This window comes from Carassius auratus, chromosome 22, assembly GCF_003368295.1.
Source record: "Carassius auratus strain Wakin chromosome 22, ASM336829v1, whole genome shotgun sequence".
Lineage (NCBI taxonomy): Eukaryota > Metazoa > Chordata > Actinopteri > Cypriniformes > Cyprinidae > Carassius > Carassius auratus.
The window spans coordinates 6,011,336-6,072,283 of record NC_039264.1 but is presented as its reverse complement, the minus strand read 5'-3'; the positions used below and the strand labels follow the sequence as shown (position 1 = coordinate 6,072,283).

Below are 60,948 nucleotides of genomic sequence, written 5' to 3'. Positions count from 1 at the left end.
AAACAAAAGTTCTTAACAAGTTAAAGACATTTATTTCACCATGACAGTAAATACAAAAAGTGTGTCATTGTTGTATTTGGACTGCAGAAAGAAAGAGACTTGTGCATGTTCCATTGAGGTCTGATCAAAAATACTAATTGTTAGTGTTTAATTATCAAACCCGTAAAGTCTAAATGCTCCTAACATTGTGCATAGAATATTTTGACAGGTTAAAGTGATCATTATTTTATATTTTCCATGTAAGATGACTTAAATTTCATTCTGTTCCTCACACAAAGCTATCACATGACTTCAGAAGACTCTGAATATCACACAGTCATCTGGACTATATTTGTTTTGTCATTTTGGAGCTCGACTGCCCCATTCTCAGTAATACTGAAAAAAGTGACCTGGATAATCTTTAACATGACGTTTCACAGAATAAAGAAAGGCCTATGAGTTTTGGACATGCAGAGAGATGGCGTTTCATCAAAAAAATTACCTTTTTCTGATCATTTTGTCTGAAATATCCAGTTTCAGCATATTGTACCTCTTCATCTTCTGTCTGGACTGTTTCCACTGTATTACCATTTCCTGAAGTTTTAAAGTTAGGATAGAGTCAATTTCTCAATCATTAATATTAGTTATATAAACTTGATGCAAAATCATAAATACATTTTTCTTGCTATAAAAGCAGAAGACAGGGCTTACGTTTTTGTGCCGCTCTTCTGCGTTTCCTGTAGAGGAAGTACATCACACTCACGAGAGCTACAACCAGAGCTACAGCAGACACAGATGCAGCAAGGACTTTATTTAGAAGAAACCACTCTAAAATGGAAAGAAAGCAGTTAACTTTGGTCTCACATCAACAGTGCATTTACAGACCCAAAATATTATTTATATATATTTTATAAAACACAGAAACTCTGTTTACTGTTGAATTACCTGAACACGTGTGACAGAGTTGGGTGATGTCCAGATGTGTGGTCTGGTTTGTGATGGGATTGTTGATCACACAGCTGTAGATGTTGTTCTCCTGATATTCCACCTCCAGAGGTAGAGAGAGACTGATGCTGAGATCAGACACACTGATGCTGGACAATAAACTGTTTCCTTTGTACCAGGAGAGAGTCACAGCACTCACATTCACAACTGAACACAGCAGTGAACAATTCTGACCTGATGACCCTGAAGAACACTGTGAAGAGTCTCTGGTGATGATGGGAAAGGGTAGAGGAGCTGTAAAATATCAAATAAAAGTAAAATATTAATTTACAAACAAACAGTGATTGATATCTTAAAAATGTAGACATTTTTAAATATTCTCACACTTGCTGGTCATCATAATTCAATACTTAAATTGTTAAAAACGATTTAATGCAGCAGTTTTTAAGTTGCATATGCAAGCTATTAAGCCTGAACGTGTATTTTCTTTAGTACTGTAAAGCAAAGGTACATAGGTAAATTTTTTATTCTTTAAAATAGGCCATAGAAATGACTTTCTTGTGTCCCATTTTCCATTTTAAATATTTATGAATCCCCAGGGAAAACAGTTTTATTTTTGTTTCATCACAGTTCGGATCATAATGGGATAATTTACTCACCATAGACAGAAACATTGAATCTCTTGTATGAAGTTCCTCTGTTGTTGATGATTGTTAGTTTATAAAGTCCAGTGTGTTCAGTTCTGATGTTTCTGATGGTCAGAGATCCAGTCTGATTGTCCATCTGGAGTCTGTCTCCAAATATCTCATTATTGTCAAACATATCAATGACCTGCTTATGGATTTCAGCTATACGAGTCTCTTGAGGTCCAAACATCCACAGAATCATATCATCTCTCTGTATTTCAGTAACATCAGTGTGTAGAGAGACAGAATCTCCTTCAGTCACTGACACTGACTTCACTTCATCTGTATCACCAAACACACCTGAAAAACAAACAGAAGTTCCCAGTCAGAGTATAAAACCTGTTTCAGATATCAAACAGGATGTTAGGAGGATCCACTAAAACTTTCTTTAAATACAAGGTGGAAAAACGTTTTATTAATCCCAATACAGAAAAATGTTTTTCCTAAAAGGATGTTTAACACGTACCATTCATGATCAACACACACAGACTGAATAAAGTAGCGTTGTAAATCATCTTCCGTTTATGAAGTACTCTCCGACATAATCATCTATTCTGTTTACAAACAGTTATTTGCATGCTCTCATAAAGTTAACATGCTCTATATCTTCAATTAAAAAGAAAAAAGAAAAAAAAAAAATCCACGAAGAAGAATTAACAGCGTTTACATGCGAGGTATAATCCAGTTGTGTGAAGGTGGTTCGTAGGAATGGATTTTGAGATCTACAGGTTTACTTTACGCACACTTTCTGTTCCTCCCTCCGCCTCCACCCCTACACAGGGTAAATCAACCATAGGTTTTATGATTAAAGTATGCTATATATTTGATTAAATAAGCCATTTCTTTTCTCACATTATTTTTTGTCTGTATCTATTTAGCTTAATTTCCTAATTGCTTTTTTTATTTCTTGTGGATATCAGTTAAATTCTTATAAATTATTAATATATAATATTATATAATACTTTATTTATGATATGCTCTATTTAAACAGCAGTATCGCTGTATTGAAATCTAGCCGTTTAACTAGCCATTTTGCAAGTAATTTTATTTTTATAATTTTACAAGTTTTCCAAGTTTAATATAGTCTTCTATAACTGCGTCTGCATACTGCTTTTCCTCATATCTGACAAATAAATCAGCAGCTCAGTGCACAATTACACTGATAATCATGCAGCTGTATACATTTCTAATGCTGTGTGTCATGCAAATTGTGATTTCCTTATGCAGTTTTCTTCTCTTATACCTTGATTTCGATTGACCACCGAGAAGCCATAACATTTGCACTTCTGTCTAGAGGGTTTTTTGATACCTTGGGTTCTGGCCACCATTTCCGTTACAGCTAAGTCTCAACATCCTTTACAATTTTCTCATCAGTTTGAGGCTGTACAGTGACATATTTAAAGTGCTTTTGCAGGATTAAAGAGAATGTTTTATCTAAATCATCAGTTGTGTCATGGATAACTAAGAAATTTGGGAAGGTTTGTGTCCGTGCAAAACCTGATAAATTTGTGAGCTTCTGGTTACTACTGTGAACTTTGTGTTGCTTTTGTAAAGTAAAATGTGTTTTATAAGCTACCCAACAAGAAGGATATTGAACACAAATTTAATTTTGTATCTCGTACCCATACAAGGACATTAACAAACTGTTTAGTATTAATTGCAAAACTAGCGTTCTCATGACATTTGTTTCCAGTGAAGTGTCTGTAGGGGGATTCAGAAACAGCCTCTGAAGTCAGAAACAGCCCTTTACCCACTTGTTGCGGGCACATACAGACACACCAACACACTGTTACATGCGGCCAGTAATACATACACCCCTGCACCTGCTGATGCATTCAACCAACAGCACAAAACCACATGGACAGCCAATACACAACAATGACCACAGCAGGTATCATTCTGACTCCAAGACTGAGCTGCTAGTAAGGCAGAGAGCATCTCTTTTTCATGTTGCATTAAAAAAGAGGCCTTGTGCACAACTGCGTCAATGCAAAAGCATTACTGAGACTGATACAGAGAACGCTGTTAATGTGCCACAGGTCATTCAGTCAATGCATTGTGAGTATTTTACAGTACTGGTAAATCATACCTTGTAAATCCTAGTACATTTCTAAAGTAAAATATATCTGCAACCAGCAATGAAGGGGCCGAGCACAACAGAGGCAAAATGAGGAACTAGAATTGCTGGGAACATCGGAAGAAACCGCAGCAATGACAAATGGCTGAAAAAAGACAATCAACAGTAATATGATTTAATTGCTTATCACTTTTGATCAATAGGAAGCACTGTTATCAAATTATTATGGTGTAGTCCGTATTAAGAGACAACTGCACACATCAAATTTGGTGTCAATATGTCAAAGCGTTGCAGAGTTGCAGCCTCAGAATCAGTTTGGCACTGTGCCAACACTTTAATTGATTATTTGAGATGGTCTTGGTCTATCAAAATGCCTTTGATAACTCTTTGCCATCTGAAGATGATCTGAGCTGATTTGGTGAAATCAGACAAACAATATAGGAGGAGTTCAAACAAATTGACTTTGAAAACAGTTCAAAATTGTGGACTGCGAGTTTGATCGAATATGGCATAAATTGTATTGGCATGATCCAAGGAATATATCAAGACCAGTTTAATTAAAATAGGCAATAGCTATTAGCATTAATAATAATAATAATATTTTCCTGTATATATTTTTTTTTTTTGGTACCGATGACACTGAGTTTGGTCATGATATGCTAATGTGACAAAATTCTAAATGGCCGATACCCAAAATGTATATGGCTTATATGGGATCATTCGACTATTAATTGGGTATTGGTATGCTGAATTTGATCAGAAGAGACCAGTTTTTATGATTTTTGGACAAACCATTCAGAAGTTACTGGCAAAAATAAAAAAATCATATCTCCTGACCAGTAGGTGGTGCTGTGCCAAAATACTACATGTAACCTCAGGTCATGGTTATAGTGACAATTACCAAATTTGGTCATAATACGCAAAAGTGTTGCAGAGATATTACTTCGTGTCCAATTTGGCTTGCTCTTCATTGAATTTGTTAGCGCGTTACATCCTTTTGCAAGCATGGTCTGCATTCAACTCAGCACGAGCCAAGGACCAGAAGAAAAAATTATTTTGCTGCCAGACCTTAAAGTTCAAAAGTTATCAGCATGAAAATGATGGCAAATATGGCATGTTGGGTGTGCTGTAGAGTTTGAGTTAGAGACTCCAAGTTTGTTGTGGTTAATGTTGTGAGTGTCTTCTATCTGTGTGTCAAAGTTTCATAAATAGTGATTCTGCAGTGCATCTGACCTGAACGAGGCCAAATAACTTGTAATCAGAGTTGGTTAATTTTCCATATTGAGACTTGAACATAAAAGGATTAACAGTAGTCTACTCTAATGAAGTTTACTGAAATATGAATGTTTTTGATGTCTTTACGACTGAGGTGAGACCCTTGGGCAAGGCACCGAACCCCAACTGCTCCATGGGTGAAGCAGCATTGGCTGCCCACTGCTCCGAGTGTGTGTTCACGGTGTGTGTGTGTGTGTGTGTGTGCACTGGGATGGGTTAAAAGCAGAGCACATTTTATGGTTCACCATACTTGGTCACTTTCACTTTCACTTTCTTTTTTTCAATTAGCAGATGTACACTCAAAAATGCATATACATAATAATAAAATCCGTATATTTCTCCACATTTTATCAATATTTCCATAATTTGATTCTGAGCATACAGGAAAGCTAGAAACAATTTGCAAAACCTTCTTAAAAATTTATTATTCAAGGATAAACCAACAAAATAATTAAGTATTAGACTACGTATATAAATAGTGGCACCTGTTGGCCAAGGTTAGTAATGCTAATATTAGCTATCTTTTTTCTTTCTTTTTTTTGAAAAGAGGAGAGAGGAAAAACATCTTAGAACGTGTGCTCCTCAGATTTGTATTTTTTAATATTTATTTTTTTCACAATCAGGGCTTCTGTACAGTTTGAATGTTCTTGTTTCCTTTCATTTCTTTTCAAGATCTCAGGTTTATTATCCACAGTCACTATAAGAAATTAAACGCGGGGGTGCAGCCACTGAAGCGCCTCCCACAGCGATTCACCAAAACAAGTAAAAAATAACATACAGTATAAAATATAGAATAGTTCTTACTAAAAAGACATGGAACTAGTGCCCATGAGCTTTACATTGGAGAAGTGGTTTTGGAGGATTGGAGGTTTTTTTTTTTACTTTCATTTTAGAGCTGATGGAAGAGAACAAGGAGGTTTTACTGAAAAGTAGATCCAAGAAATCTTTCACTTGCCCTCAGTGCGAAAAGAGTTTCTCACACAAACAAAGTCACATACTGGTAAGAAACCACACATGTGAGCAGTGTGGGAAGTGTTTTAGAGAGAAAAAGGAACCCTAAAGATACACATGAAAATTTGAGAGAAGTTACATGCATGATCATTGTGGGAAGACCTTCACACAGAAAGGAGACTCTAGGAATCACATTAAAAAGCAACAAGTCTTTGGTCATTAATATTATTTAAAAATGACAAACTATCGTTTCCATAGGCATGAGATGCCAGAATGTTGCTACAATTATTATCAGCTATCCCAATGTTGTTGGTGACACAGAACTATGATTTAGCAGATTTATTACTGCAATTAAATCTAGTTAGTAATACAAAATACATGAATAAACAAAGTGTATCAAATAAATAGACTTGAATGGTAACAGGGTTGCAAATTTAAGTTAAGCAAAAGCTGATTTATTTTTTCTTGTTTTAATGTGTTGCACAGAGGTTTTGCAGCTGCAGGTAGTTTAATAATAATAGCCAAAAATACCTAAATCAAAACACTCAAGATTACTCTTTTAAAAGTTCTTTTTAGTGTTGATTGTGGAAGAAGGATTGTTGTTTATAATACTACTACTACTACTACTACTACTACTAATAATAATAAAAACATATTAGGAATTCAGACTCAATCTGAATTATTAAATGTAATTTAAACAATCAAGTGCATGTTGTGTTCACATTTAAACTGCATTTTCAGAAATCCGATTTACCAATAGTAAACAGAACGCACAGGTCGTAAATGAAAACAGTGTCTGTAATCATTTTTCTCAAAAGATATCAGAACAATCCAAGTTAAAGTCCTCATAATGTAGTGAATTAAATCTGCTTTAAATGGAAAAGAGCATAAAAGTAAGATTTTTTTTTAAAAAGACAGAAACAAATTAATTAAAATGTTTTAGATATTCTTATACTAGGAGGAAGAAGTCAAAACTAATGTGTTCTTCCACTTTTTTTTTTTGGTCAATGGTGAACTTGCATGTTGCCATCTATTGGACTGTTGAATTATGTTTTAGTTATTGCTTATTTTCTATCCCTCACTTCTTTATTATGCCATCGCTAAGTGCATCCAGTTTCAAACCAGGAGAAGTTGAGGTTTTGGTAAAATCTATATTTATTGTTTTAATTCATGCCCTCATCAATTGTTAGTTTCATGGATCATAAAAAAAAAAAAATATATAGGCAATGGGCTACTACTAGAAAGCCTCATTTTAAATGTAATTTCTACTCTCTCTAGGAAAAACAAAATAAAAGTATGGTTAATTTGGGTTGGTATTAAACCAAAGGATGTGTAAATATAAGACAAAACAATACAGGAGTTAGTACTTATAAATTAACTTTATCCTTTAAGACTGTAAAATACATGACACAACCACTAGATATGTTTCTTTATTATTGATGTGTTCTTAATACAGCATATTTCATACAGTCTTTAACATGTAATATTGCCTGCATTTAGATGCATTAACAAGCAATTTATATAAAGTAATAGTAAAGTAATATAAGTAAATATCGAACGTAACATTTCTGGTTATGAGTTAAAGCGGATCATGAACTGAAAAACACGCAATCTTCACTTCCTGCTTCACTTCCTAAAGGAATATACAGTGTGGGAAATATTTATTTGGTCCCATGTTTGCCAACCTACAACTTACATAATTTTTTCTGGTTGGTAGGGGATTAAATACTTATTTTAATCACTGAAATGCAATGAACTTTATATAATGTGTTTTTTTTTTTTTTCTGGATTTTTTTGTTGGTCTTCTCTGTCCGTTAAAATAACCCTACCATAAAAATGACAGACCCTTCATTCCTTTGTAAGTGGGCAAACTTACAAAATCATCAAGGGATCAAATAAATATTTCCCCCACTTTATGTAAACAAATGTTCTCTGTCTTCTCTAGCTGCACAGAAATACAGATCAAATGTTGTAACCAAATATAAGAATTAGATCTGTGTTATTTAATTTCCAGTTTTAGGTGAAAACAAAGCTTTTAAGTTTTTGTTGCTTAGGACCAGCACATGACCAGCTAAGGACCAGCTTAAACCATCAGCCATGCTTCAAAACATACCTGACCAGCATATGGATGTTTTTTTTTCAATAAGGCAAGCACAGAAAAAGGTGAAAAACACACATGCACACACACATATGTTGGGTTTCCATGTTTGATGGTGCTCTCAGACATAATGGTTTTTATATATACCCTATGCTTACCCTAACCCAAAAATATTTTTATCCTTATTTTTATTATCCTTGTGGGAACATTTGCTTCAAGAATATAAACCCAACATATCTAAACAATCTAAGCAGAAAATATCAAGCCATTCTTAAGATTTGATATAAAAACACACAAAACATGCAAAATATATACATTATATAATCAGTTATGTATTAAACTATAGAATTAATATATAATATTGAAAGCAGAAAACAACAATAGTCATACAGTAGGAGTATGTAAAGATTGTTAAATAAATAGCACAACATTTTGTATTAATACAATTTTATAGTAATTAAAGATTAAAAATACAGAATCAAATACAGCTCAAGCTCCCAGAAAAATGTCAAATAAGAGTGAAAAGTTTCCAGCGTAAGAGCTCATTAAGCAGGAACAAGTCCTGTCTGACAAATAATAAAACTAACAGCAGGTTCGAAGAAAATAGTGGACTTTCAACTAAAAACATTCATGCTTTGGTGGAAAAATAACAACTGCTTACCCGTAAATATACTTTCATATCAAGTCAGAGGAGGCTTGTTACACTACAAAAAATACTGTACATCATTTTTTAATATTCAGTATAAATCAATACTATTCATGTGTTCACTAGCATTGCATTTCAGTGCAAGCTTGAGAAAATCTTGATAACAAAATAGAGACACAGTGAAGTTCTTGCTTTTGCTTCCTTGATGATTTAAGGCTTTTATATGACACAGTTTTTATTTTTCTCTGGTGAAAAGTTGTCTGGCAGTTAAGCTGCTGGTATTTAATGCTGGGATATATTTCACTGCATGCAAAGATACAGGTGCTTCTCAATAAATTAGAATGTTGAGGAAAAGTTAATTTCAGTAATTCAACTCAAATTTTGAAACTCATGTATTAAATAAGTTCAGTGCACAAAGACTTAAACTACTTCAGTCTGTGTGCATTGAACTGTGCATTGTACTGAAATAAATGAACTTTTCCTCAACATTCTAATTTATTGAGAAGCACCTTAATCTTTGTCTGATAGAGGGATATTTTCAAATATAAGTTGAAAATCAGTCAAAAATCAAATTCATTCAGTTGAGTTCTTCTGTGTTCCTCTCTTTTATTAGACAAACAGTATACATATAAATGACGCAGTAAGACAGTTTGATCAGCGTTGTACGATAATCCTGGAGTATACTGCTTCCTCTGTCCCATTAGCTCTCTGAAAGACAACACAAAATTACTTTAAGAAACTAGGCTCACTAAACAAAAGATTTCGATAAGTTAAAGTCAATCATTTCATACAAATTGTGTGTCATTGTGGTGTTTATGGACTGTTTAGGGACCTCCGGGCTCATTCTGTTCCATTAAGGTCTGATCAAAAATACTAGTTTTTAACCATAAAGTCTAAATGCTCCTAACCATGTAAGACGACTTAAATTACATTCTGTTCCTCACACAAAGCTATCACAAGACTTCAGAAGACTTGGAATATCACACAGTCATCTGGACTATTGTTTTGCTATTTTGCAGCTTGACAGCTCCATCCTGGACAATCTTTAAAATGTTATCTTTTATATTTCACAGAATAAAGTAAGTCATATGAGTTGTGGACATGCTGATAAAGGCATTTCATGAAAATGTTACCTTTTTTTGTTCATTTTGTCTAAAAAATCCAGTTTCAGCATATTGTATCTCTTCATCTTCTAGCTGGACTGTTTCCGCTGTAGGTTCTAAACCATTTCCAAAACCAAAGTTTTATAGTTAGGATAAGGTTAATTTCTCAATTACCAACATCCGTTTTAATGCAAAAATACTTTATTCTTGTTATAGGAAAAGAAGACAGGGCTTACGTTTTTGTGCCGCTCTTCTGCGTTTCCTGTAGAGGAAGTACATCACACTCACGAGAGCTACAACCAGAGCTACAGCAGACACAGATGCAGCAAGAACTTTATTTAGAAGAAACCATTCTAAAATGGAAAGAAAGCAGTTAACTTTGGTCTCACATCAACAGTGCATTTACAGACCCAGAATATTCTTTCTATATACTTGATGAAACACAGAAATTCAGTTTACTGTTGAATTACCTGCACACATCTGACAGAGTCCACTGACGTCCAGATGTGTGGTGTGGTTTGTGATGGGATTGTTGATCACACAGCTGTAGATGTTGTTCTCCTGATATTCCACCTCCAGAGGTAGAGAGAGACTGATGCTGAGATCAGACACACTGATGCTGGACAATAAACTGTTTCCTTTGTACCAGGAGAGAGTCACAGCACTCACATTCACAGCAGAACACAGCAGTGAACAATTCTGGTTTGTTGATCTTTCAGATGCAGAACACTGTGAAGAGTCTCTGGTGATGACAGGAACAGGAAGACGAGCTAGAAATATAAAAAAATATTTCAGGAACAACACAGTATTGACATCTAAACAATGAAGACATCTTTATATACAAAGTTATTTCATGAAACTCTGGATGGTGCAAGCTAATAGGTCCTTAACTCCTTTAATCAGATTGTCATCTTGATTTCTGGTTTCTGTCCAATGCTATCTCACGAACCATTTTGTCTGTGTTTGCTAATTTGTATGCCCTCACTTGTACGATTTTGTACGATTTGTCTAGACAGGGACGGGTAGGTTTAGTGGCGGGGTGAGGTGAAGGGAATTTGTACAGATTCATAAGAATTTGGAAACTTGTAAAATACATAAAATTCAGCAAAAATTTGGCTAAATTAGCCACCTTGTAAAATATGGACAAATTACCATGAAATCGGGTTGTCATGACAGAAATATTTATTTATTTATTTTATTTTTTACAATTTTTTTTCTTTTTTTTTTATATGTTCATCAAATTTAAGTTGTGAGTATAAACCAGTACCTAAAAAATTAAGCTCATGTACCTCCTCTATTTCTTTATTATTTACTCAAATTATTACATTTTCTTTCTATTAGAAAAGCACATAAAGACATTTTTCTTAACATTCATAGTAAGATGATTTTCCTGGAGCCATATAGATATCCTTTCCATTTTTTTATTTAAAACTGCAACAACCTTGGCAGATGACTTAGCCGATGTATAAATTACTGTGTCATCAGCATAAAGCTGACATTCAACATCTGGGCAACAATATGGTATATCATTTATAAACAAACTAAAAAGCAAGGGGCCTAAGATTGAGCCTTGTGGTATACCCATTTTATTTCTCATAGAAAATGATTTTGTATCCTCAATTTTAACACACTGATCTCTTAGATTTAAATATGAGATAAACCACTCATATTCTCCAATTTTCTTTTCACAAAAAAATATTCTTGTGTCAATACAAGCAAAATGAACAATGTGTTCAACTTTTTTTTTTTTTTTTTTTTTTTTTTTTTCTGTTTTCACCTTTGACTTTTGGTGGTGAACTCAAAATATAACAAACTGTCTGGATTAGGATGAGAATCAGTTTACTCACCATAGACTGTAACATTGAGACTCTTGTATGAAGTTCCTCTGGTGCTGAAGATACATAGTTTATAAAGTCCAGAGTGTTCAGTTCTGATGTTTCTGATGGTCAGAGATCCAGTCCGACTGTCCACCTGGAGTCTGTCTCCAAATTTCACATTACTGTCATACATATTAATGACCTGCTTATTAATTTCAGCTATACGAATTTTTTCAGGTCCAAAAATCCAAATCATCAGATCATCTCTCTGTTCTTCAGTAACATCAGTGTTTAGAGAGACAGAATCTCCCTCAGTCACTGACTTCATTACATCTGTATCACCAAACACACCTGGAGAAAACATATCTCAGTCTCAGTGAGTAAATAAAACCTGTTTCAGATCAAACAGGAGGAAGGGAGGAAGATCTAAAATCATCTTAACAAATAAATAAAAAAATTAAAAAATCCATACTGTTACCACAAATATTTGATAAAAATGACATAAAACACATACCAGTTAAGATCAAGAGACCCAGAGAGAATAAAGTTGTTGTGCTAATCATTTTCATTTAAAAAAAAAAAAAAAACTATTAGAAATTTCAAATGGCACAATTCAATGCCCATCTACTCTCTCTCTCTCTCTCTCTCTCTCTCTCTCTCTCTGTCTCACTCTCACTCTCACTCTCTCTTCCTCTTTCTCCTTCCCCCTCAGATTCCTGTGAATTTTCACACAGTTTAAATATAGTAGCTTTCATCTTAAAAGTGTGCGGGTGAGTGTGATGTGACATTCAGCCAAGTATGGTAACCCATACTCAGAATTCGTGCTCTGCATATAACCCATCCAAAGCAGTGAACACACACACACACCGTGAACACACACCTGGAGCAGTGGGCAGTCATTTATGGCAAAAAAGGCAATCTAGCTGCAATTTAATTGCCCATAATTCTTCAAGTAACTTTATTTGAATGAATTTCACAGTTAGTCATGTCAAATGCTGCTGATAGATGTGTGATACCACCTTGTTTTGAAAATTAGTACGTTATCATGTAACCTGTGAATGAACATTAGCACAGGGACAAAACTAAATACAGGGCCCAGGATTTACTCACAAAACAAGTAACATTTTTCAATTTGTTTCGACTAGACAATAAAATGATCATGTTTGACATGTTCTCTAGTCACAGCATTGAATTCTCAGTTTTTGGGGTTTGCATATTATCATTCTTGGTGGATTAAGAATATGCATATTTAAGAAGGTCTGCATAGTATGACCTACGCACAACCTAATCAAATGTATGCATTGATCTGACATTCAAAAAAAAAAAAAAAAAGGAGAAATGTTTATGAGCATTTAGTGTTTTTATTGGGGTTACACTTCAGCTTATAAAGTCTAAGTCATAACAACAATCCCTTTTTGAGATTAAAATAAGACTAAATGGTCTTTGAGTCTAAAGGTTAATCTATTAGTTCTGCATGAAAGAGGACCACTAAGCTCTTTTAGCTTAATTCTGCAAAACATTTTCACATTTGTTTCCAGTAAAGTGTAAAGGGTTTCACATTACCATAAAATGACTTTCATCAACTCATTGGGGCCACACACACACACACGTTTGTTTTTGTGAAAAGTGGGGACATCCCATAGGCGTAATGGTTTTTATACTGTAGAAACTGTATATACCAACCCTACACCTAACCCTAACCCTCACAGGAAACTTTGTGCATTTTTACTTTCTCAAAACTTATGTCCTCATAAGTCACCCTCTCCTTGTAATACCTGTGTCATACCAATGTCATTATAGTTGTGTCCTGATATGTCACAAAAACAAGAGCACATGCCAGTGAATTATATTTATATTATAAATTAATATATATTATAAAATTATATTTTCATTCAAGACAATGTTACTGCTGCAGTGGCAATGCTGAAAGTACTGTTTAGCCCGTGAGATATATTTTTTTTCATCTTTGATAATGGTGGGTGGTTTCCTTTCCAGAAATGACTGTGAAAGATATTTCTTCTGCTCAAGCCGCCTGGCTAATATATATATATATATATTATATATTATTTATAGTATGTAAACACTTTCACTTAATAATAAACTTTTAATGATCCTTTAAGCTTTTTGCTCTAAAAGCACAGGATGTAAAATCATGTAACGCTGCTTATGAGATGGAAATTTTAGGTAAGAAGAAGTAATGGTAGGGTGGAATGGAAATTCTTATGATCAGTTTATTACTTAATTGCTAGTTTGTGCTCTAAAAATGTATGTTTTGTATACCGAAAAAGTATGTCATAACTCATGAAGCTTGTTTTCAGTCTGTTGGCGATCTCAGGCAGGCTCCCCAAAGGACATCGTTGTGGGCCCCTCTCAGCCCCTGGGCCCAATTCACTCTGTCAACACCCAACTTCCCCCCAACCACTGACCCTTCACAAAAACCTGCCCTCCGTAGTTACTGTTGCTATGTCTGACAAACTATGCTGCTCTAACACTACACATCATGTTCTCATGCAGCGGAAAATACATTGTGGATCAAAGAAGAAACAATCATCTTTTGGTTAATGTAAAAAAAATAAAAAAATACTATTACAATTCTTATTTTTATATATATAGTTCATAGTCAATATTGCAGATAATAATGAAAAAGTGGATTTAATTGTAGAAATGTAAGTGAAATTGGTGAATTAATTAAATCTGCTCTTGACACACAGCAATTCACTCAATATTTGAGAAACATTCATATTAATTATGAACATCAGACTAAGTATAATTTGATCATTTTTATTTTACATTTATTTTATATATGTCTCAAAATGTTTGCAACCAATTTAATGAATTTTACTTCTTTTACACCCACACTATTGTCATTTTGTTATTTTTTTTGTAATAAACATGAACAACACAATTAAATGGAAGAATGGGTAACAGATATTCAGTTCATATTAAATTTAACAAATGTATAGAATTGCTGTTAATAGTGTTCATCGTCTGGTTGACTATGTCTTGAGTTTAATTTTGAACTGCAAAGAAGAGAAGATACAAATTTCCCATACTAATAAGTCAAAAATGTAACATGAGCACTCATAGTAGAGAGAAGCTGCATGCATGCGATCAGTGAAGGACGTTTTTTTGCACGAAAAGGAGCCCTGAAGCAACACATGAATGTTTAAGCTGAAAAGATGCATACATGTGATCAGTGCAGGAAGAGATTTGCACTAAAAGGAAACCTTAAAGGCCACATGAGGATTGACACTGGAGTGAAACCACACACATGTGATCAGTGTGAGAAGACTTAGACCCATGCAGGTGCTTGCAAAACACATCTGAATTCTCATTCTGGAGAAAGAAAGTTTGCGGTCAGTGCGGTAAGAACTTCTTTGGGACAGAAAAGCTGAAACAGCACCTAAAAGCTCATTCAAACAAGAAGCGTTGCATGTGTTCTTCATGTGGACAGAGTTTTAGAAGGATGGTTTTAAAAGACACCAAAAATCACACAGTGGTGTGAATAATTACACATGCATTGAGTGTGAAAAGCTACCGTTGATAAATTGAAATGTCACCTGAGAGTTCACATTGTGGAAAAACCTCACATGTGTATAAACTCTGACAAGAGATTCAGTGAGTCAGGACAACTGAAATCACACCAGAGGGTCAACACTGGAGAGAAACCGTATCACTGCCCTCCATGTGGGAGAAGTTTCAGTCTTTTATCTACTCTAAGCACTCATACAGTAAGTGCTTCATATTTAATCTTCAAGGGTGACACTGCATCTTCTCCAAACATGAAGCAATGTGAGCACCAAGTCTTGCGTTTATAGACTGATTTTAGCAATATGTCTCTGGACATAATGTCGGTTGCTTAGTTTCTATTATTAGATGGCTATACTGAGTAATCTTGCCTACTGTGAAAACTCATTGGTCAAAAATCAGGCTTTGCTTAACTAAATGTTATACATCAGATATGGTCATGTCACATGTGGTTGGGACACGGTGTGAGATTTAGATTAACCCAAAAATTGAAAATGATTTTTAAAATGGAGCAAAATCATTTGGTTTTGAAATAAATGAACATCAGAGGCAATTTCAGAAAGCTAATGTGTCTTACTGTGGCTTTGACAAATCCGATGGTCCATATTATGTAGCATGGCATGATCTAACATGTTTAATATTCATCTTGCCTAATTTATTGTTGGAAACGATTTTGTTTTTGTCAAAAAAAAAAAACACAAAAAAATAAAAAAATAAATAGTTAATCATTGACGGAGTGAGGCACATGTTTGACTACAAACTTGATCAATATAAACTTTTGCAAATCATTTTCTGTTAAAATATTTTTCACATCCCTTACAAAAACAAACACACTCGCATTAATTTCTGATGTTTTCCACGTGATCACATGTGGACAGTGTGCAAATTTCTGTTTAACATTAAGAATTTCTGTAGTTTTTCTATGAGGTATGTAGTAAAAAAAAAAAAAAAGACAACCTTTAATTATAAAAATCCAAATGAAATGATTCTGTACTTTTTCTAGATTTACTTTTTATGTGTTTTTTTTTATAGAAGTTTTTTTTTTTTTTCTTATTATTACATTCTAGTTCATTTTATGCCCTTTCCCTTCACATTCCTCATGATTTTTTTTTTTTTTTTTTTATGATTTACTGACACTTGGAGTATTTTTATATATACAGTACAGACCAAAACTTTGGAAACATTACTATTTTTAATGTTTTTGAAAGAAGTTTCTTCTGCTCATCAAGCCTGCATTTATTTGATCAAAAAATGTAATATATTATTGTGATATATTATTACAATTTAAAATAATTGTTTTTAAATTTATTATACTTTAAATTATCATTTATTTCTGTGATGCAAAGCTGAATTTTAGGATCATTGCCACATGATCCTTTAGAAATTATTATAATATGATGATTCATTATCAAAGTTGGAAACAGTTCTGCTGCTTAATATTTAAAATATTAAAAAAAAAAAAGAAAAAAAAAAGAAGCTATGTTTTTAAAATATAAATATTTTGTAATAACAATATACACTACTGGTCAGTAATTTGGGGTCAGTAATTTTTTTTCTTTCTTATCAAATCAATACTTTTATTCAGCAAGGATCTGTTAAATTGATAAAAAGTGATAGTAAATAAAATATATTATTACAATATATATTATTAGAATTTTTATTTTGAATAAATGCATTTCTTTTTAACCTTTTCTTCATCAAATATATTAGACAGCAGAAATGTTTCCAACACTCTTAATAAATCAGAATATTAGAATGATTTCTAAATGATCATGTGATAGACTGGATGTTACATGTGACACTGAAGGCTGGAGTAATGATGCTGAAAATTCAGCTTTGCATCACAGGAATAAATTATATTTTTAAAGTATATTCAAATAGAAAACTATTATTTTAAGTTGTAATAATATTAATAATAATAATAATAATAGAGAGAGAGAGTACTTGTTCATAGCCATGATATTCCATAATGTTGCTACATTGCTGTTAGTCATCACAATTTTTATATTTTGCAGATTTACTATATGATCTACTTCCAAATTATCATTTCTTCATAGTTATATAGTATAAATCTACTATCCAGAAAATGTTAGAAAAGTAGGGCCTATGGATAGTTTATTATGTCTCACTACGTGAACGTGACATACTAAATATGAAACGTGACAGTATTTGTTGAGCAATAAAAGGTCTCTTCCATGTAAATCGGGATAAAAAGAAAACAACACCCGCGTGTCACACACGTATAGTGTTAATATGTCATTCGTCGATAGGTGGCGGTAATGCACTTACTGTATGTGTCAACGATTCGTCGTGAAACAACGAGACGACGTTATCAGTCTCCTGCGGTAAGACAGACCGTTCACGGTGCTTCGTATAACTGTACAATCATAAAAACAGAGTTTGTTAAATCAACACATTACCGAGACATTCTGTATTGTTTTCATCTGGTTCAGCGCGATTTGCGCATCTTTTCTGGCGTCTGCTGACTGAAAACAATAAGCCTAGCAGACAAAGATATGAGAAACTAACGGTAATGCTAAAAACATAAAGACGTGTGATTTTCTTTGTGTTTTTTATGCTCGTGTATTTGATCATTTCGATTATTTGGAGCAAATGTATAGATTTTGTATTAAGTCGAACTCGGTTTGTTTAATTTTTTTGTATTTTTAACATGATCTATTATTGACATTACGAGCCTTTATTGTTACAGTCGATTTGATTAAATCCTTAATTTGATATCCGATTTATTTTTGATTTGTGTATTTCTGTTGCTCCAACTTCACAGCAGTTCACGTTCAGTTCACCTCACGTCACAGTTCAGTGTCTTCACAGCTGTTCACCAATAAATGCTGGAATGATCCCATTACCCTAAAAGTGAAGAAGATAAAGTTTGTGAAAGAAGACTGAAAACATGAATGATCCAGAGCCCTGCGAAATAAAACAGGAGGATTTTGAGCAACAAATAGGTTGGTGTTTGTTCTTTATTCTTTAATAAAGTTGTAATAGCTGCAAACCCTTTTTTGTTAAAAATGTTCCAAAATTAAATGCCGAGCAAAACTATCTCCGTACCTTTGCCCGATTCACAATGGTAAGCTTGTGAAAGTGTTTAATAATTTGAGTGGTTTGGGTCATTCGCTGTGAGTTATGTTGTTTCTGAATGAGTGGGATTACTGTACTTTCAAAAGAGTTGTATTTCTAAGGAATGTTAAATTGTGTTTTGAGGTTAAAAGAATAATTTCTTTTGATGTCATTTGAATGGTTTGATGATTAGATATTAGACTGTACAGAAATTTAAAAATACATATTATGCTAATGCACACTGAATAGACATATAGTCACACAATACTGATGTTGTTAACATTAACAAATTGAGAGCAAATTATAACAATAAGAATAATTTGCAAAGTTTGATATGTCCTGTGCTAACTTGGTGTGTTTAATCACCATTGGTAGTGTGAAACTTTTTTTTTTGGTCGACCAAATCTGGCGGACATGGTACTTGCTCAGATGACATTTTTTGGTGAAACTTCTCATTTTGGATGTACAGTAAATATCACCACTCTGCCATTGAATGACAGCAAACATACTCCTCAAAACATTAGTAAAAAAGATAAAGTGTATATATATTTTTTTGCAATTAGCTATTTACAGTGAGAATAGCTATAGATTCTATTTACACTATGTTAAAATAGCAGGATTTTTTGCTATTTATACTTCTTAATGCTAATTGTGAAAATTATCTGCACTTCATTTCTAATTTTAATCTGCCATATTATTGGGGCAATAAATCCCTCCCTACACCTTTATTTTTATTGAAAATAAATGCCTTTCCGATGTGTTATGAGATTCGAAAAGAGAGGTAAAAAAGGTTGGCAAAAGGCAGGTTCGAACCCGGGTCAGTAATATCAAAAAGATTTCAATACATGTTTTATCATCTACGCCACTGGAGCTGATGTCTTGACAGACGTACTGTATTTTGTAGTGTTGACTATAACAAAGCCAATTACATTTTGATGGGCAGAGGTAGTGTAAATAGCCACTGCCAATGAGGTGGGATGTTTTCACTTAGTGTAAATAGACGCTCAATAAAGATTATTCTCCAAATAACTGTAATTGCAGGTAATCGCAAAAACAGAGATGGTGACAGAGGCAAATTTATGGACTGCAGTTAGGTGTTAGGTGATGCTGATGTTTGAAGTAATGTTTGCTAGATGTCTTGTGTCTATTGCAACATAAGTCTCACAGTTTCTGTGAGAGCTTTCTTTTTGTTTGGACATGATGTCATCATGCAAAGATAAATGTGATGAAATGAAACTAACATTTCCTAAGAAATCCAACATTACCATTCAGATTATAAAACATTATTCTATATTTAATAACATCTGTTTCACAGTTTTTGCAACCACATTATTACAATTAAGAACATTTTACATACTTGACTAAAGTATTGTTAATGAAAACATGAAAAGTTTGGTTCCAAAACGTGATAAATGCTATTTAAAAATAAAAATATATAGTTTCCACCAAAATCAGCATTGTTTCTGGTCAGTATTGAAATGTCCAATTTTAATTTTACACAAAATGCGATATTCACAGAGTTATTGGGTCATGTTTTCTCCCTTTTTTCCAAACCTCGACAAATGCTAGTGTCCCTTTTTTGCAGAATGTGATATATCCACTCGGAGCGCACCATTCCACGCACTGTAAACAATAACAACCACAGCACGTCATTCCACGCAGTAATGGCGCTGCTCTGAATACACCCGGCATCCTAGTATTCCTCATCTACTTTGTACTTTGTGATCAACAAACAAGGACTGCACGATAAATCACATGTGATTGCCATGCACATCATATTTAGATGCGTTTAAAACACAGAGCCATAGATCACTGACAAGCTGTGCTATAACGCGTTCATTAGATGAATCACATTCGATTAAAAAAGTAATATTGCGTAGCTTGTCAGTGTTAATGTTTTTAACAACGCAAATTATGTTTTCGTTAATACAGCACATAGCACTAGTCAACTAAATGAATGTAACATGGCAAAGATGAATGCACTTTTGGAAGTTGAATGGAAGGGAGATATAATTTTGGAATTTCTGTGGTCTAATGTGGCATTGTTGTTTATGTTCTCGTTTATGATGAAATGTAATTTTATTGCTTTAATTAATTTACAGGGTTAACATGATGACCCATTGAATTAATTTTGGAAGTGATGACTGATGGATGTAATTTTAATCCAGTGCCTGTATATAGGATTAGTATTGAGCAAGTTCAGAGGCTGTCATACATGGATCAACAAAATAATTTTCATATTGATTCAATGGATTTATTGCATTTTGAGAAAAAAAATGATCATGGATTTACTGCATTTTGTGGAATTGTATTTTTTTTATATAATAAATCTTTGAAAATCAAAACCTGGATTTGATTTTTTTTTTATGTTATTATATCCTAAAGATGCTATGTATTCGTTTGAAACAATAAATTTGTACTCAAAATGTTTTTTATTTTATATTGGAACCAAACTCTAAATATAGTTAGTAGTTCGCATTTAAAAACGTTCAATTTGTGTCTGTAATGTTTAAAAAAAAAATAATTAGATGATAAATTTACCCATTTCAAACAAATGCATCTGAATGTTAATATTTCCACTATTATGTGAGGATTCATGTCTTTTCCTTTCACATTTCTCACTTTGATTATTAATTTTATATTTTCTAATAACTTTTTGTATTTGTTGAAAATCAAACTATTGAAACTTTTTTTTTTTTTTTTTACTTTTATTTTAGATCCAATAGAAGAGAACAAGGAGATTAAAGAACTCGTTGAAGTGGTGAAGAAACATCAGGTCAAAACTGAAGAAACCTCCTGGAGTTCCCCATTGAAAAACGACAATATACGTTTCACTTGCCTTCAGTGTGGAACGAGTTTTTCATGCAAACAAAATCTCGACCTTCACATAAAATGTAATTGTGGAGGAAAGCCATATGCGTGTGACGAGGCGCATAAGATTTACACAATAAAAGGAAACCTTATTGATCACATGAAAATTCACTCTGTAGAAAAGCCACACATCTGTGATCCGTGCGGGAAGAGTTTCGCACAAAAACAAAACCTTGATGAACATAAGAAAACCCACAACATGGAAAGGCCGTACAAATGTGACCAATGTGGGAAAAGTTTCCCATTTAGAGGAAACCTTGACAAACATATGAGGATCCACACTGGAGAGAAGCCGCACAAATGTGATCAGTGCGGGAAGAGTTTTACACAAAATGGAAACCTTAAAGAACACATAAAAATTCACACTGCAGAGAAGCCATACACATGTGATCAGTGCGGGAAGAGTTTCATTAAAAAAGGAGCGCTTAATAATCACATGAAAATCCACACCGGAGAGAAACCGTACTTGTGTGATCAGTGCGGGAAGAGTTTTCCACAAAAACGGAATTTTAACGAACACATGAAAATCCACACTGGGGAGAGGCCGTTCACCTGTGATCAATGCGGGAAGAGATTCACACATAAAGGGAACTTTAACGACCACATGGCAATTCACACCGGAGAGAAACCACACATATGTGCTCAGTGCGGAATGAGTTATGCTCGGAAAGCTTACCTTAATGAACACATGAAAATCCACACCGGAGAGAAACCGCACACATGTGCTCAATGTGGGAAGAGTTATGCTCGAAAAGGATACCTTAATGATCACATGAAAATCCACACCGGGGAGAAACTGCACAAGTGTGATCAGTGTGGGAAGAGTTTCCGAAAATCAAGTGTTTTTAAAGTACACCTGCTTACTCATTCTAGAGAAAGACTGTATAACTGTGACCAGTGCGGTAAGAAGTTTTTTAGGGCAGATTTCCTGAAGGACCACATGAAAGTTCATACCAAGGAGAGACCTTATGTGTGTTCATTTTGTGGAAAGAGTTTTAGACAGATTGGTAATTTAAAGTCACACCAGAAAAGACACAGCGGCGTGAAGGATCATTCTTGTTCTCAGTGTGGCAAGGCTTTTTTTACTGATAGTGAAATGAAACAGCACCAGATAGTTCACACTACAGAAACACCTTACAAGTGTTCACACTGCGACAGGAGCTTCAAACGGTCAGAATATCTGAAAATACACGAGATGATCCACACTGGAGAGAAGCCGTACCACTGCCATTCATGTGGGAAGCGTTTCACTCATTATTCTTCTCTAATCTGTCATAAAAAAAATGTATGCAAGTAGTTTGAGTTCTGATCTTTAAGGCTGCATCAAACCACTGTATTTGTAAATCAGATTATTAGAACAATAAAGAACTATTATATTATTTATGATGAATATATATTTTATTAAACTTTATTTTAATCATTATTGTTATGCATTTGTCATTCTGTTTTCATATTTTATATTACTTTAAATTATTTTAATTATCTCGCAATGCTCGCTATTGTTGTTTAATCTCACGTTTGTATGGTTTGTAAGAAATAAACATGTTTTTTTTGCACTAGATCTGATTTATCGGTAGAAAGGGAATACTAATTTCTTTAAGTAACTTGGTCGCATAGCAAACCGTTATCTGCATGTCCCTGCAATGCCTGTGCCATCAAAGCGTGTTTTCTCTGCAGATGGCATTATTGTGAACATAAGGCTGGCTTTCTTGTTGGCTTTCACCAGAGCATGTGGAGATGATTGTTTTTTCCTCAACAGGAACATAATTTGAAATAACATAAACGTGATAATAATTAGATGCTGTCTGTTTATGTACTGTATATAATGAGAATTCTAGCAAAGCATCTCTAAAAATTTTCCTTTAAATGAGATGCAGATTCACTCTCTGTGCTAAAAGCGTTTTCTTGGTTTTCACTGTAAACAAGCAAGCGCTGCACTTATGAACTTTAATATGCATTACAGAGGGAAGATGAAAAGAAAAAATACCATCTCAAGTTTTCTAAAGATAGTAAGTTCCACTACAGCATAAATCATATAAACTCTATCCCTAACGGAATTGCACTTTGTTTAGAATATCAACCAGGTTTTTTTAGTTTTATTTTTTTTTTTTAATCAGTTTTCAACCAGTTCACGGTTAATCCTTACATCCCTAATATGCCACTGTAAATCTGTTTAGACACAATCTGTATTGTAAAAAGTGCTAATGGTGACTTGACTTTAGACATATTGTCCGGTGGTTAATGAAATGGTCTCTAACATGGAAAGGAAGCAGCAACAACAACAACACAACTACTGTTTTGATGTATTATGTTGTTGTTGTTGTTTTTAATTGTCACACATATTAAGAGAAATAATACTATAATAGAGCAGTTTACTCATTACAGTACATTACTAGTCCAAACATTTAACAATAAAGTGGGATCTCTGCTCAATTCAATCTTTTTTATGATACAAATCATTGCAAAGCAATTTTTCAGAAAATTAAGTTTCTACAATGTCAGTTTATGTGCATATGGCAGAAATATTCGGAAAAAAACAATTAAAGACGTAAGCAAACAGACGATGAGCACTATTAACAACGATTATTATATAATGCAATCAAACTTATTGCAAAATTGTTGATTCAGGGTTAGCATCATCTGAGCTCCTCTGATGGTCAGCATCATCTCTTCTCAGGTGTTCTGGATCCAGACTGGAGCTTGTGTAAATCCTAGTTCCTAATGTAAATCGCATTGCAAACAGAGAAACAAAGAGTCATAATGAGTGTAGCTGCTGTTCCAGCCAAGTAAATTTAATTAGTTTAACCCAAACTAAAGAATAATAATGCACACTTCATCAGATATAACTGCAGTCCAAAATTATGAGATGCATTATTCAAATGCTTGATCAAAGAGATGTGTTTTTAATCTAGATTTAAACAGAGAGAGTGTGTCTGAACCCCGAACATTATCAGGAAGGCTATTCCGGAGTTTGGGAGCCAAAGCGAAAAAGCTCTACCTCCTTTAGTGGACTTTGTTTGTCCAGTATTTTGTGACCTTATGAAGCGAGATGGATTGTAGTGTGGCAGAAGACCAGTTAGGTATGCAGGAGCTAAACCATTAAGGGCCTTTTAAGTAAGTAATAATATTTTGTAACTGATACTGAACTTAATAGGTTGCCAGTGCAGAGACTGTAAAATTGGGGTAATATGATCATATTTTCTTGACCTTGTACCTGTAGCTTGTTTATTGAAGATGCAGCACAACCACCTAGAAGTGCATTACAATAGTCCAGTCTAGAGGTAATGAATGCATGAACTAGCTTTTCTGCATCAGAAACAGATAACATGTTTCATGGCTTTGCAATGTTTCTAAGATGGATGAATGCTGTTTTTGTGACATAGGAAATATGATTTTAACGCAAGTCCTAATGCATCATTTGAATTATCAAAGTGAATAATAAAATCTCCAACAATTAGCGCTTTATCAACGGTAACCAATAGGTCTGAGAGGAAATATGCTAATTATTTTAGTAATTCTGTATACGGCCCTGGTGGTCTATACACAGTAGCCAGAGCAAGAGACACAATAGATTGACTTTGCATGTCTGACAGTGTAACATTAAGCAGAAGTATTTCAAATGAGTTAAACCTGTATCCTGTTTTCTGGGTAACATTGAGAATATCACTATATATTGTTTCAACATCTCCATCATGACCATTCTGACGGGGTTCATGCTTATAACAGTAGTTTGGTGGAGTCGACTCATTTAGACCAATATAATAATTTGGTTTTAGCCAGGTTTCAGTCAAACAGTTTATCAAAACTATTATCTGTGATAATTTCATTTACAACAACTTCTTTGGGTGTGAGTGACCTAATGTTTATGAGCCCAAACCTTAAAAATAGTTTTTGTTCATATATTTTAAATTTTTCACGATAAGATTTTTTCAAGATCCTACATTAAATTTATATTTTGACCTCACTATTTTCTTAATAGATTGGACAGCCCAAGTACTTCTATCATTTAAGTGGATAGAACAAAAGCCATCATAGCAGATGATCCCGTAAGGCTTGTTTTGTCACAGACAGCTGCTGAAATGCCTTTATTGCATTTCAATGGCTCAGATTTTCGCCTCATCCATTATGCTGATGTCTTCAGATCACCTGTAAACTGTGAACAGCCTGAACAAACTACTCCATCACCATATCTACAAGATATCTGTGACAGCATTTATTTAATTCAAAGTTGGGCTGCCTAAACTGGATGTGGCACAAAAAACCCTACATTTATGAAACAATGTTTCATGTAAGAATAACAAAAATCTAAACACTGATGATCATAAACACAGCTATATGATGTTGAATTTAATTGGAGTGATATATGTTGGTTATAATTTTTTACATTTATTTCTGAATTAATTATTCCTTTTTATTCATACTTTTACTTTTTTTATTCATTTTTATTGCATTTATTTGTCTATTTGTTTATAGGGAAAATAAAGCAAAAGATAAAGTGATTGAAACATTTTTACGCACAAACAAAATAGAAATACTTACAATGTGAACCTTAAACAAAATCAATAACTTTTTATCTTCATAGATGGATAAACAAAAAACATGCTTAAATTGTGTGGATTTATTTTAAACCAGTTCAGTAACTGATTTATTTTCTATTTGGGCAGATCTGCTCGTATAACACACCAATTCATCAATAAATTCTGGAAAATTCTCACCACTGAAGTGAAGTGTCTAGAGTTCATGAAACACATGTTATCAGTGCGGGAAGAGTTTTGCACATGCCATCTCTTAAAATTGCATCTGCATTTTCGCTCTAGAGAAAAAAACATTTTACTGTTATCAGTGTGAATTTTTATTTCTTTCATCATTACTCTTGAAGAGCCGCCTGAAAGTTCATGCAGAGCAGAAGCCACACATTTGTTCTTTGTGTGGAAAGAGTTTTAGGGAGCGGAGTGCTCTTAAAATACACCTGAAAAGTTGCAGGTGTGAAAGATCAAATGTACTTAATTGTGGGAAAAATGTTATTACATGCGCCAAACTGAAACTGCACCAGATAATTTACAGCGAAGAAAGCCCTTGCCCTCACAATGTGACAAGCAATGTCAGCTCAAACGTGTATTTCCAGTCGATTTTGTCAGTAAGGCTAATGCTGTATGTGATGTGATAATTAGCAGTGATAACCCTTCTATTATCTATGCCATGGCTGCATGATTATGACACAAATCATAATTTTTGTTTCTCTTGATATTGTAATTGTGTTGATTAATATTGTAGATAGATAAGAGAACAGAATTATTCATTATTACAATGTGTCACACTCAAATCACAACATGGTTGTAGCCTAAAAAACAATTAGATTGTGGAGAATAAACGGAATGAATTCAAAATGTTTTTTATCACTTACACATTGTATCTAAACAAAGTATTTTTGTTGCATAAAGCTGTGAAATATGGGCTAACAAGTCAACAAACATCAAAAAGTTTAAGTTGAAACAGTAAAAACAGAAAAATTACAAACAATAGGACAAATACAACATAGGAAAAAAATACAAATTGAAATAAACAATTTAATTAATTGCCTAATGTACAGAATTAAAATTTAAATGTAACAATAAAACAATGCATAATCTTCACATTATGAATTGAGCACTTCGTTTTTTAAAGCTACTAAAATTATTCAGTGAAGACAAATGAAAAAAAAATCTCTAAATTTTCCATCTTGCTTTATTAACAATAAATCACAGCAGCATTTTTTTTTTTTTTTTTTTTGTGCTATTAAGGACAGAGTACACAGATCTTATATGCTGACAAACATTTAATTACTTTCCCAACTGTTTGTGTTCCCTTAAAACATAACTGAATGTATTTAAGTGAAGTGAAACATTCTGACATATTTTTGTTTTATATTTGTCCATTTAAGCACATGCATACCTAAAGCATGCACAAAGTCTCAAAGTACATTTTTTGGTTACCAAAACATTCCCAGAATGATTGTTTTTGGTTCACCAAGAAAGTTTCTCAACAGAAATATAATGTATGTCAGTAATCATCCAACACACCCACAACACAGTATACCTATAAGCAATGTGGAATATATGAATGTCTATAATCCATATTACACAAATCAGCGAAATAATAAAGATTCAAATTAAATTAAACAATAACAATGACTTTAATAAAACTATGTTTTTTTCTTAAATATGAAATTTGTTCACATACATTAAACTTAATGAGGTTATGGTTATTAACTTATATTATATTAACTTTTATTTCGATTCATACTGACATATGTTGCTATTGTTATTTACATGTTATTGTTAATGGAACTCCATTGGAGACTAATATATATATATATATATATATGATTCTACCACAAACATTTACAAAGTGAGATAAATAAAGTGAGATCTCTGTTGATGAGCTATTGTCACTATTAACATGCTAAAATGCCTCCATACTAAATGTCAATAGGGCTTGTTTTCGCCTCATTCATTATGCTGATGTCTTTAGATCACCTGTAAACAGCCAGGTAAAGCTCATTTTATTGGTGTCACATTGAGGCCAACTATGTGACTTGTCATACCTAGAAAACATACATTTAATAAATCTGTAATCTAACTATAAAGCATTTATTCCTTTATAGTCTGTGATAAACCACGTTTCATATATATAAAAAGAGAAAAAATGTAAAAACCCATTAAAAGACAAATCTATAGCTACATGACGTTGCATTCAGCTATGTGTTATTTGCTGCTTAAAAAAAACTCAACAGTGAAGCTCCTCCCACAAGCAATTCCCTAATAAATGCTGGGGAACATTCCCATTAGTCTACAAGTGAAGAAGACAGTTCATGAAAGAACACTGAGAACATGAGTGACTCAGAACCCTGCAGAATGGAACATGAAGATCCCGAAGAACAAAGAGGTTGGTGTTTAATCTTGATTCTACATTTATGATGCTGAAGAACATAAGCGTTATAGAACCTAAAACAGTTTTCAATTAGATTTAGTGGTTGTATCTAGCAAAGTATTAAAAGCTGTGCCATAACATTATATAAATAATATTTTATAACTTGCAATACATTTTACAATTTTGATTTTTCTCAAACAATGTTTAAATTTTAAAATCCCCCTGCAGTTACTTATTTTATCCCTTAAAACTCATCTTTGATGTCCCCCAAAAGGTTTCCCTCAAAGTTAATTAAGAATATCTTTATCGCACATATAATGCGTCTTGTGAACCCCTTCATGTTTGGAATAATTTTAAAGGTCTTTTTGCAATTGGTAAATTGGTGTCAATTTCACAGTAGTAGCTTATATTATGAGACATTGAAAACTTTTGTAGAATTGTGTCTTGCTGAGGAGGGGGTGTGTTCCTCTTTAGGGGTCTGTGGAAATGTTTATCTGGCTCCAGCCAGATGTTACCTTGGGACAAAGAACCCAACAAAACCAAACCAACCAAACTGATTTGAAGATTTCTTTTTGTTTTTTCTTATTTGAGTGAATAAGTGACGTGACAAAACACTATTTTGGTATTCTATATCCAGAAACCCCTATGCAGTGTGTGAGTCTCTGGAATGTAATTGGTTAAACACATTGTGCCCATAGATCACACTGTATAGCATGGCATTTCCAGAATACTCAAATTTCTAAATGAATAAACAATTGATATCTGTGATCAGCTTTTAATTTAAAATATTGCCTATATTTAATCATCACATGAATTGAGTCAGACAGATAGACTAAAAGTAAAAAAAAAAAAATCGCAAGTAAAAGACTAATTACACATTAAACATTTGACCAGGCCACTGGATTCCGCTTTTTGGGCCAGTGGGTGGATTCTTACAATGACCAAAAAAAAAAAAAAAAAAAAAAATTAAAATAGCTTGAATGTAAGTTCAAGTACAACCTTGCTTTATTTAGTATACATAGATCCATGAATGAGCAAATTATTTGTAATTTCAACTAAGTCACATCAGCTGCTGATGCATTCCCTTCATCAAAATCATGTTTTGTTGACACTGTATATCCTGTACTTACTGCACTTCTGGCTAACTGCCTTTTGTTGCCTTGTACCCTTCATGTGCAATGACAATGAAGTAAAAATCGAATCTAATCTAACTGTAGTAAAAGTAACACTTTGGAAATATTGGTTTAACCATTGGTTTAAACCATGGGCTGATTTGAAAAAAGATTCATACAGGGTTGTCTTTAAGATCATATACCTTGGCTTGACAGCATTATCAAACAGTTAATATTGTGTTGTTAATCTTACACAAACCATGTTCATGTACACCATCTATTTTTTTTAGTTATTGCATTATTACATGTTTTAATATCAATGTTATATTAGATAATTGTAGGGCTGCCATTGACTAACTAACTATTTTTCCGGTCAACTAGTAGTCTCTCATTTGAAGCATTAGTCGACTAATCGCACATATATTAATAAACCATTTAAATCATTATAATGAGCCTTTAATTGAATACATAGCCTAATAAGCGCTCAAGTACATACATAAACATTGGAGACTGCATTAACATTTTACTTATTTGATAAACTAGTGCTTTCTTTGTTTTCGGATTAAAATATAAAGTCGGCGACACTGACTTTGCAGTGGATGAATCTGTATTCATTTTTCATATGGATTACATAATCTGAGAATTTGTTTTCCATTTGAATTAGTTCATTTAAAAGTAGACAATGTTTGTAAGGCAAAGATCTACTCAGAGTTTTGCGTTCAAGTTCACAGACTGAGATGGCAGGAAGCACATGTTTGCTTTCATTATTTTACAAAAGCACAGTATTGTTAGTGCACACAAATAAATGTAGAGTCTTAACAGATTTGAAAGTTGTATAACTCTTATCTGTATGACGAAAAATGAGGGAGTATTTTAAGAGCAAGTTAGTTTGGTGCATCCATCTGTCTTGCAGAGAGCGCGCTGTTCGGCTTCCATACAGAATTGCGCGTATTTCATAAGGTTAACATTAGCTTGAGCAGCCATGTAAAGTTGGTAATACTTGCATATTTCAGATGATAAGCATTATTTGAGAGGTAGATGAATGACTGTAAAGCATTTGGATGTCCTGCCTGTCGATGTACCATAGACTAGCTGTAAACAATCTCTCCAACTGCGTTAGGCCTACTTCGCATGTGGAATTTTGTAAATATTTTTTTCTAGTGACTAATAAAATTTTGGTCAATCAAGCCTCTTCTGGTTGACTAACAATTAGTCGACTCTTAGGGGGCAGCCCTAGATAATTGTGTAGTTAATTAAACATTGAATAGTTCTCACTGCAAAACATGGGATTTGTGATAATAATGTTAAAAATAATAATTAGAAGATCAATATTTCCAATTCATGTAAATTTCCAGAGACACATACTTTATATTTAAAAAAAAAATATATCCAAACAATCATACTTTTTGATATATATACATTTCTGTATTTGAATTCATGGTTTACTTAAAGTTAAATGTTTATTTTCAATTTAGACATGATGGAAGAGAACGAGGAGAGTGAAGATCTGAGTGAAGCGGAGCAGAAACAGACTGAAAGCAATTTCTTACAGAGAACAGCAAAAGGGCAAAAAAAGCCCATTTGTCATCTGTGTGGAAAAAGTTACATGAACAAACATAGTCTTAAACTCCACATGATAGTTCACACCAGACAGAAGACTTACACGTGTGATCAATGTGGAGGGACTTTCACTCAAAAAAATGCCTTAACGGATCATATGAGAATCCACACCGGAGAGAGGCCTTTTAAATGTAGGAAGTGCAGGAAGAGTTTTGCCTACAAAAGAGTTTTAAAAGTTCACTTGAAAGTTCATAGTGGAGTGAAACCATACACATGTGATCAATGTGGGAAGAGTTTCACACAGAAAACGAACCTTACTGAACACATGAGGATCCACACTGGAGTGAAGCCTTATGTGTGTGATCAGTGTTGGATGAGTTTTGCAAATCTAAGCAACTTAAAATCACATCTGATCACTCATTCTGGAGAAAGACCATATAACTGTGATCAGTGTGGAAAAAGCTTTTCTGGTGCAAAATCCCTGAAAAACCACATGATAGTTCATTCAAAGAAGGAACATCACAAGTGTTCTTTGTGTGAAAAGAGTTTTGCTCAGCTGCTACATTTAAAAAATCACCAGAAAAGACACAGCGGTGTGAAGAATCATATGTGCTTTGATTGTGGGAAGTCCTTTATTAGAAATGTTGAACTCAGACTGCACCAGAGAATCCACACTGGAGAAAAACCTTACAAATGTTCACATTGTGACGAGACATTCAGTAGTTATGGATCTTGGAAAAGACATGAAAGGACCCACACTGGAGAGAAGCCGTATTACTGCTCTTCATGTGGGAAAAGTTTCACTCAATCATCTTCTCTTCTTCGACATACAAGAAACATATGTCAGAAATCACATTAATGTTCAGGTCCTGCACTTCAAATGCAATGCAGCGTCCTCATCAAACTTGACTCAGTTATATTGTCGAGCAATAAAAGCTCTTCTCCATAAAATCTTCAAGTCTTAACCAGCCACAGTAAACGACAAGACAACGAAACATCCAGAGTTGTCAAAGCAAATAAAGTTCATCTTTAAACCAACAGTTTTAAGATTGAGACTGAGACTAACTCAAATATTAAGTTTCTCCCAAAAAGAACAATCTCTAAGATTTTTTCTTATATATCATATGATATAAATTAAATCATTGATTGCCATTATTGATTGTATCAACCACCTTTTACCGTGTTCTGATTTCATGGAGATCCTAAAGGGACATGGTATGAGATAAGGAGAAAAATTTAGTTTTAAGTTTAAGTTAGTTTTAAGCTTGTGTATAAAGACTGTAGCTCCTAAAGTTATTGCAATTGGGTTAAGAATGAACGAATAAATCTGGAATTAAAACTCATTGTGTATTATGTATTATTTTACTGGCCTGACAGTGCAGACAGAGACACTGGCACTGTGGTTCACATGGTTCCCACCTCCTTTAAAAAAATCTGTCATCATCCCTGTGCCTAAGAACAATAAACCTTCTTGTCTGAATGGATATCGTCCAGTTGCCCTCACATCAATAGTCATGAAGGTCTTTGAGGGACTGGTTAAAAACTACATCTGCTCCTCCATCCCGGCGAGTGTGATTTCACCAAGTAAAACATGTTCCTGGATCAACATCCTTGTTGATCCTGGAACAATATTCCAATCAACCAATCAGAGTTGAGATATAACTTTTCAAGAAATATATATTTTAGGCTTACAATTGGGCTTAGGTGCTTCTTCACCCTTGTTAATCAGCTATCATTTCCCACTGATTTTAGGAATAAATAATGGGTAGTGTTAGGTTTAGGAGTAGGGTTAGATTGGGTTAAGTCTACATTTTTGGAAAATAATGTCGATCCAGGATCATCAAAATATGTTGATCCAGGAGCATTTCTTACTTGGCAAAATCACGGTGACACCTCTATCCCGGATACTTTAGACCCTTTTCAGTTAACTATGTAAGACTACTATTCATCGATAATAGCTCAGCTTTCAATACTATAGTCCACATCAAGCTAGCTTCTAAACTCATGGAACTCATCCTGAATTCTTCACTCTGTAACTGGATTCTAGACTTCCTCACTGGCAGACCTCAAGTGGTGAAAGTAGGCCATTTCATCTCCAACTCCACACCCCTCAACATAGGAGCCCCACAGGGCTGTGTCCTGAGTCCCCTGCTCGAATCTCTCTACACACTTGACTGCGTGTCTTCCAACAGCTTAACATCTATTATTTCTTATTTTCAAATTTAGAAGAAATTATGGTGCCACTAAATGTCAAAAAAATTTTGTGCTATGCCATCTGTTTTTAATATAGATGGATAACCGAAGTTGACCTGTAACCTCCGTGGGTGAAATACGAGATATGTTTAGGGATAAGAGATTATTGGTTTAGGGACAATATCAAAAAACTATACAAATTTTACAGTACTGCCAAAGCATTTTAGATGTGTAAAATATATATATATATATATATATATATATATATATATATATATATATATATATATATATAAACCTCTCGTATACACACATTGGTATATTCTGGCTGTTTTCTGATTCTCAGCATTAAAATGAAATTAAAATAAAGAATAAAAAACTTCATTCATCCAAAGAAGCTTATAAGAAAATACTTTCATTAAGATTTAAATATAAATTTGATACAAGATGCTGGCAAGACAAATAAGAAAAATAAAAAGTGATAAGTAAAGTCAAGTCAAGTCAGAAAATGGAGACATTTTAACATCACCTAATAAAATCAATGAGAGATTCAAACAATTCTACGAAGAAATATATAATTCTTTTTCCTCCTTTCTGTCTATATAGAGGTTATAGACAGGGCTGCTCACTATCCCCTCTACTCTTCGCCCAAGCCCTGGAGCCCCTTGCACAGTCTATCCGCTCTAACCCCAACATACATGGATATAGCACATGAATACGGTAAGCAAAATATCATTATATGCTGATTTTATCCTGGTATATATCACTAAATCTCAGTCTACTATTTCTACTATCTTAGAAATGGTCTGTCATTACGGCACATATTCAGGTTACAGTGTCAACTGGTATAAGAGTGAATTAATGCCTACAAAGGTCAGAGATATTTCTCCAAACCTTTCCATTAAAAATAATGCAACATAAACTTACATATTTAGGAATTGAAGTCACAAAAAATGTTCAGTCTTTATTTATAGCTAATTTTACTGCATCTAGTGACTATACTGCAAAATAATATTCAATTCTGGAGATCCCTGCCTATTTAATATTATTAAAATGACTTCTCTCCCACAAATTCTTTATCTTTTTCAAAACATCCCTATATTTTCACCAAAGATTTTTTTTTAAACAACTAGATTCCATTTTTATACCCTTTTTGTGGAATTAAAAAGCCCATAGAATAAGTAAAGCATACCTTTCCTTTTACCAATTAGAAGAAACCCTTCATTTATGGATGCTGCTTTTACAAAACTGAGGGACTTAGGACTTTAGACTATTGGAATCCTATTCATAAATGGCACTTTTGCCTACTTTAGACAGCTAGAGGATCAATATGGTTTGCATGCAAGTAACTTTTTTAGATATTTACAGATTAGGGATTACATAAGAAAGCACATGCCCTGCACATGCCCTGCACATGAGGCTACTCCTGCTAGTTTGGATGATCTCTTGGGGCTTGGAGGTGGGATCAACTCATTGTTGTTAAAGAACGTCTCGTGACGTACGTAACCCTCGTTCCCTGATGGAGGGAACGGAGACGTTATGTCGAACGACATATGGGGTCTCACCTGGGAGGCCAATCATCTCTGAATTTAAGAGAAAACGCCAATGAAAATGCTAGTGGATTAACATACCTGAGCCACTCCCCGTGCCAACGGGTATAAATAGGGCGACAGGTGCATCCACTCATTAGGTTTTACGCTGAGGAGCCGAGAACGTGTCCCGGCAACAGCGACCGGTTCAAGGTTGTGGCATGGGGACATAACGGCTCCGTTCCCTCCATCAAATGTCGCTACGGAGACCACATCCTACCCGTAGGGAGGTGACATGTGGATACACTGATAAGGACTGACCCAGGGGGCAGTACTACATATGGAAGGGGTCTCTGAGGCAGGTCCTACCTTGGAGTAGGGATGGAACGGCTGCCAGAAGAGACTGACAGAACGGGTCTGTCAAGGGAAGACACGGGTTTGCCAAGAGGGAAACCTTACCGTGGAAGAACACACATATGGGATTACTTGTAGGGAACCAAGCCACATGAACACCTAGCCCAGTACAGGGGCTGACCGGAACTCCGGGCATGCTAATGCCAGTACTGGGCCTGGCGACAGACTGCTCCGCCAAGTCTGACTGCCGAGGGTGCTGGAGGATGCTCGACCAGGGTACGCCAACCGGGGAACTCTACTGGGAGAAGAAAGGCGCTCACATCCCTGTGTTAGCCAGCCCTTCCCGCCAATTACCTGTTACCCAACACACGGGAAGAAACTGGCTCTACATGGAGGTTGTAAAACCTCGCAAAGGTGTTAGGTGTCGCCCAGCCCGCAGCTCGACAGATGTCTGCCAGAGAGGCGCCGTGCGCCAGCGCATAGGAGGAGGCCACACTCCATGTGGAGTGGGCCCTCACCCCCAGTGGGCACGGCTCGCCTTGGGAATGGTAAGCCAAGGCGATGGCATCCACTATCCAGTGGGCCAACCTCTGCTTAGAGACAGCCTTCCCCTTCTGCTGACCTCCAAAGCAGACCAGGAGCTGCTCAGAGCTTCTAAAGCTCTGGGTGCGGTACACGTATATGCGAAGCGCTCTTAAGGGACATAGCGGCGCCAAGGCTGAATCTGCCTCCTCCAGGGGCAGCACTTGCAGGTTCACCACCTGGTCTCGGAAGGGAGTGGTGGGAACCTTGGGCACATATCCAGGCCGGGGTCTCAGGACAACGTGAGAGTAGGCCGGCCCGAACACAAGGCACTCTTCACTTACCGAAAATGCTTGGAGGTCCCCGACCCTCTTGATGGAAGTGAGCGCGGTCAGGAGTTCTGTCTTGAGAGACAGGAACTTAAGCTCGGCTGAATCCAGTGACTCAAAGGGACCCCTCTGAAGTCCACCCAGGACAATAGAGAGGTCCCAGGAGGGAATCAGGGGTGTCCTAGGAGGATGTAATCTTCTGGCACCCCTCAGGAACCTAACGATAAGGTCATGCCTCCCCAGGGACCGGCCGTCTACTGCATCGTGATGGGCTGCAATGGCAGCCACATACACCTTCAGGGTTGAGGGTGACAGCCCACGCTCCAACCTTTCTTGCAGGAATGAAAGCACGACTCTGACCGGGCATCTCCAGGGGTCTTCTCGGTGAGAAGAACACCAATTCGTGAACAGACTCCACTTCAGAGCATAGGCCTGCCTCGTAGAAGGGACTCTAGCCTGAGTGAGAGTGTCTACAACCGCTGGGGGCAGATCACTTAGGTCTGCCGCGTCCCGTCTAGAAGCCACATGTGGAGGTTCCAGAGATCTGGACGCGGGTGCCAAATGGTGCCAAGCCCCTCCTCAGGGGGATGCGCCAGGGAGGGGCTGTCACGAGGAGCATGAGTTCCGAAAACGTGTTCCTCGTCCTCCCTGACCTTGCACAGTGTCTGTGCGAGCAGGCTCACTGGGGGAAACGCATACTTGCGTAAAGCCCGAGGCCAGCTGTGTGCCAGTGCATCTGTGCCCAGGGGGGCCTGGGACAGGGAATAGTACAGCTGGCAGTGGGAGGACTCGTGGGAAGCAAACAGGTCTACCTGGGCTTCCCCGAATCGACTCCAGATCAGCTGGACCATCTGGGGATGGAGTCGTCATTCCCCGGGGAAAGTGAGCTGTCATGAGAGCACGTCGGCTGCACGATTGAGCTCCCCCGGGATGTGGACAGCGTGCAGTGACTTGAGCCACGTCTGACTCCAGAGGAGGAGTGTTTCAGTGATGTTAATCCACTAGCCAATTTTCATTGCCGTTTTCTCTTAAATTCAGAGATGATTGGCCTCTCAGGTGAGACCCCATATGTCGTTCGACATAACTCAGTGACCGACAGATAGGGAACTTACCTTCTACAGAGACTTTAAAATTGCATTGGGAGCAAGAATTGGGGGAGGAGATATGTTCAGAATCCTGGGCTGATGCACTTGAGAATATTCATACATGCTCTGTCAACTCTAGGCATTGTCTTATTCAATTTAAGATTATCCATTGGCTCCATTTTACTAAAACAAAATTACAGACTTTTTTTCAGATATCTCCCCATATTGTGACAAATGTCAGACTGATGTAGCCACTCCCTTGCATAATTATGTTCTTTGTTCTAAATTAATCTCATTCTGGACTGAAATATTTAAAACTCTGTCAGATATTTTACACAGGGTATTAGAACCCGATCCGCGTCTTGTGATATTTGGAATTTCTGATAAAATCGTGTCACTTAAAAAATCTCAACAACAGTGTTAATGTGGCAAAGAAACTTATACTATGGTTTTGTAAAACGACAGAAACCCATCAGTTACACTTTGGTTGGAAGAAATGATTAAGGTAGTACAATTGGTAAAATTAGATTCCTGTTGTTAAATAAATTTGATAAGATTTGGTCTCCTATTCTCCTATAAATTGACAATACAGGCTGAGTAATCATGCGGTGTTGATCATACCAATAGTGTGGTATGATTAAAGTCCCTAGGGTGAGGAGGGAGGTAAGGGGTTGTTTTGTTTCATACTGCAAATATTTGTTGAGCTTATTTAGTATGTATATGTATACATACATATAAGATTTAAATACGAAATGGAATCTCAAAGGAAAGTGGATTTTGAAATCCTATCTCTGTATTTCCCACCAACTTAAAAAAATCTGTCATCATCCCTGCGCTTAAAAACATTAAACCCTCTTGTTTGAATGACTATCTCCCAGTTGCCCTCACATCAATAGTCATGAAGGTCTTTGAGGGACTGGTAAAAAAAAACATATCGGTCACGTATGTAACCCTCATTCCCTGAAGGAGGGAACGGAGATTTTACGTCAGAAAGAGACTGACGAATGGGATCTCGCCTTAACCTTTGATAATAACCTTTGAGTGGTTACAAAACGAGCCAGTGTTACACAGAATACCTTGGTCTATGGAATTTCCAGGGATCCTCACGACGTGAAGAACACCAAGTGACGAAGAGGTTCAACTTCAAGCATAGGTGTGTCTGGTGGATGGTAGCTACCACCTGAGGTGGCAAGGTATCTAAACCTTCCGTGACCCATCCAGAACCAACACATGTAGGTTCCAAAGATCGGGAGTAGAATGCAGGCACTGCTCTGATGCTGCACAGAGCTATTGCCAGAGCCCACGCAGATAGAGAGCTTAAGCCTGCTGCGACACGTGAGCAGATGAGCATACTGAGCCAATCGTCGCTTGGGAGCCTTGAAGACAAATATAAACAGTCAGGATCGGCCAGCAACTCTGGAATTACAATTAACAGAAGCAGTTAGAAAACAGGTAGGAAATAAGAAGTCGCACGAAGACCAGAGTGCATATGCAGAACAGAGAATGAAAGCGGCTGAGAATGTGCAGCTGAGCCGAGATGCTGCTATGAGGTTAGTGCAGACCTGTACAGGTCACCCCATATCCTCGGGGGGTTTGGATAAGTTGAGGAATTTGACAGGTATAGACGATAAAATTAAAGAATGGACAAAAACCCTCATTAATGCCCAGAAAAGAGCAGATAACTTTATTAGGAATTTGGCTTTCTGTAGAACAGGAGATCCCTAATGCTGACAAAGTTCCGTTGCTGAGGCATGTAGGTGTAATTTAGTTACCCTGCTGAATAATGCGACCAAAAAAAATAGAAGAAAAACTAGCTGAGTATGATCTTGGTACAAAACATGTTAAAACCATGAGGAAATTTACACCGCAAAATAAACAAGCTCAAGGGCTACAGTTTAAAAAGAAGTTTAACAACAATAAATTCAAAAGGCCAGAAAGATTTTAAAAAATATATGAAGCAGAATATCACAGTGAAACAAGGAAGGTTAACCAGTTCGCTAGAAATAGACACAGACAGAAAAAAAAAATACTCCTGTATACACAAGGATTAGGAGGACTAAGGTAATTCAAAAGATGCTCTAAATTGAACGACGAGGAAACATGCAAAACTAAAAAGAAGGAGCGAGTCAACTCTGATACAGAATTAAGGTTAGCTGGCCAGTTGACTGTGTGACCCAAAAATTAAAGAAGAAAATGAAAATGTATATATTAATATTCATGGAACAAAGTATTTGATTAACACATGCAGGAATTTCTGTCTCAGCTGAGCCTTTAGAGATAAATAGTACAATACAGGTACAAACATATGACGGACAAGTTAAAACGAAAAAAAAAACAGGCGAACGATATGGAATTACTATGATTGAAAGTTCTGAAAATGTATTAGCAGCAAAAGATCTGAAAAAGGTTTTAAGATTAAAGACGGTTAATTATGAGCAAGAATTAAGAAGAATCTGAAATGAAATTAAAGGTTCACAATGGGCTAAGGACCAGTTAATGTCAGAGCTACGTAAAACTCCATATGGACGGAGCAAAAATGACTGCGGCAAAGTAGATCATAGGTTTGCACGTTATCGAGGGTGGAATTCATAAACCACAAAGGGAATACCCAATGAATAAAAACGGAATGGCAGAACTAACTTTAACCATAAAAGAGCTCGAAGAACAGGGAGTTATAAAACAAGTTAAAGGAGCTATTACTAACTCACCGATCTAGTTAGCTGTGAAACCGGACGGGACATATAGATTTCTTACAAAATGTAAGACTTTGAATCGTTTAACAAGACCGGATAAATGTTATTTAATTAACGCACGGGATACAGTTGGAAAAATATGAGATGGACGGTTTTATTCGAAAATTTATTTTGCCAGTGGATTCTACTCGATTCCTCTAGCCTAAGACAGTCAGGAAAAGATTATGTTTACCGACGTTTGTTGATGGGTTATTAAAACTCGCCTGTAACTTTTCAATTGGTAAGGTGTGAAATTCTGAAAGAGTTAGACGTTGAACTTTATATAGACAACATATTAATCGTGTCAAATGGAGAACGAGAACACGTAAACATTGGAACAGAATTGTTGAAACGACTTGCGGAGGCAGGTTTGAAAATAAATATAAAAAGACACAATTAATGGCTGATATAGTTTAACTTTTGGGATTTTAACAGGTGACAGAGGGGTAACTTAGTCCATGAAAATCAGAGTAAATCAACTTGAGACCCCAAAAACAGTTAGACAGAGCCAGCAAACAATGGGGTGACTGGGTTATGTTAGAGACTTAATCCCTCGCTTTAGCCAGATGTCTAAACTTATTTATGAGACTATCAAAGGTGGACGCTTGAAATAGGACCGAAAAAGCTAAACAAGCGTTGATAGAAATTAAAACAGCTATGTTAAACTCAGGACAGCTGGAAGGAAGAAATGATGAGAAAAATGTAGAAGCTAACTTGGAAACAGATGAAACAGGTTACCAATTAATAGTAAGAAATGGAAAAATGTAACATACCTGTTAGAATTATGATTGGAAGCTGGGAGATCCCAGAACTTAAATTTACTGGTGTGGAGAAGCAGCTGGCAACACTTAGCAAACGATATTCCGAGCTGAAAGGCCTGGCGCGGGGCCAGAAAATATTTATTAACACAAAACAGAGCAACAAGGTCATAGCTTCAAAAGAGGGAGTAGTGCAAGGCACAGGACAGTACGCATAACTCATGACAGCGTTCCAGGCTTTGAAAACACTGAAAAACTTGGATATTTACAGGCCATAATAGTGACAGATTGCAGTTGCAACAGGAATTAATGACAATTTGCAAATCTGGAATGAGAACGGTTACACCAAGTCAAAAGGTAAGCAAATTGAACACGCAACATTATGGCAAGAGATACAAAAAATAATAAGTGATTTTGATGTTACAGTGATACATCAGCCAGGATATTCCTAGGCAGACAAAGGAAATAATGAAGTTGATAAATTAGCGTGCATTAGACGAATAGTAGTGATTAAAGAAACAGAAGGAAACGTAATACAGAAAATACATGACCAAATTATGCACCCAATTGTAAATTTAGTTGGCAAAGTTTTGACAGATAATAAAATACATATTTCTAACTGGAGATAGAAATATAGAATCATAAAGTTAAATTGTGAACAGTGCATGCGTAAAGGCTATAATAAAACAATACGAAGTGATTCTGTACCAGACAGAGTTAACCAGGAATGGTCTTTGGACATCGCTGGACCTTTGATCCTGAGGTCTAAAGATGGTAATAAATATCTATTGGTGACAGCAGATGGGTTTACGGGCCGAATTTGGGGAAAGCTTTTAAAAGAGACAAAAGAAAATGCAATTATTAATGCTTTCAATGAATTACTGGTAGCTTGGGAAGGAGAAAAAAAAAAACGGGGTTGACAACGGCACATATTTTATAGGAAAACAGTTTGGAGACATTGTAACTGAAAAACATATGGGTTTAATTAAATCTATAAGATACTGCCCGGAGTCGAACGCAATAGCTGAGAGATCTATAGGGATTTGAAAAAGCTGGAAACGGGCCAATTGTAATCATGATAGATGGGATGAATATATGGAAGATTTAATGTTTTATGTTAATCTTACAGAGATCAAACGAACAACTATGTCAAAAGACCAGCCAGAAGACTCTTGCCGTGTAGGAGACCACGTCTGGATCAGGTTAGACAAACATAAAAATAAATGTTAAAGATTTAATTACTAAGAAGGATAAAATAATTAAAATAGTTGATAAACATACTGTGGAATTAGCAGATAATGGCCTCTGGAGTAAGAGGAATTTGGTCTTGGTTAAAAACCAAGGACGAGAAAATTGAATTCAAACAGGAAGATTATCAATGAGATTTGGATGAGCTCGTTAAATTGGTTGAGATTAATCACCAGAGAGGTGTGATTAGAATTGAAACTAATCTAATGACAAGATGCGACGCTAATTATATAGCGAAGGATATTGAGCATGAAAAAGCCAGACAGACAGACATTGCATAAACTTGTTAAACTGACATGTGATATAGCATATGTGTATGTGTGCTATTTGTGGTAGTTTTGGAGAATACCTGTGGTGGGAAGCACCAGCGATAAGCAAGCCCAAATCCAGGGAGGAATTAAAAAGAAAAAAAGAAAAGAAAAAAAAGAAAGAATAGTAAACCTCTAACTATGGAGAAAAGTAAACCGTTTGTGATTGTTTGTGGACAGGGAATATGTGATTAAATGCGATGTATGTCTCGATGACATTAAACACCGTAAATTGCTGGTACATGGCAGACATAATGTTTGGTCTTGGAACAAGACCTTTGGTGATTTATCTAGTAAATGCAAAATTGAAGGTTCAAGATTGCACGTTGATAACATGACTTATCAACAACAGCTGGGAAATTCAGGTGTCGATTATCTATGTAACTTTGTAATGGGGGATTTATGCCAGGAATGTTTTTTCAAGAATACATTCATTATGTGGATTAATGACTATGATGAGGCAGAATATAATGTTGGATCTTATGAATTGATGACTGGAGTGCATGTAGACATTTGAAAAAAAAAAAATAATAATAATAACTTACAGTCTTTTTGAACGTAAGGACTGGTACAGATTGGAGATCAGGGGATTAGATTCCTGTGCACTGCTTGCATAATAAATTTACAGCTGAAGTTGTAAAAGTGGTCAAACTTGGTGAACTGCTTTTAATTATAGGCAGAGAAATTTGTGGAGTTCTTGGAGAAGGAGGATTTAACTCCTACTCAGCCTGTCTTCACGTCCCAAAGTGCTAAGAATCAAACAAGCGGCTCACACACCAGAAGGTATGCCTGGAATGCCAGATCCCCCTCTTTTGGCTTCTGAAGAGGATGTCAGAGAGGGGGGAAGAGCCGCACGTTTCTGAGTGAGGACCCCTGGGGGCGTCTTATTGGGGCCTGTCAGAGATGCTCACAAGTCTCTGAGCTCGAGTCCAAGTCAAGTCTCAAGTCTCTGAGCTCGAGTCCAAGTCAAGTCTCAAGTCTCTGAGTTAGAGTCCAAGTCAAGTCTCAAGTCTCTGAGTTAGAGTCCAAGTCAAGTCTCAAGTCTCTTTATTATATTAAGTCTCTGGTTATAATAAATGTTCCATCACGTACAGCGACCCATCCAAGCTGCTTAGAACACTGCATAGCTATATATAAGGAATTCAAAGCATGTAATATGTTATTATGACAACTCTATCTATTAGCATACAATATCAACTTTGATTTTGGTATATAATCAGTGTAAACAGGCTATTGCAACATGACAAAAACACCAAGAATGCTTTACTTTTAAGTTAATATCTGTATTTTGCATGTATAGATTCAGTAATGGCCTTCTGTCTGTCCTGGCTGTATAGCTGCACACCTCTTGTCTGGCTTAAGAATGAACAAAGCTACGCTGACTTATGTTATTCATACAATACCTACTCACAAATAAACATCAAAAACAAAGCCGGCTGCAATGAATTTCTGTGCAAAACAGCTTTTACTACAAACACTTCCTCACAAGAACATTGTTATCAAACAAGAACATTTTGATAGAGAACCAAAAATATTTAAAGTAGATAAAATTAGAATAAATAAAATGGAAATGTCTACATACTATTACTACTGTAAACTTTGCAAATAGGACATCAGCCCCTTCAAGTCAATGAACAATAACAAAGTGGGCTGCAATGAATATCTGTGCAAAACGTCATGGCTCCGCTCCTACCCAATGACAGAGGCACTCGGGTTTTTTTCCACTGGAGTACTCACGTGAAGGATGCGTGCACAACTAATAACTAATATCATCACGCTATAAAGGGTTGGCCTGCGCTGGGTGCGCCCCTCCCCCTATAACTGTTCTGTCTTGCGGAGGAGCTCATTTGTGTGCATCTGTGTGAAACACGCGCTCTGAAACACGCATAGGAAAAAAGAGCGACAGAAAGAACGGCTCCCCTCCAGCCGTGACTCGGCTCCCATCGTTCATGTTTATGAGCCGTTCAAAAGAATCGGTTCGTTCGCGAACGTCACAACTCTAACAGCGAGCTCATCTGACGTTTACTAAAAATAAACATTGTTCACGAGTCCCGGAGCTCGAGTCCGAGTCGAGTCTGAAGTCTTTCGAGGACGAGTCTCAAGTCGAGTCTGAAGTCACTGTTTGTGCGACTTAAGTCGCACTCGAGTCCGAGTCTCAAACTCGAGTCCCCATCTCTGGGGCCTGTGTACACAAATTTACGAACTGACAATTTTTGAGAGCATGATTTGGACAGTATCTTAGCAGTGTCAAGCAGAGCACAAAGATTTGACCACCTGATACTACTGTATCTGGAAATGAAAAACAAAGTGCAATGGAAAGAAAGAATACTCGAGTTTGGGTTGAAAACTATATGGATGTGTTACATACAAGCTTACTGATGCATGATGGCACTGTGTATATGATGCTTGCAAAATATAACAAGTTTAAAAAACATCTTGAACAGTACTTTAGCTTGAAAACGTTAGGATGAAATCAGCCAGCAAAATGGCAAAGCAGTGGGTGTTAATGGAGATGATGATTTTGCAATTGTACTGTCTTGATTAATGCTTAATTTGCTATAAACAGATGTACTGTAACCTAAGTAGTAATAATGCTTTTGCTTAAGTACAAAGATGTAACCCTGTGATTAATGCTATATGGAAAATGTATTGTGCAACTTCACTAACATTAAGAAAACTGCTTACTTGCATGAAATGTATGTAGTGACTGATTTAGAGTAGAAACACGTATGTATTAGAAATAGTTTTTATGATAAATGGACAATATAGTAGTTAAGGTGTATTTCGCAGATGGTTAAGAGGAAAAAGAAGAGGAAAAGGACTAAAGCAAAAGTTAAAAGGTGTATAGATAAAGGAGACACCATAAAACAAAAGCTAAACAGTTGTTTCCCTTTGTATAATAAGTTACAGAAACTGTTAAACGCACCGACTTACACTTACCGGTTGTGGTCCAAAAACAATGCCTTCTCCAGACAAAGAGGGAACTGCTCCATCTTTCAAGAATCTTTCGGGAAACATACTCTTCAAACGCTACTCTTCCTCCTTCTCTGTGCGAACGCAACAAGACCACGCCCCCTTTTTGTGTATTCCTGTGGGCTGAGGTTAGTCAAAAAACAGTTTTAGTGACGTCATTACTGCAGGAAGTAGAGGGATGTAGTTCAAACGGGTCGATTATGCTGATGTCTTTAGATGTAAACTGCCAGTTAAAGCTTATTTTATTGGTGTCACATTGAGGCCAACTTTTCATACCAAGATATATATCTTTAAATAAAATATATTTAAAAAAATTATAGTCTGTGAAAAATCAAGTTTCACGTAAAAACAAGATAAAACAACAACAACAACAATTAACAAAACCTAAAAAACTTTTCTGAAACAGGGTTTCTTCAGATGTTAAAGGTTCTTTATGGAACCATTTAGACAAAAAGGTTCTTCAATGGCATCGTGAAGTGCCTCTATTTTTAAGAACACCTCTATGTTTTATTATTCATAGTTTACATTTTGATTATTTTAATTGTGGTATGAATGCATATTTTTCTAAATCTCTTTTCTTTTGTTCATACGGTTGGTAAAAGGATAAAAATGGAATGAAATGTTTAGATTATTCACACATAAAACAGAAATGAGTCATAACTAAATGTTACATCTTCATAAATTGATAGATAAACTTCTTGTGATATACAAAACATAAATGCTTAAACTGTGTGTAAGTCAGTAACTCCTTTATTTTGTATTTTGGCAGATCTTCTTTTCATGCACAAGCCATCCAGCTTTTGTGAGTCTCCTCCCACAGCAGCTCACCAGTGAAGCTCCACCCACAATTCCCTGATGAATGTTGGAATATTCCCAAAAGTCTACAAGTGAAGAAGACAGTTCCTGAAAGAACACTGAGAGCATGAGTGATCCAGAACCCTGCAGAATGGAACATGAAGATTCTGAAGAACAAAGAGGTTGGTGTTTAATCTTGATTCTACATTTATGATGCTGAAGAACATTTTTATTATAAAACTAAAAAAAAAAAAACACAAACACTTTTTATGTACTGGGCACAAACTGGAGCCTGATTTTTTTTTTTTTTTTTTTTAGCAAAGGATCAGTGAAAGGAGCAAACATTCATATTCATTAGAAGATCAATATATCCTATTAAAGTTCCAGAAACATTAATTTATATTATGTTATATTATGTTATACTGACTTATGAAAAAATCATCAAAACAATCAGAATTTTCTGTAACAAATACTATTTCCCTTTACATTTCTATCTTTGAATTTCTGTTTTGAAATTAAACTTTTATTTTCAATTTAGACCTGATGGAAGAGAACGAGGAGAGTGAAGATCTGAGTGAAGCGGAGCAGAAACAGACTGAAAGCAATTTCTTACAGAGAAGAACAAAAGGGCAAAAAAAGCCCATTTGTCATCTGTGTGGAAAAAATTACAGAAACAAACTAGGTCTTAAACTCCACATGATAGTTCACACCGGACAGAAGCCTTACACGTGTGAGCAATGTGGACGGAGTTTCACTCAAAAAAATGCCTTAACGGATCATATGAGAATCCACACCGGAGAGAGGCCTTTTAAATGTAGGAAGTGCAGGAAGAGTTTTGCCTACAAAAAAATTTTAAAAGTTCACTTGAAAGTTCATAGTGGAGTGAAACCATACACATGTGATCAATGTGGGAAGAGTTTCACACAGAAAACGAACCTTACTCAACACATGAGGATCCACACTGGAGTGAAGCCTTATGTGTGCGATCAGTGTTGGATGAGTTTTGCAAATCTAAGCAACTTAAAATCACATCTGATCACTCATTCTGGAGAAAGACCATATAACTGTGATCAGTGTGGAAAAAGCTTTTCTGGTGCAAAATCCCTGAAAAACCACATGATAGTTCATTCAAAGAAGGAACATCACAAGTGTTCTTTGTGTGAAAAGAGTTTTGCTCAGCTGCTACATTTAAAAAATCACCAGAAAAGACACAGCGGTGCGAAGAATCATATGTGCTTTGATTGTGGGAAGAGCTTTATTAGAGATGTTGAACTCAGACATCACCAGAGAATCCACACTGGAGAAAAACCTTACAAATGTTCACACTGTGACAAGACATTCAGTAGTTATGGATCTTGTAAAAGACATGAAAGGACCCACACTGGAGAGAAGCCGTATTACTGCTCTACATGTGGGAAAAGTTTCACTCAATCATGTTCTCTTCTCCGTCATACAAGAAACATATGTCAGAAATCACATTAATGTTCAGGTCCTGCACTTGAAGTGCAATGCTGCGTCCTCATCAAACTTGACACAGTTTTATGTCGAGCAATAAAAGCTCTTCTCCATAAAATCTTCAAGTCTTAACCAGCCACAGTAAACGACAAGACAAGGAAACATCCAGAGTTGTCAAAGCAAATAAAGTTTACCTTCAAAACCAACAGTTTCAGAATCAGAATCAGAATGAGCTTTATTGCCAGGTATGTTTACACATTCAAGGAATTTGTTTCATTGACAGAAGCTCCGCAGTGCAACAGAATGATGGCGACAGAACAAAAATCAAATAACAAAAGAATAAAAAATGCAAACAAGTAGGTAAGGAATGACAATATACAAACTGACAATTGTATGTGCAGGTATATTACAATAGGCAGTTATGTATTCATTTAAGTGTACACTAAGTATGTGTGTTAGATAAATAGGTGTATGTGCATATAAATATAAATAGTGTTGTGTGTTCCACAGTTATTATAAAGTGTTCACCATAGTCTCAAGTATAAGATTTGAGACTATGAGATTAACTCAAATATTGATTATCATCCAATATATATATATATATATATATATATATATTTAATGTCATTTTGGTTTATGGTATAAAATAAAATCATTGATTGTCATTATTGATTGTATCAACCTTTCACCTTTTATTGTGTTCTGATTCCATGGAGCTTCGATTTGTTATGAGATAGAAAGAAAAAATGTGCTCCTGTGTTCGTTTTAAGCCTATAAACAGACAGAGAAGCTCCTACAGTTATTGCAAATTGGTCAGAAGTTAATTAATAAAGCGGGAAAATGAAAACTTATCTTCTTGTATTGTCTATTATTTTACCAGACTGCCAGACTTCACTAAACTCTTCATCAAAGTTTTGAGAAAGACACAAATAGTTATTTTCACAAAGAAAGCTTACTTTTGTCATTAAAAAAAAAAAAAAAAAAGATGATACACTAACATGAATATAAACATGCAGCTATATCAAAAAAACAGTTGTATTTTTACATAAGGGTCCTCCATGTTCATGTAGGGCTTTTTAACTATTTTTCCCACCATTAGCAGAGTTTTGCTGTCATTTATGAGACAAGGCGTCATTTTCAAAATGTTCTCACCATATTACAAGAGCTTGTCATCAAGGGATAAGCACTGTTATTCAATGAAATTTGCTTAAGATAGTAGGATATTTTTACAGATCTGAAACAGGGATGACATTTTATTGGGTGTATCTGGTAGCAGAAAATTTGGTTTTCAAGTTGCAGTCAATGGAGCCATGGAATAAAATAATAAAAAGGGGAAATTTTATTTTATATAAAAAAAATTCTGACTTTATTTTTGCAATTATGAGATTATATCTCACAATTCTAATAATAATTTTTCCCTCGGCTCAGAATAAGAGTTTATATTCCACACTTTTGGCTTTTTGTCCTTCAGAATTGAAAAACCCACGTTTTTGAGTTAATTAGAGTTATAAAGTCTGAATTAGGAGATGTTAACTTACATTAGCAATTTAAAAAAGTCAGAACTGTGAGATAAATGTTATGTAAAAATGTTAATAGTAATAGGCTTTTAAAGATATTTCATATAATATTTCATAGAATAGGCTATCCATAGCAGTTTTCATCCATAGTATAGACAGTATTTTATAAAAACAATTAGCATTTTTGATTCTGACATCAAAAGGCAAATCTTTTTTTTTTTTTTTCATTGATTTTACTGTTTACCTCCACTTACATGGATACCTTGACAAAGGCGTTGTGCCGAAACGGTGGTAAAATAAAGAATCACCTGCAAGTGAGTGGTCAGTTTTACGCCTCTTATGCAACTTTGATGTCTTTTGTGTTGCATGTGCTTAATCATTTCATTAAAGGTGCTATGTGTAAGTTTTTGACTCTGCTAAAGCATAGGAATATCATGATATGTTTGCAGATATTTAAGAAACATGCTAAGTTAACATACTTGTTCATCTGAAAAACAATGTTACAATCAGTTATTTTCCTTTGAAAATGTGTGTTCCTGATCAGAATGTAGTCTTAGTTTTGGTTTGTGAAACCCGCTATTCTATATCTATGTGAGTAAAAAAATAAAAACTTAAAATATAGAAAATGCTAATAAACATCTGAAACAAGCTCAACTGATACAACTCTTTAATTTCATGTTGGATGCTGAAAAAGCCACATTCCGATGCATCTAAATTAGACAAGCCTTTAAAAAAAAAAAAAAATACCTTGAAACCATGGTACTTGTGCAAAATATTAAATAAAATATGTTGAATGAATGTGAAAATTTCTTTGTTCGGTTAGAAGCCACATCTGGATCCTTGTAATGGAACTTAGAAAGATATTTCGCTCAGATGTTTAACACCTCGGGGGGATATTATTTTAAACTTTCGTTTGGCAAAAAGTAATCGTAATCTATCATCTGGTTTAGTTGTATTTTAAAAACATCCCTTTCTTAAAAACATTTAGTCAAACTTATTTGGTAGCATGCATCTTGTTTCATCATAAATTGACCGCATTATTAGACTGATAAAAGTAGCATGTACCTTTGTAGAAATAATAAAAGTAAATCTTGTAAGATTTGGTAACCTTATATTCAAGCTAGATTGAAAAGTATAAAATGCACAGTACTTGATTTTGGGAAAAAGCTGGAAAACCCAGCTTTTAGCGTTTTGACCCATGGCCAAAAGTGCTGACCTGGACTGTTGACCTTCTGAATGATGTCATTGTGTGTGTGTGTGTGAGGATCTGTTTGGAGTTGTGGCTTTCCTCATTTCTTAAATACATTCTTAGCAACATCCATATTTGTCAAACATGATTCTTTTGTAATATGTTTTGGCCTTATATTTTCTGGGAATTTAATTGAAATGGAATCTTTGTAGAAAGAATTAACTTATAAAGAATCAAAACCTTTTTTTTTTATTGATAATTTTTTTTTTTATCACTCAGCCATGTTCGGACATCACTGCGTAAAGATCTACCGCTTAGCGCTCTGAAAGACATAAGGCTTTTTTCATATTTATTGTTACTTAAAACTGTTTAAGAGCCGTGCATATTTTATATTGTTTTCTATATATAGTCAAATATTATATTTATTACCATCTTCTTTACATCAGAAATAAGTTATTTTATACATCTGCTTGAATGGTGTGCGTGTGTGTGTGTGCACATGTTGTTCTACACTGGTGGCGACTTAAACCTGAATACACACCAACTCGTGGTGTCACTGTGGAGACATAATTCAGGTCACCCATGGGTACAGAAGCTTATAAATCATAGAGAATAATTTTTTGAGATTATAAAAATGCAGAAAGTTTTCTGCAAGGGGTAGGTTTAGGTGTAGGGTTGGTGTATGGCGATAAAAAAACAAAAAAAAAAACAGTTTGTACTGTATAAAAACCATTACCCCTGTGGGGAGTCCCCCCAAGCTGGGGAATGGGCAGAGATAGCTCTGATATTTTTCTCTATATTGGAACCATATGGGTTATTGTATATCCCTGAAAGTAAAAATGAAAAAGTCATGTCCGCTCAGAAATCTCTCTCGCATCCTCAGGTCACGTAACGGTGCCTCTGGGGTCACAAATATCTGCTCAGCTTCAGACAGACACAGAAGACTTATGGTCACATATGTGTGTGAGGCTTCTCTAAGCAAATAGAGGCTTCTCTAAGTACTTGAACAGCTGCCGGCAATTTTTTTAAGCATTTTTGACAACCTTGACAGTCTCTCTCAATCCTTTTAGTGGTGTAAATATATTTAACATATCTAAATGCACTATATACACATTATGCTTTTGACATTTGAAATGTTATATTGTCCTAAATCCAGTATTTGGAATTGATTGGGCTGTGGTAACACATTCACAACAAACACGTGATATAAGTGAGGTTATATCATCAGCTGTCTTATGTCACACACAGATAAGGCTGGCCCAGACTTCATTGCCATAAGGAGCAAACTGATGAATTGACCAGTTATGTCTGGTCATGTCTTTCATCCAATGTCAATGTCAATTTTATTTAAATAGACTTTTAAACACAACCATGGTTTGACCAATGTGCTGCACGACCAAAACATTTCAATAAGACAGTACAAAATAATTACTAAAAGAAATGTCTAGGTTATGTATGGTAACCCTCGTTCCCTGAAGGAGGAAACGGATCACGTTGGTGACCAATGAATTGGGTTAATGAAATCACATCTGCATTCTCAGAAAATCAGAAATCATTTCAAGACGGCACCAGCAGCTACTGTGACTCGAGACGACTGGGACAGCTGTAGAGAGAGCTGAGGGAACTCCTCTTTCTTTTATTTTAGTTTCTTTACCATTGAGAGTGTTGTTTCCTAAATTCAATCAGTTTATGGCCCATTTATTTGATGGCTGAGTGATTCAAACATCACTTCTGTTGAAATTCATGCAAATTCAAATGCAAATACCCCTTGAGATTCCTTGACGGTCCACTTCAGTAGTGTCTGTTTTCACTTCATTCATTATGCTGATGTCTTCAGATCAGACCTGTAAACTGCCACTTAAAGCTCATTTCACTGGTGTCAAGAAGCTGAGCTCAGTTATTTGCTGCTTAGAATCTGTGTTTATTTCTAAATGTCTATATTACTATTTTTATCCTCTTTTATTCTCTTCTTTGATTATTATAATATTGTATTTTGATATTGTTAATGTTGCTCTATTCTCTACTTGTTTCCAGTCATGAAAATATAAAATAAGGCTTTATTTTTTAACATCCTTTGTTATTGTTTTTCCTCCTACATTATAATCTCTCTTTTTTTAAAATATATATATATATTTTTTTTACCTGAATAAAGAATGTCATACATGACATTATTTACTGAACAAGACACTAAAATGCAATTTAGTGTCAGGCATATTTAAAACAAAACACTATACTCTTTTAGCAGCAAGGAAATGGAACTCGAAAAATCAGTTTCTACCACAAACACTTGTAATAAAGTGAGATATTTGGTGATAATCTCTTTAAACAGCTGCTAAGACTCTTTATTTCATCTCAGTAGTTTCCTTTCACCTCATTCGTTATGCTGATGTCTTCAGATCACCTGTAAACTGCCACTGAAAGCTCATTTCATTGATGAAAGCATAAGTTCAGAAACTGTTTTGTTTTATCTGATTTGGGCAGATCTGCTCCTATCACACCGCAATTTACCTTCAGTAAAGCTCCTCCTACAGGAATTCACCTATAAATGCTTTTTTAGTCTAAAAGTTAATGCAGTTCATGAAAGAACAAGAGTGATCAGGAACCCAGCAGAATGGAACATGAACACGCTGAAGAACAAATAGGTTGGTTTTTATTCGGGATTATTCATTAATGATACTAGAACATTAAAGTTATAAAACGTAGGCTTTTTCACCAGTGGTAATGGTCAATGAGTGTTTTGGTTGAAAAACTATCAGAACTGTAAAACAGTAGCACATCTGGGACACTTTCCATGAAATAGTTACCAAATGGAGCCTAACAAAGCCCACTTTAATTTTATGTATCTTTCAGATTGCTTCAAAGCAGCTACAAAATAGTAACAACTAATTCTTCTTCTTGCTGGTAGATTAGACAAACCTAAGACTCATTTGTTTGTTTCATCAAGTTTTAAACTCCTCATGTTTGAGCAATCCCCAAATGGGTTCTTATCAATTAGACATTGTCTTAAGTTCAGTTTTTACCTAATTGATTTATACTAGCATATTGGAATATAAAGGGATAGTTCAACCAAAAATAAAAAAATTGCTGTTAATTCACTCAACTTTAGGCCATCTGAGATGTAGGTTACTTTTTTCTTCAGTAGAACAGTAAAGAAGTTTTTTTTTAGCTGAAACTTTGGTCCTTGGTGATTTAGTAGTTTAAGAAAAGAAAGTTATATTAACTGTGAATAATGTGAATGTCCATCAAAGCTGTTTTCCTGTCTGCCACCTGAGATTCTGTGATAGACTCTAGCATGATAGCATCCCTTTGACCTTTCATAGAACAAGGAGTTCGGAAACTGAATGGAAAAGGTGCTTAAATATTGGAAACAAATATTGGTAAATCCAAATAACGGCCAATCAATCATTTGAATGCATCAAAATAATTGTTGTTTAGCAATTGACATCTTCTGCTGTTACGTTAGGGTTCTTTCCCTGCACATTTTTTTGTTAAAAAAATATTAAACCTGTCTTACTTCCATTTTAGACCTAATGGAAGAGAATGAAGAGAGTGGAGAACTGAATGAATTGAGTTCCTCACAGAGTGAAAGTACTTTGTTGAAAAGAAGTGCCAAAACATCTTTAACCTGTCCTCAGTGTGGAAAGAGTTTTGCATACAAAAAAAGTCTTAAAGTTCACATGAAAATCCACACTGGAGAGAAACCACACACATGTGATCAGTGTGGGAAGAGTTTCACACAGAAATGCAGACTTAAGGAACACATGAAAATTCACACTGGAGAGAAACCATACACATGTGATCAGTGCGGGAAGAGTTTCAGTAAGGCGAACAGCTTTAAATTACACCTGCGTTATCATTCTGGGAAAAGACCCTATACCTGTGATCAATGTGGTAAAGATTTTTTCAGGACAGATGCCCTGAAGAACCACCGGAAAGTTCATACACAGGAGAAGCCTCACATTTGTTCTCTGTGTGGAAAGAGTTTCACTGAGCTGGCTGCTTTAAAAAAACACCAGAAAAGACACAGCGGTGTGAAGAATCATATGTGCTTTGATTGTGGGAATGTATTTTTTGATAGTGCTCAACTGAGACGGCACCAGAGAACTCACACTGGAGAAAAACCTTACAAGTGTTCACACTGTGACAAGAGTTTCAGTCAGTCAGAACATCTGAAAACACACGAGAGGGTCCACACCGGAGAGAAGCCGTACCCATGTGATCAGTGCGGGAAGAGTTTTGCCCGAAAAGGACACCTTAAGGGTCACATGAAAACACACACTGGAGAGAAGCCGTATCATTGCACTCATCCTTGTAGCATTAGCGGATCTTAAACAGATTCTTACATTTCTAATCCCACAATAGGCACGTCTCTGCTTCCTAACCAGCTGAACTCCAAAATTAACACCAAAACTCTTTTATCATTGGTAACATGATGTGACCTCCATATTGGATACAGAAATTGATTTTGTTTGCTAACACTTGAGCCACTGTGTGTGTGGTTTTGTTGCTATGGAAAACGTCAAAACTTAGAACTTCCCTTGTCACTGGATTGCAGATCAAATCAAATTTAGATCATCTTATAGCCATGGTTAGATTTGACTTATTTACAATATTGCTATAAGATTAATTTAGTTTGTAAATCATGTTAACATTTCTCATTGAAGAGTTTTGCACAAATAGAAGATAAGTTCTTTTCTCACGAGTTTGATCATTATTCCTTTCATTTTCAATTCTTAATAAGTCTTGCTATTCGTCACCTTCTGTTTTTCTCTTTTCACAGCACTATTACTTTCAACTTCTTTCCCTCTTTCTACATTCTGATCATTCTTCAACAACTTTCTTTCTTCTTCTAAATCAATGCTGAATCATCATGAGATTAAAGGCCATTCCTGGCCATTATAATATAATATATTATAAGGTTGTTATAATAAAAATTATATTACATTAAAAATAGTATAAATGTAAAATACTTTTTGTTACTGGTCCCTGTAGTTCCTCTTGAGCAGCTTGTTTAGAATGACTTCTTCACTGATCTTTCTGAAGATATACTCTTGATTTGGTCCTGTGGCTACAGCAGTCCTGACGTGCATTGTGTGCACAGCATCAGGCCAAACTGAAAACTAGGTAAAGGTTTTGCTGCTGTGAACATTCAATGAACTGCAAGCACATATTGAAAGCATGGGTCAAATAATTGCTCAATCTGAAGATTTGTGGAATTGGACACACTTTTCTTTTGTTTCTGAGCTGGGATGTCACTAAAATAACGCCATACATTCTTTAGAGAATCTATTTGAGTGTGAGAAAGGTTGGGGGTTGGGCAAACCCAGAGCACATGCAAATGAAAAGTACACATTGTTTTAGATTTATGATCTCTTCATGTTTGATTGTCTGCCTAGACAAATACTGAGAATCACAAAACTGTGTAGTAAGTTATGCAAAACCTAAAATAAAACCAAGCTATAAGCTATATTTGTTAAGACTGCACTTTGAACAGTGTTGTTGAGATCAGAGATTTTACTACTGTTAAGTGATTTTCAATGCATTTAATTGGACTGTTTGACTAATTCTCCCTCAGGAGAAGTTGCCGATGTCCTCGGAATGGGTTTAACCCTCAGGCTTGGTTACAAGCCTCTAAATAGCATCGAAATGATTATTATTTGCATTACAGTTTTATATTGTGAATTTCTAATGTCTCTTAGAAACAGAAGAAGTAGATTTTTTTTTTTTCAAGCTAAGACCTGTGCTATTTTTTTCTCCAGAGATTCACTGAAAAGAGTTTGTTGTTATGGATAATGCACGGGCAGCACTACTTCACTGAATGCAAACTGGAGGAGTTTATTCTTCTTCTTCTTGCTTTTTTACGGCGAATCGCAGACAAATCTGTGCATTATCGCCACCTATCTTGAAATGGAGTTTACTCTTCTGTTTCCAATGAGGTTTAAATCCTTGTCTATGAGCTTGACTGATGATTGATTGATTGACTGCCATCAGCTGGGCTTGGGGATTGCTCCTCAGCTGGTTTGTGTGCGTATCCAGGGGCATGCAAGCAAAAGAACACGTAAAAACTCTCTGCACAGTCTAATCACACACACCTGATCCAGCTAATCAAGCTCTCCAGGATTAAACTCCCAAACAGGTGTGAGCTGGAGCTAAACTGTGCAGAGCTGTGGCCCTCCAGGAATTGAGGTGGAGATCTCTGATATAAAGCAAGTACAAATTTTCTGCTGCTTTCATGTGGGTCCATTTGAACCTAGACGTAGTTTGATTGTCCAATAACTACATTCATAAACAATAAAGGAATTATATCATTATATCTTCATCGACTCAGTATAAGGTATTTAATAATGCTTCAAGTATACAAATTCATTTGAGCAGCTTGGTAAAACAAGTATCTAAAGTGTATTTTATGACTGTGTAGATCTCAGGGCTGTAGCATTAACCACACTAATGTAAAACGTAATGTAACATTGAGAATACAGCAGTTTTGTACACTCCCGTCATCATCTATATTCAGACTCCGTTTATACCACAGATACTTTGAATACCAGTGAAATCTCTGTTGATCAAAGGCTGGTTTCAGGAGTCAGACAGATGCTGTAAAAGCCTCTTTACTTCATGTCAGTAGTCCCTGTTTTAACCTCATTCATTGCTGATGTCTGTAAACTGCCACCTAAAACTTATTACATTGGCATCAACAGTGTAAATGCCCAGCTAATATTTCATACTCTAGCTTTTTTGTTTTGTTTAAACCATTTTACATCCAATTTATTTACGATGTTCCTACCACATAGTAATTTGTCCTGTCAGCCTACACGTGAAGAAGATCGAGTTAATGAAAGAACAGAGAGGACATGAGTCATCCAGAACCCTGCAGAAAAACATGTGAAGTCACTGAAAAACAAAGAGGTTGGCGTTTCTTCTTAATTCTCTACAATTAAAAATGAAAGGAAGAAAGTGGTGTCATGACAGGTTGAGTTAACCATGTAAATGAAAATAGATTGAAAATCAAAAAAAATGTTAAGACACTATTGTATTGTAATGATAACATGACATAAACTTGTAATTCATCAAACATTTAATAGTTCTTATAATAATATGAAAATCTGAGTACTGAAATTATGTAATTGAAGTCATACATTTGTATAGCTTTTGTAGTAATTGTTCAGGTTTCAGCTGCAGGGTTTACTTTTATGGTGAGCATGATTTCACCAAGTACAAGGTGTTCCTGGAACAACATTCCAATCAACCAATCAGAATTGAGATATAACTTTTCAAGAAGTATCTGTTTTAGGCTTAAAATCAGGGTTGAGTGCTTCTTCACCCTTAATCAGCTATCATTTCCTTCTGAATTTAGGAATAAATTATGGGTAAGTTTTTAGGGATCGGGTTAAGTCTATGTTTTTGGACAATAATGTTGATCCAGGAACATGTATGTCTTGGCAGATAAATTCTCTTTTTTTTTTTTTTTTTTTTTTTTTTTTTTAAATGACTGAATTCTTTAAACTTCCATTTTAGACCTGGTTAAAAAAAATGAAGATGGTGAACAACTGAGTGAAGCAGGGGAAAAACATGCCAAAAGTGGAGAAAGTAAGTTTTTGCTGAAAAGAAGAGCCAAAAAATCCTGCACCTGCTCTCAGTGTGGAAAGAGTATCTCATGCAAACAAAATCTTAAATTTCACATGAGACTTCACAGTGGTGAGAAGCCACACGTGTGTGATCAATGTGGGATGAGTTTTGCACGAAAAGACTCCCTTATTACTCACATGAAAATCCACACTGGAGAGAAGCCGCACACATGTGATCAGTGCGGGAAGAGTTTTGCACTGGCAAGAACTGTCAGATTACATCTGCGTTCTCATTCTGGAGAAAGACCATATACCTGTAATCAGTGTGGGAAAAGCTTTTCTTATCCAGATAACCTGAAGAGCCACCTAAAGGTTCACACAAAGGAGAAGCCTTATGTGTGTTCTCTGTGTGGAAAGAGTTTTCCACGACTGGGTGCTTTTAAATTACACCAGAAAAGACACAGCGGTGTGAAAGAGCATATGTGCTTTGATTGTGGGAAAACCTTCTTTACATCTGATCAACTGAGACGACACCAGATGACCCACAGTGGAGAGAAACCTTACAACTGTTCACAATGTGACAAGGCATTCACTCGTCCAGAACATCTGAAAAGACATGAGATGACCCACAGTGGAGAAAAGCCACACAGTGCGGGAAGTGTTTCATACGTGTAAATGCTCCTAAATCACATCTGCTTTCTCATTCTGGAAAAAAGACCAGTGTAAAAAAAAAAAACATTTCTTCAAATGAGAAATTCTGAACTTGTTTTGAAAAACAGGACTGAGATGTTTGTCAAACCACTTTCTAAATGTCAAAGAGACTGTAATTTAGTTTCATTTCAGTGAGCACTCTTGTCAGTTCAGTTACAGCCAATTCAATTGAGCACTGGGCAATTCCAATGTTGAACCTGTTAAAGATCCGGTGAATTCAAATGTTTAATACCATTTGAGCTTCCTGTTAACTCTGATCAGTGATGCAATAAATTTTTTTTTTTTTGAACAAATCTCACTTATTAGTTTCTGTTTTCACTTCATTGTTGTCTTCGGGTCAACCGTAAACTGCCACTTAAAGCTAATTTCATTGGTGTCTACAGACTGAGGCAAACTGCATATCACCATACATGTTTTAAATGACAAACCAGGTTTCATGTAACACCAAAAAACTAAAAGTCAGTGAACAAAAACTCTTTTAAGTTTTAAATACTTATGTTTTTATCAAGCTTTTAATTAGCATAAAACATGTATCCAAAGTTCTGTTATGAAACTTTAGATGGCGCTCTCTGAGAGGTCTAATGTTATTGGATATGAAATCATTATCAAATGGCACAGCTGGTTGGTTTTCTTTTGTATCAGCAACCATTGAGCTTGCTGCTCAAATTTCAAACGCTTGACTAGTGCTTGCTGTTACAGTGTACTTCAGAAACCCTACACCTTCCCCAGCTCCACCTGTATAGATCTACTATGGGGTAATTTAATGTATGTTTTCAGAATTAAAGAATTTAAGAAATGTCAACCTCTGCTCTTTAGGATCTTTGTGGTTCATTCTGCTGGTTTCTGAATCACTCATGTTCTCGATGTTCTTACAATAAATTCAATCTTCTTCACTTGTAGACTGATTGGAATAGTCCAGCATTTATTTCTGAAATTCACTGAAGGTGAATCATTGTGTGGTATGATGAGCAGATCTGCATTCAGTAGATTGATGTACACTTTTTAGACAAACACCTTTTTTGAAAAATTATATATGTATAATTGATATATATATATATATCAAGTCTCCTTTAGTGATGCAGTAAAATATAGAACTAGTAAAAAAGTTAAATTTCACCTGTAAACTACATTTAAATATTTCAATTGTCTGAACAGATTGAGACAAACTACACCACTGCCATATGTCTTAACTGCTTAACCATATTCATGTAAAGCAACCAAAAACCATTGAACAAAACAACCAAAAACTCAGCTGAAAGTTAGTGTCAAATGAGGCTGAAAAACTCAATTATAATGTATTATAAAAAACTCTGTTATAATATTATAAGCCAAAGACTTGCAAGATGACGCGATGAAAGGAGGAAAACCATTTCAATGCAGTGTGAAAGAAGAACCCTAGACAAGTATGGCCTTCATGTTGAGACATCATGATGAATACTACTCTTGATCAAGAAGAACAAAGGGCCAACTTGAACTTGATAAAATTAATTTGTTTAAACCTGAGGAGCTCTGCAAGAATGTTTTATGGAGTGATGTGACCAAACTGGAACTTTTTGGACCCATGGATCAGCGGTATGTCTGCTGCAAAACAGGCAAAGCTCATAAGCAGAAAAACACCATCTCCATCCTCAAACTTGGAGGTGGATCAGTCCTGTTATGGGGTTTCTTAACTGTAGCAGGAAGTGAAAATCATGACTGTATGAAGGACATCATGGATTCTTTGAAGTATCAGGCCATTTTGACAAGAATTGTGATGCCTTTGGTGCAAAGACTGAAGCTGATGATCAATGGACTTTCCTGCAGGACAGCCATCCCAAAGTACATTATCCAAATCTACTTCTGCTTGGTTCAATGATCAGTTATAGAATGTTCTTGAGGGGCCTGTTCAGTTTCCAGGCTTAACTCTCATAAAAAAATATGAAATATGTTGAATTTAAATAAAGCAGTGGTCAATGTGAAAACCAAAGATTATCAGTGATCTGGAAGCTTTTTCAGGTGTAGAATGGGCCAAGACTGTAGTAGAGAGGTGACAGAAGCCTTCTAAACACTTACAGACAGCATTTATTGGTGATTTTAAGGATTCTGCACAAAGGGGGTTGAATAATTTTGAACATGAATGTTTAGAGCCAATTTGAAATGTATCATGATTCATCAATGTTCCATTCTCAGAATCACTCAAAAGTGTATTAACAAACTTTCTCTAATACTTTACTGATGCCTTTGTTGAATCGTTTTCATAAAATGTTGTTCTCTGCAGCAAAAATGTCTTGCAGGAATAATTTTGATTGCAACTGTATATATATATATATATATATATATATATATATATATATATATTATGATTATTACCTTTTATTCATAATTTTTTTTTTCCATATTTTTTTTCCATTAATTTATTTCAGATCTGCTCCTCCTACCATATATCAAATCACCTTCACAGAAGCTCCTCCTCCAGAAGATCAGCAATGAATGCTGGAACATTTGCCCATTTGTCTACAAGTAAAGAAAGTATTTATCAAGGAGACTGAGAATATGAGTGATCCAGGACTCTGCAGAATAAAACATGAAGATACTGAAGAACAAAGAGGTTGGTGTTTATTCTTGAATCTTTATTATGCTGAAGAACAGCAGTTCATCAGATTAGCCAAATACGTGTAAACGCACCTAAAGCAGGAAGTAATGATAAGATGCGATGTTATGCGACATGATTCGACGTCGCGGTGTAACCAAAACAAAATGAGCAGAGGGCAAACGTGGAGCATCCATGAGGTAAAGTGTCTTTAATGAGCTTCGTGTGAGTTTTCAGGTGGCGAAAATAAAAGTAAACTTAAGCCCATTTCACACTGCCATTCCGGCAAATACAGGGGTAAAGTGTTCCTGCAATTGTTCCCTGGTCACTAGATTTTGCACTTTCACACTGCCAGTGATGACCCGGGATATGTGCGTGCTTTCACACACAACCCTTGAAGATCCCGTAACGACAAGTGACATCAGCGCGTGACGTGTAATGTACGAGTCGACAACGCTAGGCACATTATACTTTCACTGAA

At 35.5% G+C, this 60,948-nt stretch overlaps 6 protein-coding genes and 1 pseudogene across 7 annotated transcripts; 5 read left to right on the top strand and 2 right to left on the bottom strand.

The window, feature by feature from the left end:
• Positions 1 to 827: 827 nt before the first annotated feature.
• On the bottom strand, positions 828 to 2,361 carry LOC113040781 (SLAM family member 9-like). Its single transcript, XM_026199034.1, has 4 exons — positions 2,077 to 2,361; positions 1,584 to 1,910; positions 925 to 1,218; positions 828 to 838 (listed from the first exon to the last, which is right to left on the bottom strand). Exons 1-4 carry the CDS (start codon positions 2,123 to 2,125, stop codon positions 828 to 830), a joined length of 681 nt encoding a protein of 226 aa, XP_026054819.1. The 5' UTR covers positions 2,126 to 2,361.
• A 6,745-nt stretch (positions 2,362 to 9,106) lies between these two features.
• On the bottom strand, positions 9,107 to 11,990 carry LOC113039511 (uncharacterized). Its single transcript, XM_026197404.1, has 5 exons — positions 11,608 to 11,990; positions 10,231 to 10,530; positions 9,997 to 10,113; positions 9,791 to 9,876; positions 9,107 to 9,365 (listed from the first exon to the last, which is right to left on the bottom strand). The coding sequence occupies exons 1-5, from the start codon at positions 11,939 to 11,941 to the stop codon at positions 9,312 to 9,314; spliced, it is 891 nt and encodes a 296-aa protein (XP_026053189.1). The 5' UTR covers positions 11,942 to 11,990; the 3' UTR covers positions 9,107 to 9,311.
• A 5,413-nt stretch (positions 11,991 to 17,403) lies between these two features.
• On the top strand, positions 17,404 to 22,432 carry LOC113039510 (gastrula zinc finger protein XlCGF57.1-like). Of its 2 annotated transcripts, XM_026197401.1 has the most exons (3): positions 17,404 to 17,450; positions 17,891 to 18,071; positions 20,901 to 22,432. In XM_026197401.1, the coding sequence occupies exons 2-3, from the start codon at positions 18,017 to 18,019 to the stop codon at positions 22,349 to 22,351; spliced, it is 1,506 nt and encodes a 501-aa protein (XP_026053186.1). In that variant the 5' UTR covers positions 17,404 to 17,450; positions 17,891 to 18,016; the 3' UTR covers positions 22,352 to 22,432. The 2 variants fall into 2 exon arrangements, with proteins under 2 accessions (XP_026053186.1, XP_026053188.1); XM_026197403.1 differs by lacking the exon at positions 17,404 to 17,450 and having other exon boundaries at positions 17,766 to 18,071.
• Positions 22,433 to 30,884: 8,452 nt separating this feature from the next.
• On the top strand, positions 30,885 to 31,494 carry LOC113040780 (zinc finger protein 554-like). Its single transcript, XM_026199033.1, has one exon. The coding sequence runs from the start codon at positions 30,961 to 30,963 to the stop codon at positions 31,492 to 31,494; it is 534 nt and encodes a 177-aa protein (XP_026054818.1). The 5' UTR covers positions 30,885 to 30,960.
• A 14,648-nt stretch (positions 31,495 to 46,142) lies between these two features.
• LOC113040778 (zinc finger protein 658B-like) lies at positions 46,143 to 53,968 on the top strand. The gene is made up of 3 exons (XM_026199032.1): positions 46,143 to 46,375; positions 46,460 to 46,881; positions 53,148 to 53,968. Exons 1-3 carry the CDS (start codon positions 46,158 to 46,160, stop codon positions 53,951 to 53,953), a joined length of 1,446 nt encoding a protein of 481 aa, XP_026054817.1. The 5' UTR covers positions 46,143 to 46,157; the 3' UTR covers positions 53,954 to 53,968.
• Positions 53,969 to 57,207: 3,239 nt separating this feature from the next.
• LOC113039509 (zinc finger protein draculin-like) lies at positions 57,208 to 58,162 on the top strand. Its single transcript, XM_026197400.1, has one exon. The coding sequence runs from the start codon at positions 57,302 to 57,304 to the stop codon at positions 57,860 to 57,862; it is 561 nt and encodes a 186-aa protein (XP_026053185.1). The 5' UTR covers positions 57,208 to 57,301; the 3' UTR covers positions 57,863 to 58,162.
• Positions 58,163 to 60,306: 2,144 nt separating this feature from the next.
• The window catches only part of LOC113040777 (gastrula zinc finger protein XlCGF8.2DB-like), a 3,351-nt pseudogene continuing 2,709 nt past the window's right edge, over positions 60,307 to 60,948 (top strand).

Bases quoted from the DNA above. Each gene is read 5' to 3' on its own strand.
- LOC113040778 (XM_026199032.1), top strand. From the start codon at position 46,158: ATGATAGTTCACACCGGACAGAAGCCTTACACGTGTGAGCAATGTGGA. The intron at 46,376-46,459 runs GAGTTTCACACA...TCAGTGTTGGAT, and splicing joins ACATGTGATCAATGTGGGAA to GAGTTTTGCAAATCTAAGCA. The intron at 46,882-53,147 runs GTTTCACTCAAT...CTTCCATTTTAG, and splicing joins CTGCTCTACATGTGGGAAAA to ACCTAATGGAAGAGAATGAA.
- LOC113039510 (XM_026197401.1), top strand. From the start codon at position 18,017: ATGAATGATCCAGAGCCCTGCGAAATAAAACAGGAGGATTTTGAGCAA. The intron at 18,072-20,900 runs GTTGGTGTTTGT...CTTTTATTTTAG, and splicing joins GGATTTTGAGCAACAAATAG to ATCCAATAGAAGAGAACAAG.
- LOC113040780 (XM_026199033.1), top strand. From the start codon at position 30,961: ATGAGGATCCACACTGGAGTGAAGCCTTATGTGTGTGATCAGTGTTGG.
- LOC113039509 (XM_026197400.1), top strand. From the start codon at position 57,302: ATGAGACTTCACAGTGGTGAGAAGCCACACGTGTGTGATCAATGTGGG.
- LOC113040781 (XM_026199034.1), bottom strand. From the start codon at position 2,125: ATGATTTACAACGCTACTTTATTCAGTCTGTGTGTGTTGATCATGAAT. The intron at 1,911-2,076 runs GTACGTGTTAAA...TTTGTTTTTCAG, and splicing joins GTGTGTGTTGATCATGAATG to GTGTGTTTGGTGATACAGAT. The intron at 1,219-1,583 runs GTGAGTAAATTA...GATATTTTACAG, and splicing joins ATTCAATGTTTCTGTCTATG to CTCCTCTACCCTTTCCCATC.
- LOC113039511 (XM_026197404.1), bottom strand. From the start codon at position 11,941: ATGTTTTCTCCAGGTGTGTTTGGTGATACAGATGTAATGAAGTCAGTG. The intron at 10,114-10,230 runs GTAATTCAACAG...TTTCCATTTTAG, and splicing joins ACTCTGTCAGATGTGTGCAG to AATGGTTTCTTCTAAATAAA. The intron at 9,366-9,790 runs GTAACATTTTCA...GTTGTCTTTCAG, and splicing joins GACAAAATGAACAAAAAAAG to AGAGCTAATGGGACAGAGGA.